General features: G+C 37.4%; 8 protein-coding genes across 11 annotated transcripts in view; 4 read left to right on the forward strand and 4 right to left on the reverse strand.

Moving 5' to 3' along the window:
- Positions 1-10,636: 10,636 nt before the first annotated feature.
- On the reverse strand, positions 10,637-13,043 carry PLIM2B (GATA type zinc finger transcription factor family protein). Its single transcript, XM_086234772.1, has 5 exons — positions 12,365-13,043; positions 12,020-12,116; positions 11,868-11,896; positions 11,434-11,523; positions 10,637-11,058 (listed from the first exon to the last, which is right to left on the reverse strand). The coding sequence occupies exons 1-5, from the start codon at positions 12,497-12,499 to the stop codon at positions 10,768-10,770; spliced, it is 642 nt and encodes a 213-aa protein (XP_086090898.1). The 5' UTR covers positions 12,500-13,043; the 3' UTR covers positions 10,637-10,767.
- A 314-nt stretch (positions 13,044-13,357) lies between these two features.
- LOC147290644 (propionyl-CoA carboxylase) lies at positions 13,358-21,070 on the reverse strand. Of its 2 annotated transcripts, none has more exons than XM_086238312.1 (14): positions 20,851-21,070; positions 19,020-19,073; positions 18,714-18,915; positions 18,422-18,496; positions 18,211-18,333; positions 17,999-18,039; positions 17,553-17,666; positions 17,272-17,386; positions 16,971-17,161; positions 16,764-16,880; positions 15,568-15,648; positions 15,177-15,412; positions 14,449-14,488; positions 13,358-14,118 (listed from the first exon to the last, which is right to left on the reverse strand). In XM_086238312.1, exons 2-14 carry the CDS (start codon positions 19,065-19,067, stop codon positions 13,513-13,515), a joined length of 1,989 nt encoding a protein of 662 aa, XP_086094438.1. In that variant the 5' UTR covers positions 19,068-19,073; positions 20,851-21,070; the 3' UTR covers positions 13,358-13,512. The 2 variants fall into 2 exon arrangements, with proteins under 2 accessions (XP_086094438.1, XP_086094439.1); XM_086238313.1 differs by lacking the exon at positions 20,851-21,070 and adding an exon at positions 19,634-20,111.
- A 569-nt stretch (positions 21,071-21,639) lies between these two features.
- Positions 21,640-27,195, forward strand: LOC147290645 (acetyl-coenzyme A carboxylase carboxyl transferase subunit alpha, chloroplastic-like). Its single transcript, XM_086237438.1, has 12 exons — positions 21,640-21,842; positions 22,026-22,094; positions 22,661-23,106; positions 23,418-23,492; positions 23,666-23,773; positions 23,842-24,002; positions 24,149-24,263; positions 24,354-24,508; positions 24,700-24,751; positions 24,831-24,899; positions 25,291-25,368; positions 25,925-27,195. Exons 3-12 carry the CDS (start codon positions 22,726-22,728, stop codon positions 26,921-26,923), a joined length of 2,193 nt encoding a protein of 730 aa, XP_086093564.1. The 5' UTR covers positions 21,640-21,842; positions 22,026-22,094; positions 22,661-22,725; the 3' UTR covers positions 26,924-27,195.
- Positions 27,196-29,838: 2,643 nt separating this feature from the next.
- Positions 29,839-36,626, forward strand: LOC147290646 (DEAD-box ATP-dependent RNA helicase 8-like). The gene is made up of 10 exons (XM_086238297.1): positions 29,839-30,594; positions 32,722-32,782; positions 32,980-33,214; positions 33,532-33,770; positions 34,245-34,496; positions 34,590-34,770; positions 35,158-35,246; positions 35,350-35,423; positions 35,531-35,644; positions 36,303-36,626. Exons 1-9 carry the CDS (start codon positions 30,284-30,286, stop codon positions 35,607-35,609), a joined length of 1,521 nt encoding a protein of 506 aa, XP_086094423.1. The 5' UTR covers positions 29,839-30,283; the 3' UTR covers positions 35,610-35,644; positions 36,303-36,626.
- Positions 36,627-46,057: 9,431 nt separating this feature from the next.
- KEA2 (K+ efflux antiporter 2) lies at positions 46,058-56,807 on the forward strand. The gene is made up of 21 exons (XM_086236687.1): positions 46,058-46,323; positions 46,670-48,430; positions 49,041-49,212; positions 49,302-49,392; positions 49,898-50,034; positions 50,154-50,213; positions 50,317-50,436; positions 50,795-50,863; positions 51,480-51,545; positions 51,934-52,023; positions 52,714-52,818; positions 52,902-53,030; positions 53,282-53,491; positions 53,839-53,988; positions 54,286-54,339; positions 54,438-54,496; positions 54,815-54,881; positions 54,955-55,131; positions 55,317-55,373; positions 56,100-56,174; positions 56,347-56,807. The coding sequence occupies exons 2-21, from the start codon at positions 46,761-46,763 to the stop codon at positions 56,467-56,469; spliced, it is 3,681 nt and encodes a 1,226-aa protein (XP_086092813.1). The 5' UTR covers positions 46,058-46,323; positions 46,670-46,760; the 3' UTR covers positions 56,470-56,807.
- A 990-nt stretch (positions 56,808-57,797) lies between these two features.
- On the forward strand, positions 57,798-60,656 carry EMB3127 (Amino acid dehydrogenase family protein). The gene is made up of 5 exons (XM_086236543.1): positions 57,798-58,169; positions 58,484-58,809; positions 59,365-59,601; positions 59,676-59,843; positions 60,213-60,656. The coding sequence occupies exons 1-5, from the start codon at positions 57,977-57,979 to the stop codon at positions 60,381-60,383; spliced, it is 1,095 nt and encodes a 364-aa protein (XP_086092669.1). The 5' UTR covers positions 57,798-57,976; the 3' UTR covers positions 60,384-60,656.
- A 188-nt stretch (positions 60,657-60,844) lies between these two features.
- Positions 60,845-64,628, reverse strand: LOC147290649 (N-terminal nucleophile aminohydrolases (Ntn hydrolases) superfamily protein). 3 transcript variants are annotated; one of them, XR_015121152.1, is made up of 11 exons: positions 64,389-64,628; positions 64,114-64,164; positions 63,454-63,574; positions 63,196-63,280; positions 62,938-63,019; positions 62,575-62,704; positions 62,238-62,377; positions 61,977-62,140; positions 61,604-61,727; positions 61,429-61,526; positions 60,845-61,286 (listed from the first exon to the last, which is right to left on the reverse strand). XR_015121152.1 is itself a non-coding variant. In XM_086236541.1 (11 exons), the coding sequence occupies exons 1-11, from the start codon at positions 64,548-64,550 to the stop codon at positions 61,194-61,196; spliced, it is 1,257 nt and encodes a 418-aa protein (XP_086092667.1). In that variant the 5' UTR covers positions 64,551-64,628; the 3' UTR covers positions 60,845-61,193. The 3 variants fall into 3 exon arrangements, 2 of the variants coding, with proteins under 2 accessions (XP_086092667.1, XP_086092668.1); XM_086236541.1 differs by having other exon boundaries at positions 61,429-61,533; XM_086236542.1 differs by having other exon boundaries at positions 61,429-61,533; positions 62,938-63,017; positions 63,244-63,285.
- Positions 64,629-65,119: 491 nt separating this feature from the next.
- The window catches only part of PMM (phosphomannomutase), a 3,715-nt gene continuing 723 nt past the window's right edge, over positions 65,120-68,111 (reverse strand). Inside the window, exons 2-12 of the mRNA XM_086235370.1 lie at positions 68,067-68,111; positions 67,836-67,880; positions 67,682-67,748; positions 67,131-67,207; positions 66,609-66,644; positions 66,397-66,452; positions 66,219-66,318; positions 66,014-66,109; positions 65,771-65,860; positions 65,542-65,593; positions 65,120-65,400 (exon numbers count right to left, since the gene is read on the reverse strand). The exon at positions 68,067-68,111 is cut by the window's right edge and continues 44 nt beyond it. Coding sequence (XP_086091496.1) covers positions 65,348-65,400; positions 65,542-65,593; positions 65,771-65,860; positions 66,014-66,109; positions 66,219-66,318; positions 66,397-66,452; positions 66,609-66,644; positions 67,131-67,207; positions 67,682-67,748; positions 67,836-67,880; positions 68,067-68,111 — 717 coding nt within the window. The 3' untranslated portion in view covers positions 65,120-65,347. The remainder of the gene's footprint in view (positions 65,401-65,541; positions 65,594-65,770; positions 65,861-66,013; positions 66,110-66,218; positions 66,319-66,396; positions 66,453-66,608; positions 66,645-67,130; positions 67,208-67,681; positions 67,749-67,835; positions 67,881-68,066) is intronic.

A 68,111-nucleotide genomic window follows, 5' to 3' on the forward strand; every position in this document is an offset into this window, starting at 1 on the left:
GTTATTTTCTCCATCTTTAATGTTCTTTTATGCTTTCTTTTTCTTGATGAATGTTTTTTTGAAATTCAAACAGAAGGTTTTGTTTTAATTAAGGCTAAATATGGCAAAAGAATAATTAGCTTTCCAATACCTTTACATGCCAAATAAATAATGAAGTAATTAAGTAAATAGAGAAGGTAGCTAGAATTTTCCTAATAACAATACCAACATAAAAATCATAAGCAGACGACGAACTCATTTGAGATCTCAAACTGTTAAAATTAATATCTTGAAAGAAAAATGGCAATGAAAAGTAATATATATGACTGGAAACAGACAAGTAAAAACAAAAGAGTACGATTCGATATATTGTCAGTTTGTCACCCACATTTTAGTAATTTTTCTTATCACAGATTTATCTTAAAAGTAATAGGATTAGAATTATGCATATAGGAAAACTTCACCATGCAAAGACCATATAATATATAAACATCTTTGTAACTGTTATATATATCGATGGTTCAATTTTTGACTATTAAATAATTTTATCATTAAATTTGTTTGTATATCACTCTTGGTGTTTCTACTAAATTCATTTTTCAATACACAAGTGAGTAAATTGAGTAATATAAATATTTTTTTATAAAAAATATAGGGCATGAAGAATAGGTGGGTTACATAAGAATATATATAGGTGAACATAGCTAGAGCCACTTGGGTTCAACAAAGCAAATAATGTTGATAAATTTGAGGCCGGTAGCAATTAATAATGCACCTACTATGAATAGTTGTTTGCTTGTTTCATGTTTCGCATGAAAATGTTATTTTTCTGGTTAATGGGTTACTGGGAAGTGCATGTAGGGTTAGGCTATGGTCATCAGTCACTGGGGTCAAGCAATAAATATGAATGGCAGAGGCGAGAGAGACATCAGACATGGAAGCAATGCTGAGACTCTGAGAGTGTGTGTGTTGATCGAGGCTTGAGAGACTGGTGTCTGTCTTCTTTGTGTTGTCCGCTGCTGCTTGTACGTACAATTCAAACATTCAAAAATAATATCAATAATTAAGTACCTAAAGACGTACTTGTAACATTTAATTAACACTCTTACTTGACATTTAACAGTGGAATGAGATTTTATATCATGCTTGGTAAGTACACATCTTACTTTGAATTTGCCTTTAATTATTTATATACCCAGCTTAAAATTTTGGAGTGCAATAATTATTTAATATAGTATTAAAATCTTGAACACATCAAGTTCTTGATTCGAAATCTCTAATTCTCATTCTCTACTAAATTACTAAGCAATCGTAGTTTATACGAAATAGAGTGAGGTTGCATATGTTCAGGGATGGATCCACCATGTGCCTACTAAGGTTAGATGCCTCCACTCTCATTCTATTGCCTTCAAAAAAGTTATATGCTATATAATCCATTTGAGCCGTGACTAATCCTAGTATCCCAACTCCTTTGTATTTTCTGAAACCATATTAATCTATATACACTTGCACTTATGATCCTATATTATATTATGCAGGGGCTTCCAATGATGGATCCCCATCTCTTTATAGGGCCTATATGAGTCGTTTTATATTGGTCCAAATCGTTTATTTTTTACATCTTTATTGATAGATCATCTTTATAAAAAAGCAGTCAAATAAAAAATTATTTGTCTATCTAACTTATATCAAACAATTAGACGAATCAAATATTTTTGATAAAACTGTCCATTTGTTTGATCAAAGTTAAATAGGTAAATTATTTCCGATTTGACTGAGTTTTTTATAAGAATGATCTATCAATAGAGATGTAAAAAATGAACGATTTGAATTGACACAAAATGACTCATGTGAGTCCCACAAGGAATCCCTCATTGGAAAGCCCCTATTATATTATGTATATATATATATATATATATACACACCATATATATTTTGTTTAATTTTATATCTTATTTTATTATTAGAAGAAGCCCCATTCAAAAAACTATTTTGACCTTTATGTCCCTGTTCGTATGATTAATCGTCTGGGCATAACGACAAGTCACACAAGGCTTAACATCATGCTGTTTGGGCCTAAGCCCAAAAGACTAAGCCCTTCCTAGGCTCCTAGCCCCTGACCTACCAAGCTCCGGCTTCCTAGGCCATGACCTCTTAGGCTCCGGCCTCCTAGGCTCCGGCCTCATAGGCTCCGGCCTCCTAAGCTCCAGCCTCCTAGGCCCCGACTCGTGTCAACTCACTCGGATCCTCGAGACCGGTGACACGTGGCGCTCCTACAGTGCAAGTCATCACAAGGGACACGTGTCATCACCGGATTGGTTGACACTCTTCTAAAGGTACTATAAAAGAGGTACCTTCTGGTCACAAAAGAGAGATTCAATCATTATTATACTATTCACTCACTCTGCTCTCAGATCTCTCTGAACACTGACTTGAGCGTCGGAGGAGCTTTGGCCGGCACCACACCGGTGCTCTTCCCGCTCACTTTTGTGTACTTGCGCAGAGTGCTTTGGATATCATTCTCTCTCATTACTCACCAGTCGGACCCAGCTACTCGTTCCTGCCCCACTTCGACGTGTCATCCACTCGGTGGTGGGTCAACGGGCCTACGTGGTTCGACTCGACGTTGACTGCTTTACCATTTTTGAGCATCAACAGTTTGGCGCCGTCTGTGGGAAAGTTACAACTTTTCCCCATTGAATTCTCTACCCTCAGTTGAGGTGCAAAAAGCTTCCGAGCTTCCTAGTTTCCGAGCTTCCAAGCTTCCGAGCTTCCGAGCTTCCTAGCTTCCGAGCTTCCGAGTTTCTTAGCTTCCAAGCTTCCTCGCTTCCAACCTTCCGACCCCTGCAATGTCTGAAGGAGGTCCTATCCTCGAACAAGTCGACAACACCCCGCTGGTTGACAAGCGGGGCAAGAAGACTGCCGAATCTGATCAGGAGGAGTACATCCAACGATTGGAGGCTCAGCTCCGACGAACCCAGGAACAGCTCGACCTCCAAAAAGGTGCAACACAGCTGTATGAGCAACTCCTCCGCGACAGGGAAGAACATACCACTCCCCGGAGTGGTGAGAGGAGGAACCCCCATGACAGGGACGAACACACCACTCTCCGGAGTGGTGAGAGGAGGGATCCCCCCCGAAGGGACCAAAATGTTCCGCGCCAATTGGATGTAGGGCAAGGTAGCCATCCGCCCCCAGGTTTCCAAAAGAGACTTATCCACCCGGTCAGCCGGGCTCGATCTGGCGAGCATCCTACCTGCTCTGAGGAGTTCCACATTTATCGAGACTGTCGTCATCTGCTCGATGACAACCGCTCTCGGCGAGAAGAGCAGCGGACAAACCGGGACGAATCCAACCCGCGTCCCCACGACTTGGAGGAAGAGCAGGCTCCTCGTCCCAAGCGACGACGGGGAGAAGAGCAGGTTCTCTCGGCTGGGCGCCACGCAGAAAATGACACTTTCACAAGTGAACAAGTCGCTGACTCCGGTAATAGCGGCTCTCTTCCACCAGACCAGCTCCAGCAACTTCTCATGGACATCAGTGAGCACCTGAAAAGAGTGGAGGGAGGAAGTCGGGGTGGGCACCCATCTTTAGAAACAAGGGAGCTGCCTGGACCTTTCACAGCTCGCATCCTATCCACTCCTCCGGTTGGCGACGTCCGACCTCCCAAAATCACTCCATACACAGGGAAGGAAGACCCATATGACCACCTCATGAGTTTCAGATCCGCTCTGGAATCTAAAGGTGCTGATGACATTACGAAGTGTCGAATCTTCCCTTCCACCCTCTCTGGCAGTGCAAGGGACTGGTTCTACCAACTTCCTCCGGGCTCGGTTGATTGCTTCAACGAGCTCCGAGAGCTTTTCCTAGGCCAGTATATCATCCAGACCGATAGAATCTACACCACGGATGACCTGACTCGAGTCCGACAGGGCAGCAGGGAGTCCCTCCGGGAATACATTACTCGATTTCAGCTAGAGCGATCTCGGTGTCGCGACTGTGATGAGAAGGTAGCCTTCGCCGCCTTCAAGGGTGGTCTCCTAGAGGGGGACTTCTTGTTTGAACTCAACCGCCGCAATCCGCGCACCTACAAAGAACTTATGCAAGAGGCCATTGCCTATGCTACTGCGGAATTCAAAACATATGGGAAGAAGCCGCCCACCATGGATCGCCCAAGTACCGACCAGGCCATCATAGTGCCACCCCAGCCCAAGCCCTACTCAGGTAACCAGCATGGGGGGTCCGGGAAAAAGTTCAGTAAATTCACCAAGAAGCAATTTGGTGATGGTAGAGATGGAGGACAACGAAGGGAGGAAACTTATCAGACATCCTACGCCTCCAGGTTCAAAGTCTATACAATTCTCACTGTTACTTATACAGAATTGTATCCTCAGATCAAAGACATACTTCCCAAGCTCCCACCCCGCCCACCACAAACACGGTACCGGACCAACAAGAACTTCTTTTGCCTTTATCATAATGACCATGGCCATGACACCGAGGCATGCAGAGCCTTTAAGGAGGCAATAGAAACTTTGGTACAGGAAGGGAAATTGGATGGTTTTATAGACAAGGAGGCCACCGAGAAGGCCAAGACCGACGGACAACGCCGGGGGCGGGTCAATACCATCTGTGGGGGCCCGACCCTCGCTGGCAACTCCAACAGAGCTAGGAAGGAATACGCCCGAAGTGCTCAACCATGTCCCGGCGTTATGGCTGTAGACTTCCACCGTGGCAAAAAGACTTCTAAGCTCGGGTGGTCGCCCATTTCCTTTGCTGAGGAAGAGGAACGTGATTTGATCTTCCCACACGATGACCCTTTGGTCATTGAGGCCACTATAGCTAATTTTGATGTGGCTCGGATCCTTATCGACTGTGGTAGCTCCGTCAACATCCTCTTCGCCCCAGCCTTCACCGCTCTTGGAATCGACCAGGAGAGGCTTGACCGGTCGGTCGCTCCTTTACTCAGCTTTTCGGGCGACATGGTCACCCCTCTTGGTGGTATCTACCTTCCCCTCACCCTCGGGAGATATCCTTCGTCCGCTACCACAACTACTCAGTTTTTGGTGGTCGACTGCCCCACAGCTTACAATGTCATCCTGGGACGACCGGCCCTTAACCAATTGAGGGTTATGATCTCCACTCACTTACTTTTGATCAAGTTCCCGACCCCATGTGGAACGGGGGTAGTCAAAGGCAATCAAGTGTCAGCCAGGTCCTGCTATATAACTTTAGTCAAGAAGAAAAAAGAGGTCAAGCCCTCTATGGCTGTTTGTGTCTCCAACACCTGCCCTACCCCAGACGCCCTACAAAACCATTGAGGTCGTCCGTCCAGGCACATACAGGCTCCGCGCCACAACCGGCAAGGAACTCGGCCGCCCTTGGCGCGCCGAGCACCTCCGCTACTTTTACAAGTAGACACATGTTGTACCCCCCGGGGGCTTTTTTCAATTTCATCTATGTTATCGCTTTCATAAATGAGAGTCCTACCACGGACACATTTTTCTTCATTTTCATTCAAAGTGTTAATTGTCTGTATGGGCCCCCGGGCCATCCGGCATCCGCCCCTACCCATATCCGCCCCATGCATTCAAGGGAAGCTAAGTACCATGCATTCAGGGCGCAGCTATGGCAAATGCATTCAAGGGAACCAAAGTACCATGCATTCAAGGGAAAATCAATATCATGCATTCAAGGAAAACTAAGTACCATGCATTCGAGAAAATCCCACAATACCATGTATTAAAGGGAAGGGCATCCTACCCCATAAACGGGTTGGACACCCTCCAAATCATCCAAATATCATAAAGTACAACGGGAATAATCAAAAGAGTTTGTAATTTTGTACGGGCTACATCCGACCCGCCATATAACTCAAGCAAAAATAGGGCGATGGTCCGCCCACCCCTGCCCCCGGGCCATGTTTGCTTCAAACATTTATTTGGGATCCTCTCCCATGTCATGCTCCCCACCTGTGGATGCTCCATCCCCGGGCTCTTCCCCCTGGGTACCTCCCTCTGGAACGTTGGCATGTCCATCATTACTGCCAGCCCCTAACAGACCACCTGCTTGGCTTGGCTCAGCTCCTCCTCGCACTGCTCCAACTCTTGCCTAGCCTGGTCTGCCTTCTTCCTGGCCTGCAGTAGCTCGGCCTGCAATGCATTGATTAGGCTTCCTGCCCCGGCTCGAGCCCAGGCTTCCGCCCTGCTCACCACCCAGGCTTCCGCGCCGCGCACCCACCCAGGCTTCCGCGCTGCTGACACCAGCTTCCTCCGAGCTTTCGCCCCGTGCACCGCCAGCCCCGGCCCAAGCCCAGGCTTCCGCCCCGCGCACCCACTCAGGCTTCCTCGCCGCGCACCCACTCAGGTTTCCGCGCCCCTGACGCCAGCTCTCTCCGAGCTTCCGCCCAGTGCACCACCAGCCCCGGCCCGAGCCCAGGCTTCCGCCCCGCACACCTGCCCATCAAAAAAAAAAACAACAAAAATCAAGATGGGAAGTACTCGGAATACCAAGACAACACCATGGACATATCAAGATCGCTACTGGTTTCCCACCCCTCATATGTGCTCTTCCACCCCCAAATTTACAACATTCACCCTATCACTTTTCACATGCTCAGCCACCAACCATTTATCAAAGCCAATATTCAAAAAATCAATTCAAGGGGAAGAGCCATGACAACCCATGCCTTACCAGTCTTCCGCGGCTTCAACAGCTCAGACGGGTTCCGACCCACTAATCTTGTTTCCTATGTACCTGGCAAAAAACACAACAATACCCAATAAATTACAAAGTCCAAAATGTAGGCGTGTGGCCTACCCAGTGCTCGGCAAGGTTCATACCCACCTGCCCCTCCACCTGCCTCTACTCACATTATCCACAAATTCACAAACAGAATTCCAAAGTCCGCCTCAGGCTGGACAACCACAGTTGCTCACATTTCTCAATTTTCCAAGGCAAACAACAATTTTCACAAACAAGGAGCTTGACAGGATGTTTGAATTTTTTACCTATAAGTGCTTCGAACAGCTCCAATTCGAGCTCGGCTTTTGCGCCACCGACCCTGCGTAGTCCGAGCACCCGAGCAGCAAACCGAGCCGAGCACACCACAGCCGCAGCCACCAGCTGCTCCCAGCCACACCCGAGCCGAGCAAGGCAGCCCACGCCACCCGCGCCGTGCAGCAAGCTCAACCCAGCAGACCCGCGCTGCCACGCACCTCCGACCCGAGACACCACTCTCACCCGCGCACCCGAGCTCAGCAGATCCGGCCCGAGCCCACCACCCCGAGCTGCGCCAGAGCAACCCGAGCCCGCCCAGCAGCTCGCCCGTGCCGATCCGAGCAGCCCGCGCCGAGCACCGTGCACCAGCAGCAATCCGAGCCGAGCCCTCCACTTCAATCCGAGCCACCGCCAAAACCAGCTCGAGCCTCACCTCCGCCCCGCGCAAAATATCCGGCCCGAGTAGCTTGTGTGAGGTGCTCGCGCCTTCGTTGGGTGTCCCTCCGACCCGATCAGAGCTCCCCGCCCCGACCGATGGCTCCTCTGCCCCGCGCCGCCGACCCGAGCACCTCACCTCTCCCTCCGACCCGAGCAGCTATCCCCCCGACCCGCCCCCCTTTTTTCTTCACTGCTATACCCAAGCATATATTCAGTTCTCTAAATAAAAAGGGGGGGGGGGGCAGCTGTATTTGGCTATCTAAAAAAAGAGGGGGGCAGCCTATATTCGGTACTTCAAAAAAAAAAAAAAAAAAAAAAGAGGCAGCTCTCTCTCTCTCTCCTCCAATGGTCAAAAAAAAAAAAAAAAGATCTTTCATATGTAACCCCCAAGCTTTCCTGCAGTACAGCTTTTCTTGCTAAGGAACTTGGGGGACTTCTAGACAGTAGCTTAAGCAGGAACAAGTGTGTGGTTACTTGTCGTTCTGCTCGGACTCTTTTGTGTACAAAGTTCCCAACCAAGAAGTATCTTTTGCTCGGAAACTTGGGGGACTTCTGTTCGTATGATTAATTGTCTGGGCATAACGACAAGTCACACAAGGCTTAACATCATGCTGTTTGGGCCTAAGCCCAAAAGACTAAGCCCTTCCTAGGCTCCTAGCCCCTGACCTACCAAGCTCCGGCTTCCTAGGCCATGACCTCTTAGGCTCCGGCCTCCTAGGCTCCGGCCTCATAGGCTCCGGCCTCCTAGGCTCCGGCCTCATAGGCTCCGGCCCCATAGGCTCCGGCCCCATAGGCTCCGGCCTCCTAAGCTCCAGCCTCCTAGGCCCCGACTCGTGTCAACTCACTCGGATCCTCGAGACCGGTGACACGTGGCGCTCCTACAGTGCAAGTCATCACAAGGGACACGTGTCATCACCGGATTGGTTGACACTCTTCTAAAGGTACTATAAAAGAGGTACCTTCTGGTCACAAAAGAGAGATTCAATCATTATTATACTATTCACTCACTCTGCTCTCAAATCTCTCTGAACACTGACTTGAGCGTCGGAGGAGCTTTGGCCGGCACCACACCGGTGCTCTTCCCGCTCACTTTTGTGTACTTGCGCAGGGTGCTTTGGATATCATTCTCTCTCATTACTCACCAGTCGGACCCAGCTACTCGTTCCTGCCCCACTTCGACGTGTCATCCACTCGGTGGTGGGTCAACGGGCCTACGTGGTTCGACTCGACGTTGACTGCTTTACCATTTTTGAGCATCAATAGTCCCAAAGTGGGAACCAAAAGTCATCTAGCTAGACTTCAAGTAAAATGACCATTACTTAAGCATGAAACCACCTGTTTAACTGCATCCAAAGTGATCTTTGCATTGCTTTCAAAATCAATATAACTTTAATATGGGTTGAGATCAAACCGAAACACATACTGCCAAATGAAAATAAATCCTGCTCCCCCGCTAAGTTGCCCAAATAGTGGCTGCAGATTCTGTCTGCATAATACAACCCAAGGAAATGAAAAGCTGTTTCGGGCCTTTCGGCAATTTGCATAGACCAAAGGGTTGCTTCTAAGTAAAAAAAAGCTTATTCAAAAAGCACCAAGGGGGTTGCAGCCCAAGTACACTGTACACAAGTGGTATATATGCTACAAAAATCATATGTGGAGAACAAAAAATCAAGGGAAGAAAAAGCAACAAGATCTCCTTTGGAAGCATTCAAATAAAGCAAATTAAAGCTAGCTTTCAAAAAGGTGACTTTGATCCCAACAAGTATGTTTTTTTGTTATATTGGGTAGTTTTTCTTAGAGTTAATTATACTTACACAAGATGAGGTTTATCTTATTTTCACATACACTTTTTGGGATTTCAACAATTACACGTATATCTCTTGAGATTTCAAAAACTGTTGCATATAATCCTTTATAGTGAAACGAAAAATGATAAAAAATTATGCAAAAAAATATGCTAAGGGGTTAAATGGCCTAATAAGATTACTCAAGTACGGTCCAACATTAATACAAATATTTTTTTTTTTGTGTATTTATTTATTTTTCTCTTGTAGAGGGGTTATATGCAATAGTTTTGAAACATCATGGGGTGTATGTGTAATTTTTGAAACTTTAGGGAGTGTATGTGAAAAGATAATAAACTTCATGGGGTGTAAGTGTAAATAACTCTTCTCCATATTATAATCAAACTTTGATGTTCCATCTAGTCACATGTATATGCAACTATACTCGTTAGATATGAAATATAAACCCATTTGGGTAGACATTTTGTTACTTTCCAAGACCTACAGAGAGTAAGGACCCTTTTTGTGAGTGTCTTGATGGAATTAAAAATGTCCTTGTTATATTTGAATGTGGTCATGTGTCAAGTTAATTCATAGTTGTGATGCATGTCAAGATCTAGCTAGTTAGCTAGGCATAACTTACCTTTCTATTTTTTATTATCTTGACATGTATCACAACTATGAATTAAGTATTGATCAACAATCAAGTTGCACCACACTCATGAATTCTTAACTTATAATAGAAAGCCAAAAAGCAATTATACACTTTGGCATGAAAAACTATTATACTAATTTTTGATTAGGTAGAATTGAATGATTGAACAAAAAGTTCAATTAAGACAGTTGGAGTGGAGAAAATAGTTTCCACATCTATTTTAAAAAAAAGTGGAATATGTATTAGACATTTGTTGTACAAAATAAACCCTTACTTATTAAAGCTATGTTTTTATTTATAAGGAATAGGCTTTTCTCTTTCTGTTTTTTCTCTCCTTTTGCCTTTTTATAAGTTTCTCAACCCAACACAACAAACAACAACTAAGCAGAATAGTTGGATTGGCCCAACACCACAGTAACAGGAGCCCAATCCAGCAGGCATGCATATACAGTTATTTCCAGTTTATCTGCACATTTGATTTGAGCAATGAAATGAAGGTGACAACAATATGGGCCCTGCAGGCCCACTTAAGCAACTAAATAGAGAAAGTGAGAATAGGGACACCTGTCTGAAAATTCCCCAATTCATGGGAATCATGAACTGAATCAAATAGTCACAACTTATTTTAGTTCATTAGTTGGTACAAAACTTAGATTTGGAACACTAGTTTCACAAGAAAAATTCAAAAAAACAAAAAAATTGGACATACTAAATATCCATGAGTTTGTTTGAACACAAGCAACCTCAAAATCAGCTTACAATCTCAAAGTAATTTGTGAGCAAGTTATACATATATTTGAACAAGATGGGGAGGATGGGTTTGCAATTTGCACCCAATGAAAAAATTTGAAGCAACTCTGAAAACCAAGGACCAAGTAAGATGTGGGAAAGTGGGGAAGTAGTGCATTTGAATTAAGATTCTGATTCCTCTGGTGGCTGCTCCTTAGATTCTGCTTCTGGGGCTGGGGCTGCAGGGGCTTCTGCCTGATCATCAGGAGGTGCTTCAGAAGTTGATGCAGTTTTCCTATGTGCTGCAGCCTGGAGGACATGGCTGTAGTTCCCTTTCTCCAGGAAGAGCTGAGAGAAGTGGTGCTTGCAGTAGAGGACTCCATCAAGAGCAGCATAGGATGAATGTGTAAGGGGACACCCCCCATGAGCACACCTGAAGCATGACTTGTGGTAACTTTCTCCCTCCAGTGTCACCTGTTTAGATTAGTACATACATGCCAGTGATCAGAGAAAACAAAAATGACCCAATTTCTCAATCTTTTTCTCTTGCCGGACAGTCTGTCATGTTATCTGGAGTGCACATTCACACATGATTCCACTTTATAAATGTTTCTAATTCACAATCTAAGACATGATAATAGATCCAGAACCCCTTGTTCAAATAATTTATTGTACTGAAAAATGTTTACCATACAAGAACAATGGTATATAGCAAGTGTGTAGCTTATGTTTACACTAATTGTGTCTTCCTGGCTAGCTATACCTTAATGCTCCTAAAAGGATAAGCATGAGATTATGAATATATATATGATGGTGGAAGAAGAAACAAAATTTCCTTATATTACCAACCTTCTCCAGTGGATAGACTGTCTTTGAGCAAGTTGCACACTTGTCTTGGGTTCCAGAGAACATGGAAGAGAGCTTGCTGGGGGCCCTATTCTGTAGAACATTATCACAGTTCACATATTACACTATTGCAATTTTAGGAGCTCAAAATACATATAAAATTATAAATATGTATATATGTAGAGTTTTGATCACTATATCATCATTGACCACGAATATCTATAGTTACCAAACCATTCAATCAAAATCCAATGATTGGAATTAATTTCAAAAAGTAAAATACTTTTATTGGGATTTTGATCGAACAGTTGGTGACGGTCTGAAGGCAAAATTCCATTCGCTGGAATTAATGGTTTCCATAAATTAACATGATCAGACTTTCTATAAGGCATGCAAACAAATTCTTAGCATATGCATTTGACAATGAATACACATACCAGTTGTTCATTCTGCTTCTCAGCAGACTCTGCAATCCGGAAACAACATACTGTTAGCTAAAGGAGGAAGAAAAATAAAAGGTAGCATCTATTAATGTTGTATATTAATTATAAAAAAACAAAATAAAGAGGATAGGAAAAAAGGGTCTTACTTTGAAAATTCTTGCTGAAATTCCCAGATTCCTTGAAAAGCTGCTCAAAATGAGGCTTGCAGTAGAGGACTCCATCCATGGAGGAATAGGTGCTCATCTGTCCAAAATATACATTTCTTCATCATTTGCATATTTGGATGAATAATATCCAACCCAGATTTATGATTTGTTATATACACTCTACTTTAAAACAACCCAGAAAATGAAAATACATATATCAACAAACCAAGGTAGCTATTGCTAGATATATGACATGTTATTGTTAAACTCTCAATCAGATCAATGGTTCAGATTAACAGTCTAGCAACATACAAAGGCAAAAGGTGACGGAAGAAAAATAGATACCGAGAGAAATCCTTTGCAGTGGCTGCATTTGAAGCAGGATTTATGATAAGGTACTCCTTCAAGGGACAACATATCAACCACATAAACAGTCTTGTCACAAGCCTTGCATTTATCCAGAGTTCCTGTAAATGCCATTGTTTTTCCTTATTCAAAGAGGATCCCAAAAGTTATTGAAAATTGTATTCTTTGTCTTCAACTCAGGTGCCTGAGGGATCAGAGATAAGTTTGACACAGGGAAGCACCGTGCTTGCTACCGGTACCTCAGACAAATCCAAATGGGATTGAACTAAGTCTCTGATTTGTCCAAAAACTAAATTTGTATCAGATTATAATGGATTTTGTCATGCTAGTAAATGGGAGACAAGTGAATGGAGACCATTACAATGAAGTTATTATGGGAAATTTTTTGCCCAAATTGTGGATGTTATCAGATTGGTTTGGAGTGAAAGAAGGTTGGTGCTCTGACCTTTTCTAGAGAGAGAAATTTTGAGATGACAATGTGATAGCCAGCCAACTGTTTTTGCTATTTGGTTGTTGGTAGTTATGTTGGTTAAAAATAGATGTGTGAATCACCACTCCATCTGAATATTAGTAATGGCAAAAGATAGAGTGTCCAATCCAATGGCCCAGATTAGCCATCATTTAAGCTTGCAAAATGGGGGTTATTTTATCTACAACTACTGAATCCTTTCCTTTTCAAAAATCATACTTCCTATTGAAAATTGGGATCATTCTATGATACCCACAGTTTGCATGCATACAAAAAATGTTATGAATCCACCCATTTATGAACCCACTAAAACTCCTAATACTCATGTAACTCTCCTCAGTACACTTCAATATTAGTACAGATTGGAGTGCCATATATATGATGGCTTGTGGGTTGAGGATGGCTTTGTTTGTTTTAGAGCTGCTACACATGGGATCATTAAATTAAGTCAGTTCAGGTTCCTGAAAAATCAAACTGACAAAAACATAACCTACAAATCATCAAAACCAGGAACTCAGAGAATAAAAATATTTCACATCCCAACCTGTAATACAAATTAAAAAAAAAAAGTTTGGATACATATATGCATGGCTAAGTAGAGGCAGATTGGGTATACAAGTGAAAGAGAATTACTGCCTAACTCACCCACTAGAGCAAATCATGCTATAAGAGTATTTGAACGACCCAACCATGGAGGTAATACAACTTGCTGGCATAGTATGAGATCTGAGATGGTTTTTCCATGTCGGTCAATTCTTCTAGAGCAGTTTACACCACCATCAAGAATGTGCCGAACCACGACATTTAAAGACCGGATTCCCTTAACTTCATAAATTTCCACCTTCACATTTTCATTGACCCATCTATCTCTTTCATTGATGGCATCCGTGTCCAGGAACGAAGAGGAATTTAGAAGAGTTGAAACTGATTTCTTTACCCACTTGGGTGTTATGATCAACTTCAACCTCTCTATATCTGGAGGAAAATGTGGGATGATGGAAAAATTCAAGTCATTTCCTTTGTCTCCGGCTCGGATATGAACTACATCATAGAGTGGAATTGTCTTTCCGGATGGAGCAGGAGAGGCTTTACTTCCAGAAAATGGAAAATCTGCAGAAGAATTGGCTTCATTCACTGGAGGCGATGCAGATTCACGAGGGAGACACATATTTGTCACATCTTCAAGTCCAATTCCTGATATATTTGATTGTATCACCATGGTGTGCTTTACTGCAGTCCGCCAGAATACATGGTCACGCTTGACCTGAAAGACCAAGCAAATAACTTTTTCCTCAGAATTTTTTCACTCCTGCCACATATGTTGTGAGTGCAACAAAAATCTGTCCCCAGTTGGATTGAACACCTGATTTTATCAGTCAAAACTACTAGAAGTTTGGTTGGACTGAATTTGGAAGTTAGCATTATGGGGTGCAATAAGAAGAAACAGTCAATAAGAAATAAGGTAAAGGGTAAAAAAAACCAATAATGGCAATACGATACTTATGATCAAAGTTTCAAGTTCATCAAATAGGTGATTAGAGCAAAAATCAAAAGGATTCATAAGTAGGGAGGGAAGGAGAGAGTAAGAGAGTACCAAATATTTTTCAAGGATGATCTCTTTCTTGTGTCCGGTGCTGCATTCAGTATACACAGTATAATCATGTAACAGATAAGTGAAAAGGCTGTCAGACCGCAGAGAATCAATACCACTTAGCAAATAATTGCTTGGAACAAAGAGTTTTCTACCAACTCTAAGACATGCTTGCCGAGTAGCGACAAGTTTTAAGTTTAAACTTCTGTAACAAGCCTAGAACTTAGCATTTAGTAAGAATTAGAACCAAACTTAATGCACATCACAACCCATATACCCCATGAAACACCACAAGTGCTAACAATCAGATATGTTAGCACTTAGCAGTCCATGGCTCTAGCTAAGTCAAGGCTCTAGCCTAGTTATTGTGACTTTAACAAACAGTGGCAACATGAAGGCCAACACAGCAAGCTTTTTAGCTCTGCTCCATCATGTATTTACAATCTAATCATTACCTCTATGTAAAGCTATCTTTGTGTGCGTGGACATATGTTCAAACTAGAAAATCCTCTGTTAGTCCTACACTTACATGGATTTCAATTATTTTAATCTTTTCGAAAATGATCATACGAGCTCCAATCTGTTAACCAAAGGAATATTGACCAGCAGTTCAATTTTCAGCAAGGTCTCACTCAGCAATATGAAGGTAAGCAAGGTCTCAGTGAGATCTTAAGCAACAAGATGCTGATTTGGGAGGGGAAAAAAGTTGCGAAAGCTGATAAGAAATTTACCTGATACCACCACCACCAGCTGGTCCATTTGTGTATAAAGCAGTAAACTCTCTAACAAATTGGACTGCATGTTCCTTCAGCTTGAATAACCCATCCATGCGTAACCTAATATCGCTCACCATCCGAGTTGAAGCAGTGTCACTAAGACTGGTTGCCTTCAGGCTATCAAGCCCAATTATATAAGAAACTACATGGCTGCTAACATCTGGAATTACTTCTTCCATCCATGATCTAACCTAATATAATACAGAAACAGGAACTAGCTAAGCTGGTTGGAAGTTTCCAAGTAAAGAAGAATCAATATGAAGGCTGTCATCCAAAAAAGTCAAAACCATCTAAATTTTCACATATTCAAACAGTGACACAGTACAAAGGCTTTAAGTTTTTCTACCAGAAACTCAGCAGCCTTGGCACGTTGTACACATTCATACCCCCCATAGGATATTTCTCCCCACCCTTTCCAACCATAGTCCTGAAAACTAGACAAATAGAGCGTTAGCCAAACAAGAAACCAGCCAAGAAAAGTATTAAAGTGCTCAAATACAGAGAAATTTAACTGCACATTGGAAGCTATTAAAAAGATTAGAAGGGAGCGGCAATTTCACATGGCAAGACATGCTAAAGTTAGTGACAGATAAGCACTGTGACATCAAAAATGTATTGTTGCTTCTTATAGCATTGTATGAGGGAACACAAACCCACCACAGATTTCGTTGTGAGTAGCAAAGTATTTTGCTTAAGCAGTGCAGTTGAGGACAATAACAGAGAGGTTCCAAGGCCTAGATCACAAAGGGAAGCCTGAAAAAAGCAATATATTTTGAAGTACACAATTCGTGTGAACACTATGTTTGAAAGAGAATGGATATGGGACAGAAAGGGCAAATGGCATGAAAAAGGGAGGTATTGATAGAAATGTTCCCTTCTCTTGTTTGGTAGAAAGGAAGGATTAGAGGAAGGAATGAATCAATATGTAATTTTACCTATATATATACCCTTTTTAAAAGTAGTTCTATTAAGAATAAAAAGGTAATTTTTAGAGATCCTGTTCTCTCCCCCCTCCCCAACATCCCCCGGGGGGTCCACCCAATCCGCCTGAAGTTGGATGGATTTGGTTTGGTGGGACAGAGGGGATCTTTACTTTTCCTCTCCTCCTAGAAAATAGAGAGAGTATCAAGACCCCATCATTCTTATTAAGCTGTAAAGTCATTTAACCTAGGCAACCTTGACAAACCTATAGTCAGGAGTATTAACAGTCACTATAACACCAATGGAGGAATTTCTATCATTTGAAGTATTTTTTTTTTTTTTTAAGAAAGAAAACAATATTAAAGGACTTAATGGAAACCAGATCAGACACTATTGGTGGCAGCCCATTAAATTTTAGCTGGGACTCAAGCAAAGTTTCTATAGAATTGGCATCCAGTTCAGGAATTGCCTCCCAGATTTTCGCATCACTTGAGATTTAAGTTATTCAAAAAATGACTGTACACAAGCACCATATCTACCAACTTGAACTAGCAAGAAAAAACCATGTCACTATTGAAATTTAATCCTTTGTCTTTTATCCATAAACCATAAGAAGGCTACCTTTGGAACCAACTGCAGGAGTTTATCAGGCACTGATACTGCAGATGGCTTTGCTCCAGCACAGAGAACTTTACAACTTGATAGCGGGTAAAATGAAACATCCCGAAAATCAATTATCTGCACTTGAGAACATTATTACTTTTTTCTTAGTCATTATTTTTCCCCTACGTTCCATAACAAATGCTTGGATACTCGCATGTAACTTACCACATCAGGAGTGATATAAGCACCCGGATCCCCAACCTCATAAAGGAGTTGTTCAGCACAAGTACTAAAATTTAAAACCCCACCACTACCCTCTGCCTTCGCTACACATACTTTTCCATCGGAGCTAATTTCGGCATAAGGAAGTGATAAATCTAGGAGCTGAGAGAATGACATATCTCGGGACTTGTCTCCTATACAGAAGAGAAGACTTAAAGTCATATAAAAGCAAACATAAATGGCAATTCTACCCTAATAACCCCTTGCTCTTCTGTGATGGAGTTTAACTGAAATAACCACTCACCTGGGTGCATGAAGTAGCCCCCTGTGAGTTGACAACCACACTCTAGAAGATGGCCAGCCAGAGATCCCTGTGCTAGCTGCTCCAAGTTGTCCCAGTTCCAACCAAGTTCATAGATCTAATCATACCCAAGTATAATCATTCAGCATTCCTTCTCAAAGGAAATAACAACTGACACGTTAACAAAGCAAGAGGACTAAATTTTTGATAGTTGTGTCAGAATTAAAATATACTTTCACACAAGACTATGAGATTTTCCCTAGAAAAATAATCAAATTCCATACCATCGGTGCTAAAAATAAGGCAGCATCAGCAACCCGTGAAGTAATTATTACATTTGGTTGATACTTTTCCAGACATTCAACAATTGGAGCTGCTCCCAGATACGTGCTAATACCCTACACAAGTTAGACCAAAAGTATGAGGTCCACTTTTTACAAGTACAATATAGAAGGAAAAGGGAACAGTAATTAATCTCTATAGTTCAAACTCACTCTTCATTTCATGCTGCAAGGGATTTATAATAATGACACTAGTTTGCATACTTCACATGATTTCAGGAGTAAAATGACAATATGTTCATGGAGAGAAAACGTGCCCTTAAATTGTGTCACTAACATGTGATGCCAACAGAAAACAAAATAACAAAAAAGGAATATCACAAACAACCATTGCATATTAAACATCATTTACCAACGAAAAGTTAAATGCAAGAGTACCAGATTCTTACACCTTCCATGATATATGACTTCTCATGAGAGGATCCTAAACCTACATTGACAATCAAAAGATCTGTGCTGTAAGAAATAGAAGCCTGTGTTGATATAAAAAGGAAAAAAAAATGTACATATTTCAATTTTATAATAAGCCTCCGTAGAAATAAGGACTGTGTTATATTTTGGGTGCAGGAAATCCCCTATAGTTATATAATCTATTTAGTACCTCTTGCAGGCAACTGCGTATCTGTGTTTGTAACAGAAATCTCATGAGCCACAGCAACAGAAACACTAAGCCCCAAGCTGCTGGCTATTTCTATAACCTTTTCCTGTGCCCCAAGAGGATCCACTTTCCAGAAAAGTAAAATAAAATATTCAGACAAATACAAAGCCTCACTAAGTAGAGTTTTGCTGACTGCATTTATTTAGTTTCTTACTTGCACCCATGTTGGTGATTATGCAAGTTCCTCTCTCAATAGCCAAAGGTAGGAGCAAACGCATCCAATCAGAAACTGCACAATCATTGAAATGTAACAGAGAATGACCAAGAGAAGGAAATGTACAATGCTTATTAAAATTTATACTTCATTTAGAAACTTCTTATCAACCGTGTGTCAAATTCTTTATCAAGAAGATTAGCACAACATCAAAGAGGTACCAAAAGAACTAACATAAAATCAATGAATAAATGAAAATTATGATAACCATCTATAAATAACAGACACATACTCCTAGAGTCGTAACCATCGCCCCCTGACACCATAACTTGATACCGTTCAGCAAGAGTGCGCTCTGCTAGGCATTCAAGCACGATATAGTTCAGCTCTTTGACTCTCTGTAGCAATTTAAGAGCTGCAAAAGGCCTGTCACCTCCAAACCCAGCTCCACAGCCAATGTAAACCTTGTCCCTTCGTTTTTGAGAATTCTTCCTCTGTAGTTCAACATCAACATACTCAGCTCTCCCAATCTTTACTATAATAAACCAAAGATATTTGAGGCAAAGAAAAGTACAAAAATAATATTAAATAAACTAACCAGCTTGATCACACAATTATGAATCATATCTCCTTCCTGGATTTCCATTGTCACCTGTAATGTTCTGGCATTTAGTGGTATGAAATGGTATTTGCATACTAACAATCAAATAAAGAAGAGGATAAAAAGAGATCATCACATTGAATACGTTTACATACTAATCTGCAAATCAATTAATTCATACAATGTTACAAGAACCAAAATAATGGACTGTTAGAACCATTTCTAGGACAAACCCCACCAAAGCCAGTCATACTCCAAAATTCATTTATATAAAACATTTCAAAATCTTTCACCAGAATCACCACAAACAAAACCCAGATGTTTCCTCAGCATCAATTTATCAATTATCACTAGAACTAAAAGAAGATGAGACATGTTAAACAAAACCCACTAGTTATCTTCTAAGTGAGCCAATTGTGCAACTCGGTACTTCCAACTCAAACCTGAACTGGGTTCAGTGTGCTTGAACTTAATAACAAAGAAAGTGATTCATAAAATAAATTCACATAAGTAAAGCTCATACATGCAGAATTCTCACCATTCAGTTAATTCTTCTATGGAATAAAACATGAAATCAATTGAACTCTAGCTCAAGAGAAAGATGATCTCACCACGAAAGCCCGGAGTAAAGGTAAAGCAAGCTTGTGCAAGATTCGGTCTGTGTATGTTTTGGCCTTGCTTGGGCAGTTGGGCTTGCACTCAGTTTTAACTATGTATTTTATTCCCACCGTCCGAAGGTGTCATTTAGGCATCTACAATCTATTACAAAAACGTTTATATTGATCCGCTTAAATACTTAATCCCATTTTTTTTTTCTAGTTATGGATAGGTGCAATGTCTTGATCTGACAATGACCTTGCGCTGGCATAGCTAGAAATTTTGGTCGTTTCTGATTTCTTTTTTTTTGTTTCAGTGATTTTATGTCCCACACCATACTATTAAAGTTGATAGGATTGAATTTTTTATATTAATATTGAATTGAAATATGATAAACAATTAAGATTTTTCTTTATTGGTTGGATTAGGATTCGGAATGAGAGGAGCCAAATGGGTTGGACTAAATAATCACAATTAATGACACAAACAATTTAATTTTGAATACCTTTTCTTACCCACAAATGTATACTTTTCAAAAGCAAAGTTGACTTGCAATAGCATGAGGCTCATCAAATTAGACACCAAATTAATTATCAAATATTGAATCATTATAGCTTTTTCTGATTAATTATTGGATCATTATAGTTAGAAACAAATGAAACTATATTTTTAAAGGAGAAACAAATGAAACTTTGAGTAGTCAAAATTTGAATAAATGCACACTTATATTATTTGGTGAATAAAACTTGATGGACTCTAGTAATCCTCTATTTTTTTTTTTTGGGGACTAGTAAGTAGTAATGCTCTATTATTCACCAATAATGCTCTATCCATTTTTTTTTTTTTTGAGTAATCAAAGTAATCAAATCTACCCAAAAATGATATCACAAATAAAACCCCGGAAATATATTCATGAGCTCAATGACTTGTAATATAAGTTATGCTTGATTTAGTACATATTCTAATTTTTTGTTAGAAATAAATGAATTTGAAATTAAATTTAGATAAATTAACCTCTTGTGATGTCAAGAGCATTTTTTTAAGTAACGCGTTCATCTATAATAGTTTCATAAAATGTTAAGAAATTATGAATCCAACAATCTTTTAAATGTAAACTATGAAGACCCAAAAATAACCAAATATTGTGTTTTTCTTTTAATTTGACAAAAAGAATTACAGATATATAGGAACAAGAAAAATATTGATGATCGAGATAATTTGACACACTTGCCTTGTTTTCAGCAGATTTCTTCCTTGCTTTTGGTATCGTTTTCTTTGATTGATTCCTGCTTGCTTGGCTGCTCTATCAATCAACATATATATATCAACAAATAAAAATAAAGAGAATGAAGTAAAATAGTTTAAAGACCAAGAGAACAGAGAAGAAAAACCAAGAAAAGATTGCAAAAAGAAAGGAGAGGGGAGAATCAGTGACTCGTGGGATGGGAATATATAGTCTACAACTTTTGATGTACATCTCAACTTTGAAGTGAAGTTAGTGGAAGAAAATACATGGAGTAGTGGTGGAAAGTGGAACCTACCTAGCAAAGGTGGTTATGTAATTTTTTTTAAATTTAAATGTATATGTTTAAATGGTTGTTTTATTAATTTGTTTCTTTATTTAAAAAAAAAAAACTGAGAAACATAAAACAATTATAACTAAATCAAACCATTAAGTATTAAATTTAAAAAATTAAAACTATAGGGTACAAAATGTGAAACACACCAAACCTCAAGGGTATAAATTATAATTTGCTCATTACATTTTTTTTTTGGGCCATTTTTGCTCATTAATTTAAGACAAGTGTAACGACGCAAATCTGAAATTTCTAGTTATTATTGAAACAAAAATAACAAGGAGTTATCCTCATCTGCGATGATGTGTCTATCTTCCCCAGTCCACGTAGCATATTATATCCTATCCTCCACCAAAGCGCGTGCATTACACCTCCCAATCACCTTCCTACACCACCGTCTAGACTTGTGCTGCGCATATTTTAATGCCACTCTCCCAGTTTACTGGGATTCACCAGCCAACCAAAAACTGGAAACAGAAAAAACAGTAACAGCGCAATTTGCCACCATTTCCTCCCTTGTATTTTGGATTTCTGAAAACCTTTTGGTACGACAGTTTATCTGAACTGTTGGTCCTAAAGAGTGAAGACCCTTTTCACTTTTTGCCCACTTGGGAAGTCCAGATTCTCCAGAAGCTCTAGTTCTGAGGTACCCATATGCTTATTTGTTGTTTGGTTTCTGAGAAAACTGAGCAAAAACAGAAAGGGAACAAATTGTGGATACAATGATATATCTTAACAACCACACATTGGATGTTTTTGGTTGTGTCCTTTAGATTTCTATTTTTGAATCCTGATTATGACTTATGAGAGTCTGGGAATTGTATTTCAGGTTAAAATGCTTTAGCTTTTGAAGCAGAATTTTGCTATGCATGGCAACTAAGTGGTATTGGATATTGAGGTAAGATCATGAACTTGAATTCTGAATGTATACAGGTAGACTGATGAAGTTGTGAATTCTGGCTGGTGAATCACTTGTACCTCCAAAATAGGGAATCATAAAATTTGGAACTTCTCAAAGCCCTTTATCTAGAAATGTTGGGTCATGTATGTTGATTGTTTATTGCCTTTTCAACTTGGTTGCATCTGTTTGTTGGTTCTTTTTTCCTATACATGACTTTTTCAAATTGAAGTGCTCATTGTAGCTCTTGCATTAAGAAAGATTGGGCTCTGGTGATAACTCAGGTCCACTTTTGCTTAAATTTTTAAATTGGTATTCTTGATTATGAAACAAATGAGCAATACTTTAAAAATGCTCATTTGCTAGTAATATGTACTGACAGAGTCGTTTTCTCTTTTTGGTATTGTCAAATCGGAAGGAGGTGAATGGATATCAAAAGTTTTCCCATTTTCTATTTTTCCTGTATTGTTAAGTTCTATATGTTTCCTCTTGTCCATCGAAATGAACTATGCATTTCAAAGGAACTTGCCTTTTTCTTGAGTGTTTCATTGGGGTTGTAAATGCAGAGTGCAGCATGTGAACAATTGGCAGGTGATCCTTTGATTTAGAAGGTTGTGTCTTGCTTGTTGAGATGACCACCCTATCACTAATTGTTGGAAATTTTAGAAGACAAAAAGGAGGTGAAGATTGTGGATTTGAATTGCTCCATCAATTTTCAGGAAAGGATCTTTTTGCTAGTGAATTACTTAGAAGTTCATTTACAAGGGCAAATGGAATTTGGTCCAAGGATTTGGAAGACCATAGGATTATAAACAGGAACAAGTTTCGTGTTATTGCAAAAATTAGAAAGGGGAAGAAGTATGATTATCCATGGCCTGATGATATGGATCCAAACATCAGCAGTGGACACTTGACTTACCTATCTCATTTCAAGCCTCTGACTGAGAAACCAAAGCCAGTTACCCTTCCGTTTGAGAAACCACTTGTTGATCTTGAGAAGAAGATCATGGAGGTCTGTTGCTTTCATTGTATTGTAATTTCCTAGAGCAAGCTCCTTCATGTTTTTGAACTTGCATGGTTTTCCTCACGTGTTTCTTTTCAATAAATTTGCTGAGCATATGGTATTGAGCATTCATGAAAGGCTTGGAGCTCTCAAACATTCCTAATATACCAACATAGTACAAGAGGGCATCTCCAAGGCAAGGCTCATAAAATTACCATAGGATGCATTTTAGAGGGATAACTTAAGTAGATATGAAGCATTCATATGGCACAAAATCCCCAAGTCAAATATTTGGCATTTAGTCAATCATTTTCTCGCAGATACGTAGAATGGCTGATGAAACTGGTCTAGATTTCAGCAATCAAATTGGCGCGTTGGAGAACAAGTATCAACAGGTAGAATTTATAAGTCTAGCAATCCCTATTTTATGTCAAAGTTGCTTTTATAATGTCACTTCACATGAGTATGTGATCATTTCTCAGCATTCATAATAGATCATTCATTTTGTTGTTGAGAGTACTTTAATAATGCGAATGTAACTCCCAATCCTTCTTCACTTCAAGTTCAGGCCCTGAAAGATTTATACAAACATTTGACACCAATTCAACGACTATCTATTGCTCGACATCCCAACAGACCGACAGTTCTTGATCATATTTTGAATATTACAGAGAAGGTAGTTTGTTAATTACATCAGTTTTATACTACTTGTTCCACTACATGATAATTATACCTCTTTTATAGTGGGTGGAACTCCATGGAGACCGTGCTGGCTATGATGATCCAGCTATTGTGACTGGTCTTGGGAGCATGGATGGCAAAACTTACATGTTTATAGGTCATCAGAAAGGCAGGAACACAAAGGAGAATATTGCTCGCAACTTTGCTATGCCAACTCCACACGGGTATGTTTGTAGGATTTTTTTGATCAGGTTAATAGTTTGAAGATGCATAAAAATGGAAGCATTTAGAGCATACTGTGCAACCATGTTTGGTTGTTAATAAAACTAGCCATGTGATCATGTTCACTAAGAGCATACTTTGCAAACAGCTACCGGAAAGCTCTGCGAATGATGAAATACGCCGATCATCATGGATTTCCTATTGTTACATTCGTTGACACTCCCGGGGCCTTTGCTGATCTCAAATCTGAGGAACTCGGTCAAGTGAGTATGCAACATTTTTTTAGAGGATCATTAATTTACTTTGTTCACATGTTATCATAGAATAAAATTTTTCATTTTTACTTTATGCAGGGTGAAGCAATAGCCCATAATCTGAGGACTATGTTTGGCCTGAAAGTTCCCATTGTATCAGTAGTAACTGGCGAAGGCGGTTCAGGTGGAGCTCTAGCCATTGCTTGTGCCAATAAAATGTTTATGCTGGAGAACTCTGCTTTCTATGTTGCAAGGTGATAACAGTTTATTAGTTCAAAAGTACAATTTTATATAACATTAGAATTGAGTCCATTTAACATCAAAGTGCTTCAAGTTTTGATTTTCTGAACGAGCCCGATCCATTTTGAGGCTATAATTATTTATTTTTCCCCATCCTGATTTCATGCCATGATTTCTGTATATTTCTTGTGCTTTCGTGGAGCAGTCCTGAAGCATGTGCTGCAATATTGTGGAAATCTTCCCAAGCAGCTCCTAAGGTATTAGAAATTTTGATGTATGATCCTATTTTGGACATAGGCCATTTTTTAATCATACTGTAGTCCCAAATTTGTATAGGCCGCTGAAAAGCTAAGGATAACAGCTCAAGAGCATTACAGACTGAAAATTGCTGATGGTATAATTCCTGTAAGTGCTTTTCTTTTGTGATTCATATGCTTTCTTATCAATATGTACATATGAGGTGAAAATATATTTTATAAGATTCAGGAGTTAAAATGAGCATTGTTTGTGCATTTTGTACTGGTGACAAAGGAATGTTTCCACTAATTTCAGCAGTTAAAATTTGTATGATATGATGAGAGGTGTGCAACTTCAAACTTCAACTCATCACAGAAAAGTTATGTGTTTGGAACCAAATGATTCCTTTTTAAGCATCTCTAAATAATTTTTTCTCACATTTGGAATTATGAGATCTACTTTGGTTGTAATTTATCATTATTGATTGAAGATGAGCTAATTACCCCATTATATTGGGTTCTTTTTTTGTTATTATTAATTCTGTGGCTACTACTTACAGGAGCCTCTTGGAGGCGCACATGCTGATCCTGCATGGAGCTCCCAACAAATTAAGATTACAATCACCCAGGCAATAAAGGTAACTGATATTTACATATCTTTTCATATAGATAGAATAAAGATGAAGAGAAAAAAAAAAACTTCCCTCTGAACAATTTGTGCCCATTTGTTTCAATTTGGCTTTCTTTTTGCTTTATTGGGTTCCCTTACAAGCACTTCTTTCATAAAAAATCTGCTCATGTCCACACATGTTGATACTTCTTTAAATGCTTAGAAAAACTACACCTTCATTTGCTTAGAAAAGAGTCCAAAGTTATCGAGGGGTTGAGCATTTCTTCAAGAAAAATAGACATGTTCATTGTCTGTATAATTACTTGGATAAATATGATTCAACAAGATAGTGTAATGTTGTCTTGTCGGACAATTTAGCGTATTATTTTGTCAGATTGTGAATTTAGACCACATGCACATTCAAGCAAAAATCCATTTGGTCAACGGTTCAACTTCATATTAACAGTCTGACTAGGGAACATTTTCCCATGTCTGTGTGTCGGATACACAAAACTCCTATCCGTTTCCACAAATCGTACGTGTTTCTTTCATTTACCACTTACAGCTATACTCAATGTACCTAGGAATTGGAAAACATGAACACAGAAGAGTTGCTTCGCCATCGGAAGCTTAAATTCCGGTCAATTGGAGGTTTTCAAGAAGGCGTTCCAGTGGAGCCTAAGAGGAAACGCAACATGAAGCCATCTGAAGTTAACTTGCCAAAGACTGCTGATATAGAGTCAGAGATTGAGGATTTAAAAAAGAAGATTCTGGAAGCAAAGGGACCATCTGAACCAATTACTACCCAAGCAATTGAAAAACTCAAGCAAGATGTAGACAAGGAGATCACCAATGCATTTATTTCAATGGGTTTGCAAGAGAAACTGGAATCAGTGAAGCTAGAATTGTCTAAAGCCTCAAAACACACACCAAGTTTGAATGAGAAAGTGGATAAAATAATGCAGGAGTTCAACCACAATTTGTCAAGGCCAGGGGCATACCTTGGCTTAAAGCAGAAGCTTGAAAAGCTAAACCTGGTTAGCAGGCTTATTGAAATGGAGGAGAGAAAACAAAAACTGAAAGCAGAGATTAATCAGAAAATCCCAGCTGAGCTAAAAGCAAAGATGGAAGTCTTGAAGAATGCTGAAGAAAAGATATCCAAAGGGGAGCCAATGGATAAGGATTTAATGGAAGAAGTAGAGGGAGTTAAGAAAGAGCTTATGGAGGTCCTAAAGGCAGCTAACTTGGAGATTGTTGGGGTGACCAAGAAAGATATGGCCACAGCACCACCAGAGTTGAAGGAGAAGATAGTGAAGGTGAACAAAGAGATTTTTGAGGAGATTGAGAGGGTTATAAATGAAGCTGGTATAAGTGGCAAAATAGAGGAGTTGAAGGCAGAAATAGCAAAAGGCTCAAGTTCAGAAGACAGAGAAAAAGCAGAAGCAAAGCTAAAGGAGGAGATTCTTGCTACTTTGAATTTAGAAGCACTGAAAGAAAAGGTTGAGAATTTGACAGGGGAGTTGGGCCCTCTCAAGGAAACTGTTGCAGAAGGTAAGATTGGTGCTGAAAATGGCAGATTCTAGAGAGAGAGAGAGAGAGAGAGAGAGAGAGAGAATAATTTGTAATATGTATTTTTATGGTCTTGGAGATGAGATATTTATGTAAGTTTGTATACTTGGAAAAATGTACATTTTTTGTGCTTTTATTGTTGCTGTGAATTAGCAAGCTAAGTTGCAATCCTATATACTGTATGCCCTAAGTAAGAAACCCACCCTTCAAACACATATACAAATCATTTGTGTACTTCTCTAGCACAGTGGCATTGTGGCAAAGGCAATAAAGTACTTTGGACGCTTTTTGTAGATTTTTTTTTTGGCCTGGAGACACTTTTTGTAGATTGATTATGTTAATTGCATGATTACAGTTACATAGGTGATCAAGTTTTCCCTTATGACAAGGAAATAGGGAAAATTTGTAATTAGCTTGGTGTCCTATGCAATTATTGTCCAATCTTACTACATATATGAAAAAGGAGAAAGATGGTGAACTGGTGATATTGCTGCACAATTTGTATATGAGAAAATAATACTCAAAGTGGAACGGAGCAGATTTTCTTACAACTTTTCTTTTCTTGTATGGGGGTTTGATGAACCCTACCCTACCACGCATTTTATAAATTCGGACGCATTACCTATTTTGTAAATTTACTAAAAATTATTGTGGAGGCTTCCATCTTTAATTGTAGAATATTTTACCTTTCACAACCATGATAAAGAGTTTGATTCTTATCATCTCCTCTCTTTTTTTGTTTGTTAATTTGGCCAGGGCATATCATCTCCCTCTAAACAAAAACAAATGGAAAATCAACGGACCAAGAAATGCTTTTAAATACCATTTAGTCTTTTTGTAAATGTTGATCAATCAGAACATATAGCTAATGCTTGTTTCTGTCACTTAGTTACATTTGATCTTAGCCAAAAGGCCAAGAAAGGTATATATTGTAAACTATATATTCCTTAATTATTGGTTATATTTGTCTTACATTATCATTTTAGATGAAATGGGGAATCGACAACATACAACAAAAGTTTTCATAATGTTTTCTTGTTAAGTAATGATCCTCACCAACAAAAGTTCTAAACTAAAACATATTGTTTCGCCCACATAGTATAAGCATGATACTCATGAAGAATTAATGAGTATTTCGTAGTTAAGGATCCTTCGGAACTTGGAAGAACTTGAAAGAGATATATTACCACCAAACAGTGGTGATCCTCTTTAGAGGTTACAAAACATTATTGCTCTTTGTTATACACTTATACCTTATGAAAAGAGGAAAAGGAACAAATGGTATCCATAATGGTCATTTGCTTTTTTATTTTATTACATTTAATTTGTTTATGGCCATTTTATTATATTTAAATTTTGTATAGGACGAATTTGGGTCAGAATTAGGTGTGACTGTGTGAGTCGGATTTAGAACCTACCTGATGAATTTGGGTCATTTGCTTCTTTAGACAAACGCTTTTGCACTTGTCTTTGTGACTACGCTTGAAAATGTTGATACATTCAATCATAAGTAATTATTTTGATTACAATTATACGTAACTTTCATCAATGAGGTTTGAATGTTTTGTGTTAAAAGAAACCTTACAAATTTATAACTCGTCTCATGTTTGTCTTTAACTAAATTCATATTAAATTAAATAATTTTTTTTTATGAGAAAATGGTGCAATAAAAAATGGAAGGTGATTTTCGTACTCCACTTTTGTTCGTTTACAATTTTTTATTATTTTATTATTTTTCATATCTATTTATTACTTATATCGGTTATATCTTATAATTTTTTTTTATTTAAATCCTCACCCACACTCTCTGCATCAACCGTATGAGAGTATCCATATTTCAATTTGATAACAAATCAACGTGCACTATCACAATCATACTTTTAAAAATGAGTTGTTAAGACCGTTGCCCACCAAAACTGGCCGTTTGAGGTTTCATGGCCATATTCCAACAATTAATTATTGGGAAGAGTTTCCAATTCCTCAAGGTACAAAAGCAACTCCAAATTTTGTGAATAATTTTCTCAATTATTGATGGAGGCTTTTAATATACTATCATGGATAAGGGTTACAACTTACAAGGAATATGATTAATACATCCACTGAGGATGTTGCTTTTAGATTTTGTTGAAAAGTTTCATCTTTTTTTTTTTCTTGATTAAATGAAAAGTATAAATAAATTGAATGAGGAAGTAATTCTCCTGGTTTGGGTTTGCCGGAACCATGCATATTCATCTCTTCTCCCAAACCCTCTTTTTTCAATTCTCATTTATTTGGTTGGAGAAACGTAAATTTCGTAGTCCATAGAAGAAGAAGAGAAATATGAGAGGGAGCGGAGTGGATCAGAGGAGAGGAGGCAATTTTTGATTGGGAAAAGATGAAGAAATGAAGGAATGAGAAATATGATATATTTGGAAATACAAGTAATAAATAAATATAAAAAATAATAATAAAATAGATTTTTTTTTTTAAGTCTAAAATGAAAATGAGCCAAGTGCTCAACACTATTCACCAAGCGTTCGAAAATTGCTACTGTATGATAATAATTATTTAAATCGCATAATATACCCGTGTTATATTGTTAGTAATTGTCACTGTTTGCCTAATTAAAAAAAAAAAAAAACAGACCTAGTGCTCAACACAAATAATACGGAAAAAAATATAACGCGAGCTTTATTTGTAAAAAATTGACCTATTTATCATTGTAATTTTAAAAGTAAATTTATTTATCATTCAAATCTGTAAAATAGAATTTAAAATAATTTATTTTAATAAAATAAGAAAAGTGTAAACGGAAAAAATTGAAGAGCAAAAATCGCCACCCATAAAAATAAAGGAATGGTTTGGGCCCTTAAGGCAATAAAAGAAAACAGTGGGGGCCATTGAGCAAATAAACAGAATCATTTATGACGCCCTAGCTTTAGCCAAATAGACGGTTAGAGCCTTACAGGAAGCAGTTCGTCAATTTTCTCTTCGCTTCTGTGTTTTCAAAAGCCTACAATGAATTCCCAATCCAACAATTAGTTCTAGAAAATCCCTCCATCTCTGTAGAGAAAAGGACACAAAGCCTTCAGATTTTTCTCGTTTTCGCCGAAGATCCGTACAGAAACTCCCCAATTTTCCCACAATTTACCACCCACCAAAACCCTAGCTTCCGTTTGATTTCATTCATTCTCTTAATCTGTAGCAATTTCCTTCTCATTTGTTTCTTCTCATCGAGCGCAGTGTATCTTTTCAATTTTGCGCTTGGTTTCGCTCCGATTTGCGATTACGATCCTGCCACCGACTGAAAACCCTAGCTTGGTTCCTTTGAATTTTTTTGTTTCTTCTGAACTATTTAGAAACATTTTTAGGGTTTTAGGGTTTGAATCGTAGTGATGAACAGTAATAGAGGGAGGTACCCGCCAGGGATCGGAGCTGGGAGAGGTGGTGGCATGAATGCGAACCCGGCGTTTCAGTCTCGGCCGCCCCACCAGCATCAGCAACAGTATGTACAGAGGAACCTTTTGCCGAACCACCATCATCAGCAGCAGTACTTTCAGCTGCAGCAGCATCAGCATCAGCAACAGCAACAGCAGCAACAGCAGCAACAGTGGCTCAGGAGGGGTCAGTTGGGCGGCAGTACTAGTGCCGATTCAGCAGTCGATGAGGTCGAAAAGACTGTGCAGTCCGAAGCCGTCGACGCGAGGTGTGTACGCGTTTACTTTTTTGTTTGCTTTCCTATAATGTGTGTTTCGTGTTGTGGGTTGGTTTAGTTCATGGAGAGAATTGGATGTTTAGGAAATTGGTTGTGTGGTACCGTGCCATTTGCTGAAATGGGTTTGGTCAGAGACTTGGACTGTAATGATTATTTCATGGGATTGTGGATTTTCTGTAGAAGAATTAGGATTTTATAAGTTCTGTGTTAAATAAGGGTGTTTAGCTGTGTGAAATGCTGACATGTGTAGCATAGGAATGTGGGAATGCATGAAAACTTTCCGCGTTTGGAAATACATTTATGTTGTGGCATCTAGTGTAAATCGAGTTGCTCTAATTTATAAGCTTTTGGCCTCTCACGGATATCACGACATGTGGAAGAACATATCTGATTCCTCTGTGAAGGAGCGTACGTGTACGTCTGTGTTGCTTTCATATGATATATGTTTCGTGTTCAAGGTTGGTTTTGTTCTTGGGGAGAGTTGGTTGTTTAGGAAATTGGTTGTCTTACTGTGCCATATGATGAAATGAGTTTGGTTAGAAACATGGATTGTAATGATAGTTTTAGGTGATTGTGGATGTTCTGTTGAAAAATTAGGATTTGAGGAGCGCTTTGTTGAAGAAGGTGTTTAGCCGTGTGAAAGCTGACATGTGTAGCATAGGGAAACTAGGAATACATGAGTTTGGGATGTATTTATGTTGCGTCATCTAGTGTAAATGGGGTTTCTCTAATTTCTAAGCTGTTGGCCTCTGACGTATATCACGACACGTGAAAGGACTTATCTGATTCCTCTGGGGTTCTGTTTGTACGAGTGTCTGATGTTACTTTTGCTAGAGTTTCCTATTTAAAGAAAACTCCTTGAAAGATTGTCTGGTTTGTGCTTTTCTTTTGGTGTTTAAATTGTATAAAGATTAGAATGATTGTTCATTTGGCTGGTTCTGAACGTGGCGTAACACGTCTTCAACCAATCTCCACTGTATTTTTGGTCAAAGGTCAGAAATGTAACTTCCATTAGTGAGGGCCACAATGGTTGGTTTAGTTTGTTTGCGTATCTATTAGAAATAGATTGTCAACAAATTATGATTATTAATAAAATAATAAGTACAAACTATTAAACTATCTCAAGCTGGCAAGACTTGATAATCTATAGAGGCTAAAGATAGGAAAACATGAGTAGGTACAATGGAATTTCCTGTTTGGGAAAAACCATTAAATCTAGTATGGCAGAGTTTTTTATTTTTTAAGGAAAAAATTAGTTCTTCAGATGGGTTGCTTGGACCAAGATTTTTACTCTTTCTGAAATCATTATTGTTGGTAGTCTAATTCAATTTCTGCAACTAAGGCTTGTTAATTTAGTATAAGTGAAGACTTGATTCTATGTTGCATTTATTTTGGAGGTCTCAAAATTGATATTCTTAGAGTAATTTACTAGGAGTGGAAGTCATGGAAAGAATATGCCTTGACGCTGAGGCGGTGCAAGGCACACACTATGTTGTAGAGGCTGTCCGATATGGTTCAGAGGCATTTGCCTCACCAGGAAGAAGAAGATTTGAAATCCTTTTTACTTTTTTGAAAAATTTTAGACAAAATGTCCCGTTTTGTCATCTGGGTTTTCCTTTAATGCTATGGACCGTTCCATTTATGCCTTAGTGTTTGTTGCAGTTGTTATGCTTGACACATTGCATCCTTTTGTTCTCATCTTTAATGAAGCTATGAGGTACTACAGTCCAAATAGAAAAGGCATGTGGCTGTCAATGCGAAGTGACATATGTGTCCTACTTAAAGATATGTTTAATTAAAAATATAACATAAAACGCTTTGCCTCCGAAAACATTGGTAGTTTCCATGTCTCCCTTGATATTATAAATCATAAAGAGGTTGTGAACATCACATTAGAAATATGGTTGTTGGTTTATATGCATTTGAACAGTTTTTTATTTGGTGATCAGCTTTTAGTATTTTGCCAACATTTTGTTTGGTAACATTTTTTATCAGCATTTAATATGTTGATATTTCTTTCTTTTATTTCCTTTCTCTATCTTTTAACTTATTTATAGTTATGAATCACAGTCTGTGTTCTATCTAATTTTATTTTCCTATTTTATTTATCCTCTTTAGTTCTCAAGATTGGAAGGCGAGGTTAAAGATTCCCCCAGCTGATACACGCTTCAGAACAGAGGTTTGTTATGAAATTCGTTATTGTTTGTACTATATTGTTCATGTGATGCTTCCTTATAGATTTTGAAGGGTGCATCATTCAAGTGTTATATAGTTTTTTAAAATTAAATTGTTTAAGGTCACATCTATAAACACAAATAATTATTAAAGAAATAATGGTTGATGATTTCCTAATCTGGTTACTAATTATACCTCCAGGATGTAACTGCAACTAAAGGAAATGAGTTTGAGGACTATTTTCTGAAACGAGAGCTGCTGATGGGAATATATGAGAAGGGGTTTGAAAGACCATCTCCTATTCAGGAAGAAAGTATTCCAATTGTTTTAACTGGAAGTGATATTCTTGCTAGAGCTAAAAATGGGACGGGAAAAACAGCTGCATTTTGCATCCCTGCTTTGGAAAAAATTGATCAAGATAACAATGTAATACAAGGTTTGTTCTCTACCATCTAATTGCATCTTCCTGCATATCATTAGGCTCAATCAAAATATAATTGCAATTTTGACACTTCAGTTTTGAAACTGTTTGAATGTCTATTGAAATTTTTACTAGTTAAATACTTTATCTTGATACAGAGGGTTCTGGCATTAAGTGCCAATCTACTCTTTATATAGGAGGCAGATGTTGGAATGTACATTTCTATAGAAACTGATTATGTTATAGTTATTTATTGACTGTCATAAATCTGGAATTTGCACTGCTGTTCCTTTTGCATTGACATGTGCTTTTTTTTTTTTTTTTTTCTACAGTTGTAATTCTTGTTCCAACTCGTGAGTTGGCTCTTCAAACATCACAAGTCTGTAAGGAGCTAGGGAAGCATTTGCAAATTCAAGTTATGGTTACAACTGGAGGTACCAGCTTAAAGGATGATATCATGCGTTTGTATCAACCAGTTCACTTACTTGTTGGAACTCCTGGAAGAATTTTAGATCTTTCAAAGAAAGGTGTTTGCATCTTGAAAGACTGCTCTATGCTTGTTATGGATGAGGTAGATACTTGGTCTCCACTAAATTTAAGTATGAAAAGAATTTGACCCAGAAACTGTTGGTTACATGTTATCTCTCATCTGACTGATCTCTCTTTTTGGTAGTATTATTTTAGTTGAACTATCTTTTTGGTAGATATTGTCTCCATAAGCTGGTTAAAAGTTGAATTTCCTATTAGTCAAAACCTGAACAGTCTTGGCAGTCCTTTTCTTTTTAGGTTTAATTAGTATTTTTAAGCTCCTGGCCTATGTTATTTGTTTACTAGTGAGAATTAAACTAATCTGTAATTAACTTATCACAAGTGTCTTCAAGTGGGATGGCCAGGTCATACCTGATACATCTCTCCTGTGTGCATGTGCATCTGCGGATGCATGCAAGGGGGGGGGGGGGGGGGAGGGGGGCTTGTTGAAAGTAGTTGATTGGTTTAGCATCATGAGCTGCAACAATCTGATTATGTTTTTGTTGATGTCTGTCAGGCTGATAAGCTTTTGTCTCCGGAGTTTCAACCTTCAGTAGAGCAGCTGATCCGCTTCTTACCTTCACATCGACAAATTTTGATGTTTTCAGCTACATTTCCTGTTACTGTTAAGGACTTCAAAGATAGGTATCTTGCAAAGCCTTACGTTATCAACCTTATGGATGAGCTTACTCTAAAGGGTATTACACAATTTTATGCTTTTGTCGAGGAAAGACAGAAAGTCCACTGCCTAAACACTCTTTTCTCTAAGGTTTGATCTGAACTGTGGCATTTTTTATTTTGATATTTTAATTTTTAGAACTTCCTGTGGGTTCATGGATGTGATGATGTTTCTGTTTTTCAGCTTCAAATAAACCAATCAATCATCTTCTGTAATTCTGTGAATCGAGTAGAATTGTTGGCCAAGAAAATTACAGAACTTGGCTATTCGTGCTTTTATATCCACGCAAAGATGCTGCAAGACCATCGCAACAGAGTATTTCATGACTTCCGTAATGGTGCATGCAGAAATCTTGTTTGTACTGGTACATTGTTTGTGCTTTATTCTCCCTCCCTCTTCCCCCTCTCCTCATTTCCTTTCTTCACCATAATTTGCTTTCAGCTTCACCCCTTGCACATGTCACTCATTTGAAGGTTTAGTTTGAATATATATATATATATTTCAAATATGGCTGGTGTGATGAGAAATATGTATGTACAATTCTTACATTTTGCATCAAGTCACGATGGTTTTTAACACTTTTTGGTCAGTAAGTCATGATGGTTTTTTACACCTGGTTGTAATGGTAGATCAAATCAATAGTGCATGTGATAAAAATTTTATTATTCATTTCATATGTTGTTGGCTTGATCTTAATAACTTATTGTTTTCTATTGTGTTTCTCCTTTTTTATTGGGGGGCATAAATGCAGATCTATTTACAAGAGGAATAGATATTCAAGCGGTCAATGTTGTCATTAACTTTGATTTTCCAAAGAACTCCGAGACGTATCTGCACAGGGTGTGTAATAAACAGTTTTTACATAAAAAAAGTAGAAAATGATTTACTTGAAGATTTTTTTTACTGTTTCTGTTCTATTTTTATGTTTTCATCATACATGCAGGTTGGTCGATCGGGAAGGTTTGGACACCTTGGTTTAGCTGTGAATTTAATCACCTATGAGGATCGCTTCAACTTGTATGTATTCTTCTCTTTCATATCTAAATTTGCTCACTTTAATGAGGTTTCTTTGCTCACTTTAATGAGGTTTCTTACTTATATAGTTCAAATATATTGTTTTGCAGGTATAGAATTGAGCAAGAACTTGGCACCGAGATAAAGCAAATTCCTCCCCATATTGATCAGGCAATTTATTGCCGGTGACGGGTGGTGGAAATCATGCTGTGCTGTCAACAATGGTAAACATTTGTGTAACAAATTTATTCACATGTAACAAATTTTTCTCCAGACCCAGTTTCTTATGAAATTTTTAATGGCCATTTCTCCCCTTATGAAAAGTAACTAAAAATGACATGAAAAATAACCCTCGATTCCTTAAAAATTATAAAAAGAAGGCAGCCAGCCATGGCTGGCCTTTAAAAAATATAGCTTTTTGTTTAGTTTTAAACAAATAAAACAATTTAAACTTTAAGGATGCTTTGGGAATATGGTAGGGCCTGTAGGCTGTGTAGACTAATTTGTTTAGCGAATAGAATCACCCTTATTTCTATTTTGGTACCAATATATGGCTCACCCTTAGGAATGCAGAGTCATTAGTGGTCCACCATCCAAAGTATGTCATTAACCGTGTACAGCAGTTCTTGATAATTTTTGGCCAAGAGAGGGATCCTTGTATGTTACGCATGTAGGTTTTATCTGCTGGTAGTTTAATGAATATCAACACTGCAATTGGGAATTCTTTGTGGAAATTGAAAAGTTTGCTTTGCAACAGTTTGGAGTTCCTAGTTACTAAATTCTCGAATTGTTTTGTTGAAGGTTTGCATTGTTATGATTTTTGATTGGTTTGGGAAAATTATTTCATGCAATTGATAATGCGTCTTTTTCTTTCTTATTTAGGGGTGATGGAGAGCTTTTGGTTGATGCTTGCCCCATGAAAAGCTTTATGAACGCCGAATTTTCATTGCCCTGCAACATTAATTGGACCTTAGAGAGAGTTCTAGAATGGCCTAACTGGGTCCAGCTCTGAACTGCTTTTGTTTTTATTAATAGACTGGTTTGTACAACTCACTGTTGTTTGAGTTTTTTTTTTTTTTTTCGAACTTCTGAAGGATAGCATGTCCAAGCAGGGGATAATGGAATCTCTGCTTCTTTCTATTTCTTTTTTAGCCCTCACCTCCATGCTCTCAATAGTTAATGTATTTGACTGTTAACTTCTTGCAAGTCTCGTATCATTTCAAATGGAGTAGGCTGCAACTGTTATGTGACAATCGCTCGTGCTGCTTTTAGATTTTTCTTAGCATAATGTTTATCAACTAATGATTGTTCATGTATTGCACATAAAGGGGTTTTCTCTAATGCAAAATCATGTCTCTTGCCTCTGTTATATTATTATTAAACACTGGTACAAAATCATGCTGGGCAATAGCTTACCTTAATCTGTAAGTCATAACATAAGCTATGGTTGTTCCAATACATAATTGAACAATGTCAAAAGAAAAGTTCTTGATAGTGAAGGGTAGGCCACTCTATCTGCCCTGCACACCATTCAATCGGGGAAGACCCCATAGGAGTTTATGACTACAGTTTCCGGTTTGTGTTGTTGGGTGATGAGCACTTGATGTGGCCCTCTGGAGGAGTAGAATTACACACCCAGACTGCAAAACCTTCTCAATCAAATTACACGATTGGCATCGCCAACTTTAGTAATGCCACCCCACCCTTAAGTCCAATAATCTCCCCTACACTGTTTCAATTTTATATCTTTTGTGTACTCACACACACACGCATATTCTGACATGCATAGAACACCAAATTTTTGGTGGTCCAGCCTTTTCAAATATTCGGAGAATAGCTCAACAATATACCACAACAAACTATTCGACTTTGCAACTCTGCATCGTTGTCTTTTGGGTTGTGGAGGATCTAATTAAGTTGCATCGGTGTCTTTGAAGAAAAAAGGGTCATTGTTGAGTGTTGAGCACCCTCTTTGTTTTTAAGTTTTCTTTATAATAATTTAAAGGATTAGGGTTTAATTTTTGGGTAATTTAAGTATAAGGTCAAAATGAGAAAGAAACTTAACTCATAGTCCACCCGGTCCAAAACTTAAGTCGCATGACAAATTTCTTACTAAGCGCTTGGCGGTAATGCAGCCTGCATCTGCAACCTAAAACTTGCCATGTGCAACCCAAAATTTGTAGATGCAAAATGCAGATGGAGGATGCAAATCCAAATGCATATGGAGAATGCATCTGCATCTGCTGAGTTATCGGCAAGGATATCGAGGGGCTCGGCATACGAGCACTCGTTACTCTTGCCGAGTAGTCGATAGCATTTACCTCCTCTAGACACGCGAATAGAATGATCTTTAGCTTAATTTTTTTAGATGGATTTTTTGTCCTAGGGAGTAATTTATGTTTAATTTTTTTTTTTGTAATAGTAGTCTCTATTATTAATTGTGCTAAGGGTAAATATTATGTACCATTAAAATGTTTTTATAAAGAATAAACCTAAAGCTAAAAAGCAAAATCTCTACTACAACTACAACTGTACAAGTCAAAGTTAATCAAGGGCTGAACAAGTAGAAGTCGACCACAAGCAAAGTTTAATAAGAGAATGCTCCAATTAAATTATACAAGGGGTCAGTCAACATTAAAATTAGTCATGTGGGGTTCAAAAAACAAACAATATATGAGGTCTTTTCTAGAATTTCCCCCAAAATAAAACAAACAGGGGCCCAATAAAATCCCAAGCCCAAAAGTCACAAACCCTAAACAACCCATGCTTCATTGATGAGAGAATTGACAATCGATAAGTCTCTTTTCTTGGCTTCATTGATTGCTTTGGTTTTTAACTTAATTGTTATCCGATATCAGCTTTGGCTTTCACAATGGATCAGTTGATATCTGATATCTGATATCAGTTTTGAAACACAGACTAACCGGAAGGGAGGCAATGGATATCGAAATAGTTGCAAATATATATATTTTTTTGGTAATTAAAATTTCTTAGCCATAAAAGAAAATTTGATGACGACGAATGAACAAAGCCAAAAAGAAAGTTATTGGTCATGGAGGGAGTAGAAGTATAATTGTGCGCGTACGGACATTTAAGCATATGGCAAAGGACAATTGTTTATAATTCACCGTATCATCAAGTAGTAACTTCAGGGAAAGAGAATCATAAGTTCTCCCAGTGCATAATGATCCCCGACATCGTAGGACAATTTGGCCGGTCCTCCACCATTAGTACGGCCTTGCAAGCAAATTTCATCTTCAGCATCATCATCTACCCCTTGGATGGTGCACTGTCCATGCTGCACAACATTAAAACACTTAGAAAATCGAAATTGAAATGAAGATTAATTAGGACCAACATTAATTTGCTCAACATACCTTTGTCTTGAGAACAAGCTGCATATTTCCGGCAATGAACGTAACTCGATCAGCACTCACGTACGCATAAACTGAGGTACGTAGATGCATAAGATTTCATACTTAGTTATTTCAAAATGGCATGTATCATAATTCATTTGTTTTAGCAAGTCTAAACCTGTTGCATGCCTACGGTACCATATGGCTAATAGAACAAATGATAAAGTACCTGCGGTCCCATAAGATACCAGATCCCTGATAAGCTCTGTGAACTGGTCCAAAGGAATCACAACAAATATGTTAAAATTCTCATCTAACCATTTGGGTATTTCATCATCGGACACCGCAGTAGAGTATTCAGTTAATGACAGTTCATACTCCTCGGAGTTACCGGCTGAGATTTCATTCAGCATTATTGTAATTATAAACAAAGGATCAGAAACAATTAAGATAATGAGTACGTAGATATAATTAAGAACGCAAAAATGCAGATAGTTCATCAAATTTTGAACACATTTTATAACAAACAATACAGAAATCAATGATATGCAGACAATGACACAAACCATCAAGCGTGCAACTGATAATCATATGTTAACTATGGAGCAGAAAATGAATGAAAATGTTGAAGATGATGAAAAACTTAGAGAGAAATTCAGCTAGAGAGAATAGAAAGTGTTTGTTATTGACTGTGATGAATTACGTACACAAGAAGCTTAGAATGGCTTTTATAACGATCAGAAGCAATTTACTCCTAACAGATTCTAATCAATGCTAACCATCAAAATTGACCATGAAATTTTTGTTTTTTGTTTTAGTAGTTTAAGCGTTGGTTTACTATGTTTAGTGATTTTGGAAATTATTAATTTGTCTCACACTAGTATTGCTTAATTTCTCATAATAAAAGGAGGACCCAATGTCCTCTCATAGTTATAAACCCAGCAACAAACCGTAAACTGATCGATAATCATAAATTGGAAAAAGAAACAAACCCCCATGAAATCTTAAGATCAAAATTCAAAACCAGGCCAATAAATTAAAAGAAATGTGTAAAGATGGTACTGACCAGAATTCTCGAACACGATGTCAATATTGTTATGATCGTCACCCTCAGCAGGCCAAGTGAGATTAAGAGTATAAAGCTCATCCTCATTGGCGTCAATCAGAATATCGTACAACTCACGAAGATTAAACTGAAAACAGAACCTCGTCCTGTCGCATCTTCTCAAGTTATTGAACGCGCTCAGAGATGACATCTTCAGCGCTGCGACAGCATCTGGGTCCCGTGAGTTTGAGGCTACCAATGTCACATCTTCATCCCTCCGTGAGACGTAGAACGTACCCTGGTCCGCCATTTCAATCAAAGAAAACACAGCCTTTTGTAGAAGAACACGTCCTTGTGTGTTTGTATTGAACTCAAACATGGTGGTGAAGAGTAAGAGAGAGAGAGATTTTCTGGTGGGAGAGATATGAATATTTCTTGCACGTACCTTGAAACAGAGCTGCAATGGTTGTTTGGTTATATATTTTTACAGACCTATTTCTGATTGCTAGCTATATATATATGTACCTCATGCATGTACCTTTTCTCCCAAATGCAACTCACACATAAAGCATATTTTTTTTTATCAATAGACTCTGCATGATACTCACAAGTCACACCTAAGGCTAGCATTGATTCTCCGCATGCATTTTGCGAGAGATGAATCGCGTGCAAATTAAAAAAACAGTTTACGGGACACCAATAATTAAGCAAAGATGGAGAAAGGGAATTATAGCTGGAGCTAATCAAGGCATGACTCTTGTCCATTTGGCATATATATACCACCTGTCACATGTCCAATATTATTAATTAGATGGTCAAAAAAATGAGCTGAAACGTACATATATATATATATATATATATATGCCTTGCTTGCTTGCATTCTGTAATGTTGCTTACGTACGTGGATGTCTACCTAATTTTTTGAATGGGGTTTAATATATTATTCTATATAGTATCCATCTTTTAATAATTGTGCACAAGGGTAAAACTGTCATTAGAATATTTTTCATAAAGAAAAAACCTAAAGCTAACGATTAAAAAAATCTCTATATATGTACTACAACTACAACTGTACAAGTCAAAGTTAATCAAAGGCTTAACAAGTAGAAGTCGACCACAAGCAAAGTTTAATAAGAGAATGCTCCAAATTATACAAGGAGTCAGTCAACATTAAAATTAGTCATGTGGGGTTCAAAAAACAAACAATATCCCCTCTTGTACCAAAAAAAAAAAAAAACAAACAATATATATGAGGTCTTTTCTAGAATTTCCCCTAAAATAAAACAAACAGGGGCCCAATAAAATCCCAAGCCCAAAAGTCGTCACAAACCCTAAACAACGTACCCATGCTTCATTGATGTAAAGTTGAAGAGCTTGACCTTTATATCTTCATGTCGGACCGTTACGTGAAGGCTACTTTTCCGTTGTCGTTGCAGTGTGTGCAGGGCTAAATGAACTTATCGTTAAGGCTCTGTTTAGACAAGGTTTCATTCTAGCTAGAGCAATTACATGAGAATTGTAATTTGGGTATACATCTAAGCAGATTGAAGGAAGATCTGGTTCCAGCAGTGGTGTCTCTTCTTAGAGGAATGCCAGCTAATTTAAATGCCTTGCACATAAAGTCGTGTAAGCCATCCAAAAAGGAGGCTAAATCTGATTCATCTGGGTTTGATATGGGATATTGGAAACTGCAAAGCCTTACTTTTATCAATCAGCTCAAATAGGGCACTAATCACAATGTATTTCAACAAGCTATATATGGGCAAGCAATGACTTGTGGTCTACAATTGACCAAGAATATATATGTCACCCTATCATCAGATATGGGTTTGATATGGGATACTGGAAGCTGCAAATCCTTACTTTTATTAATCAGCTCAAGGAGGTAACAATTGAGCCTTCCAACGGATCTAATGAAATCGAATTTGCAAGGTATATATTCTCCAGCATGCTCCGAATTTGAATAAAATGGTTATTCAAAACTAAAATACATATACATACATATACAGAGACATGCAAGACTGGTTTTGCATGTCTCTGTAGATCGATGGAACCTACCTTAATTACAAATCACACCCAACACACACCTTACAGCCTGATCTCTCTCTCTCTCTCTCTCTCTCTCTCTCTCTCTCTCTCTCTACGTAACGTCTATAGAAGGGTCCAGTTAATACATCCATGAACTTCGTACAGCTGGCCACTCTGCCCATCCGACCCTTTCATGGCAAACCAAGTTTCGGGCCGGGTCCAAGGTGTGTTCTCGCTTAACCTGTGTCTGTTTAACATCAAACACCATGTGCTGGAACTGGGTCGGCTTATAGATCCGGTTAGTAGGAATATATATATATATATATATATATATGGTACGTTCTTTTGCCATCGAGTTGGATACTTGTGAAGTTGCATGTGATTAATTAGTAGTTGTTTTGTATATGGTATTGGTTCATGTTACATATATCTAAAAGCTAATGTTGGTCACATTGTCCCCCAAAGTGCAGGTATTTGGCTATGGTTCCAATACCAAAAGATTGGAATGGGAGGTTTTGGGAAATTAGTAAGGTAAAATGAAATTTTCTTAGCCATTTAATGTTTCTAGCTTGAAGCTTTACCATTGTTAGTTTCTACACAATTTTAATAAGCAACCAGATAGGTCACTAGAGGGAGAAAAACTTGTACAGGCCTATGAGCGCATATACTGATCCTTTTATATTTGTCTGCATTACATATACAGCCACCCATTCTACCAAAGTTGTCACTGGTAGAGTATAATTACTGTAATGCCATCGATCTTGAAATTTTTCGACCGGTGTTGATATTTCAAAAGCAATCTTGCATTGCCTAATAACAGTATTACCAACAATCTTCAATTTGATTGAAAATTTAAAGCAGTGATCGAGAATTTTTATCTAAATGGTTAAAATTGATCTAAATTTTTGCGGGAATAATCCTTTAGCATGTAGTATAAGAAATCTCTTAAATAAGCTAATTAATTTAAAGAATCTCTTAACAAAATCTCCTTGTATATATATATGATTAACTGTTTTTCGTTTATGACAATAAAAAAGAAATGTAGCTAGTTGAGGAATTTTTATTGAGACCATCAAATCCCAACTGCCCATCTTTCTAATAGAGGTGAGACTCATCCATGTGAGATCAACCCAAATGATGAGTTTTCACCTTCATTTAAAAAATGATCTACAAGCTGATTAATTAGTTAAGATGTTTCAAATGATTTTATTTGTATTAATTTGTCGGTTGTGATGATTTTGAAAATAGTCAAAGCAAATACCAAATGACGTGTCCTAGCTAAATTGATTTCCTCCTCTATCATTGGAGCTATTTAGCTTTGCAACTCCTCATATCGTTGTCTTTTGGGTTTTGGAGGAGCTAACTTTGCATCGTTGTCTTTGAAGAATATCCAGTGGCATATATTGAGTAACTAACTTACAAATTAACATATTATATTATATAATATCATCATATCTACATATATATTTTTTCAACTTATAATGGTATATATTTTTATAAGTTAACGTACAAAATAAAAAAGAGTGATTCTATATTTTTATGGCTTAATTATTGATTTACCACCCAACTTTTAAACTTTTCTTGTATTTTTTGATTTTTTGATTTTCTGATTTTTATAAACTTTAAAAATTAATTAAAAATAGCTTTGAATTTAGAAAAATATACGAAAAATTCCTATTGACTTGTCTTAACTAGTACTAATTTACTATAGGGTCAAAATGCTAATTTTCCCTCTAAAAATTTCCAGAAAATTTGGAAAGTCCAAATTTATTTTTATAAAATTAAAATATTTTAGACTCTTTGGAAATTCATAGGATAATCTCTCGAACTCTAAAAAATATGAGGTTTGCACCGTTAGTCTTTTAAAAACTAACAATACCTTTCTTGTGAACACTTGCTACCCAAAAGACCTCTCGGTCTTTGAGGAAAATAAATTTCCCTATAAAATAAATTCTAGAAAAATTCTAGAATTTCTGTAGAGTCTCGAAATAATTCTCTAAAATAGGCTTTTGGTAATTTTCAAAATATTTTTGAGAATTTTTCCAAGAGTTTACGAAAATTCTAGAATTTTTATTTAATAGAGGGAAATTTATTTTAATTTTTAGAAATAAATTTAGACTTTCTAATTTTTTTGGAAATTTTTAGAGGGCAAATTGGTATTTAACCTGATAGTAAATTAGTGCTAGTCAAGACAAGTTCGTATAAATTTTCTGTGTATTTTTCTGAGTTCAGAGCTATTTTTAATTAATTTTTAAAGTTTATAAAAATAAAAAAATTTGAAAGTAAAAGAAAAGATGTACGTGACACGTGGCGCACATCCAGCGCGCCACGTCAGCATTAACTGCCAGGTCATCATTTTTAACGGAATTGTTGACGGAACAAGGTAAAATGGGATACGAATGTAAGTTACAGGTGATAATCTGGGACAAAAAAACTTTCAGGTGGCAAAGTGAGAATGAGTTACAGTTTTAGGTGGTAAATTGATAATTATGCCTATTTCTATTACTAGAAAAAGAACACCTTATAATACCCAAAACACCCTTAAAAGCATTAACTATTTTATTTCTTCAAAGCTTAAAAAGTGAAAAAACAAACAAAGAGTGCAATATATACATACTCCTAAATTTTTTACCTTGCACCCTTTTCTAACTATTCACCTACATGATTTTTCATTTTACTCCTGGTAATACCCAAAACACCATTAAAAGCATCAACTATTTTATTTCTTCAAAGCTTAAAAAGAGAAAAAAAAACAATAGAGTGCAACTATGTACACTTTTAAATTTCTTACCTCGCACCTTTTTCTAACTAGCTATTCACCTACATGATTTTTCATATTACACAATCTTTCAATACACACACCCAAAGATTCTTCAAATGCCCTAACTACAAAAATAAAAATAAAAAAATAAAAAATTGAATAAAGAATCCCAACCCCAAATCCCAATTGCCCTTGTCGCGGGTGGTCGGACCCACACCATCGACGCTTCTCCCTCCCTTCCTCCCTCTTTCTCTTATTTCTCTCATTCTTCCTCCTCTCTCCTGACCTCTACAAAAAAAAAAAAAAAAAAAGAATTGAAGATAACCCAAGACCCCAACCCACCCCCTGCCACCAACCGTTGGATATGGCAGACCTCGCCTTGGTCTCTTGCCACCTCGATTTCGTCTTCGTTGCCAACGATACTTCCCCCTCTATCTTCATCTTTCATTTTCTGTATCTCTTTTTATTTTTCTCACTTCACACCCCCTCCTCACCAGATGAAAATAGAGGTTGGTGACTTTGCTAGCCTCCAAATCAAAAGTCGCTAACCTTACGTCTGTGGGCTAATTTCCTAAGATTTCATCCAAATTTCTATCTAAAGGATGTAACTTGTTTTTTGAGTAAGGATAAAATGGACAATTCACATCCAAAGCCTTACAAACGTCTTGTGAGTTTGTTCCAATTCAACCAAATTTTATTCATTTTCATTCCCTAAGTTTCAAGAAAGGGAGCCAAGTCTTGATAATGTTTGACCCATATAAGACTTTGGGTATAAATTGCCCTTACACGATCTTTTAGACGAAAATTTAAATAGAATTCTATAAAATCGGCTCACATTAACCCATTTTGAAGAGTTTGATAACTTAATTAACTAAAATTTTAATTTGAGGACAATTCGACACATGGATCATAATTGATAGTACAATATAGCTATTAGGCCTAAAATTTTTCTGATATATTTTTCTAACAAAGTTACATGTATGGTGAGTTAACTTCTTTGGTGATATTTTTCGTTCTTTGACAATGACTTATATCTCTCGTGAAAATTCGATGGAGTAGTCATCTAATCATCTTGTGATATGTAAATGTTTTTTTGACATTTAGATGTTGACAGATTTGTCTTCCCACTACTATTATACCAATTACGAATTCTTTCGACATCCACTGATCCACGTGGTTACAAATATTTTTTTGCTAAAAGTAAAAATAAAAATTTGTTAGGAGAAAATTTGGTGACCACGATATTTTTTTGGTCGGAAAAAAAAAAGGAAGGAAAGTTATTGGCCATGGCTGGCGTAGAGTGAGTAGACAACAACTTTGGCAGTTTTTTTTAATTTTTTATTTTAAAATTTTAGCGAGGGATATAAGCAGAAATATATTTAGAACATTTTTTAATTTAGAAATAAATATTTATTTTATTTATTTGGTAATTTCATTTTCATTTGGTAGTAGTAGTACTCGCGAGGACGGACGACGGAGGCGTATTAAGCTGGTTTACATTTTCCCACTTTCCAAACAGAGCAAGAAAGAGTAGAAGCTGCAGAGCTGAATTTGATTCCTTCTATCTTTCAAAGACTCAGAATACAGAGAGAGCAGAGCCGAACTAGTAACTAAACGACGACGTCGATTGGTTCTCAGTTCCGTCATTTTCCTTTCGAACTCCGCGTTTGGATTCCTCAGCAGCTGTTTCCCCAATTTGGCTCCTCCTGATTGGTTAGTCCGCCTCCTCATGCACTTGCTTTACATTCACATACACGTACAGTTTTCTGTTTGTCTGTGTCTGTTTGTACTCATCGAAGCTAATTAGTATATTGATTATGCTTTTGACTATGTGTTTGTGTGTGTTTAGGTATGTATGTATGTATGTAAATGTGTTTGTACAGGTTTTTTTTTTTTTTTAATGTAAATGAACTTACCCATGTGTGAATTCATGCGTGGCGTGTGCTTGTGTGCGAATGTATTGAGGGTTTTAGGTTTAGAGCTAAGATTTTTGAATCTATGATTGGGTTCAGTGATGTTGTGGTTATTTACTTTTTCTATTCTGGGTTTGTTTCACCAGGTTTTTTCCTAGAAGTCAGTGAGAAATGAGAGTATGTGCAATGTGATCCGGCTGTGATTATAGATATTTGAGTGTTTTTCTGGAGGTGAATATGGATCTTGCGTATAGTTTTCAGCAGCCAAATTTGTTGTGTGGAAGCGAAGCGGCAAGTTATAAAAAGTTGAACCAATTTGATTCACGCATTATCTTTAGAAGTAAAGATGTTAGTTGTAAATTTCTGGGGAATCCAAGAATCGTTGTGAAAGCATGTCTGGGTAAGAAGGTGAAGAGAACTGTTTGTTTTAATGGTTGTAGGATTTCACGTTTGGCCTATAGAGAAAAAGCTGATGATCGTTTGTGGAATTTGAATCTGAAATCGTCTTCATGCTGTAGCTTTGGTAATGTTCTTAAAGGGTCAAGAGTGGTTTGGTGGTCACGGTGTCAGGGTAATGACTCATTAGCGTATGTCAATGGAAATGGTCGAGGTGTAGAATACATAGAAGGTCATGATGAGAGCTCTGGAGTTGGGCCCATTCATGGTGCTGACTTGAGTGCTACCAGAGAAGAGGATGGACAAGAAGAACAAAAAGAAGCAGAGGCACCTACTGTGGATGAATTGAGGGAATTGCTCCAAAATGCCCTGAAAGAATTGGAAGTTGCACGACTTAATAGTACAATGTTTGAAGAAAAGGCTCAGAAAATATCAGAAGCTGCGATATCCCTGCAGGATGAAGCGGCAAATGCCTGGAATGATGTTAATGCTACCCTTGATACTATCCAAGAGATTGTGAATGAAGAGTGTGTCGCCAAAGAAGCTGTTCAGAAAGCAACAATGGCTCTTTCATTAGCAGAGGCGAGGATTCAGGTGGCAGTAGAATCTTTAGAGGTTGCAGAAAGAGGGACCGACTCGCCTGAAATTTCACGAGAGAGTGATGAGGAACTTGATTGTAAAGAAGTCGAAAAAACACTTTTGGTTGCCCAGGAAGATATTAGGGAATGCCAGGTGAAGTTGACCCATTGTGAGGCAGAGTTAAGAAGCTTGCAGAGTCAAAAAGAGGAGTTGAAGAAGGAAGTGGACAGGCTGAATGAGATTGCAGAGAAAGCACAGCTGAATGCTTTGAAAGCAGAGGAGGATGTAACAAACATAATGCTTTTAGCAGAGCAAGCCGTTGCTTTTGAACTTGAGGCTGCACAACGTGTGAACGATGCAGAAATTGCATTACAAAGAGTAGAGAAATCTCTCTCCAATTCATTTGTTGATACTACAGAAAACAACCGAGGACAGGTGTTGAGTGATGATGCTGCTGTTGAGGAGGAGGAGAAGGTAGTCCAAGGAAGTTCTGCTGATACTATTATTGAAAGGGACAGAGATGTGCCAATTGACGGTGATTTGTTGGTTGTCAAGCCTTTATCAGATAGCCCTTCTGACAAAATCACCCAGAGTTTTTTGGATTCGAATCAATCTGGTGATTTGAGTGATCATGAGAATGGAAAGTTAAGTTTAGATTCTCTTAAAGAAGCAGAAATAGAAGCTGAAAAGCCAAAGAATGTGGTTCAAACTAAAAAGCAGGAAACTCAGAAGGATTTGACTAGGGAGAGTTCACCTTCAAATGCTCCCAAGGCATTATTGAAGAAATCTTCTCGTTTCTTTTCTGCGTCTTTCTTCTCTTTTACCGCAGATGGGACAGATTTCACACCAACAGCAGTTTTCCAGGGTCTGATAGAGTATGCAAGGAAGCAATGGCCCAAGCTAGTTGTTGGGATGTTCCTATTTGGAGTAGGGTACGTACTATTGTTACTACTTGTTCTTTCATTTATTTCTGTGACTATTCTTTTTTCCCTTTAATGTAAGCATTCTGTGCTCAAAGGTTTATCAGGCGTTTGCTGAGCATATTTTAGTCTGTTCTCTATAAATAATGAATAATATGGCATGACATGTCTGGATTTTCTGTGGAACTCTGAGGAAATTTTTTTTTACTTCTTTAGGAATGCTGTGTATCTACTTTGATAAGATGCATAGAAAAATATATAGAGACTGAGATAACATGATAACCTTAATACAAACTATGAAGTTCCCAAACTTTCTCTGTTAAAATTTTTTTCCCTTGTTGGTTAATAAAGTACATATTATCATGGCAACATGATTCTGGAAAGAGGCATTGATCAACTGCTCCTGAAAATGTTTCCTTCCACCGCAAAATCATGAAAGAAACTACTTTGTCATCATGATGTAATTGTTTATTTTATTTTTAAACATAGCTCATCTTCCTTAGTTCTTCAGAAGGGCTTTCTTGTAAACTTTTTCCTATTTTCATTGCTCATATTATTAAATAGTTATATAGGGTGTAAGGCTTTCCTTCCTTTGATAGCAAGATGCTGAAATTTATCACAGGCTCACCTTTTACGCCAATCGACCAGAAAGGGCCACTCAACTAATACAACAGCCAGATGTCATCACCACTAGTATTGAAGAAGTTTCCTCTAGTGCGAAGCCTCTAGTTCAACAATTACGAAAAGTTCCTAGGAAAATTAAAAAACTAATTGAGATGCTTCCCCATCAAGAGGCATGTGGTCATTTCTCCCAACATAATTTTGCTTTTGGTCTGAGTATATCATATTTCTACTTTCTAATCTGATGTATTATTTTTCTCAGGTGAATGAAGAGGAAGCTTCTCTCTTTGACATGTTATGGTTATTGCTAGCAAGTGTTATATTTGTGCCTATATTTCAGAAGATTCCTGGAGGTAACTGAATCTCTATATTTTTTATATCTAATTTCATACTTGATCTTTCTTTTCCTTTTTCTTTTCATTTTCAATGTAAGTAGGTGGATAGTATTTTCTCTTTTGGTTATAGAGTTACATTGCTTTACAGGCTTTTAGTATATAATTCATAATATAGAGTTCCACCAAATCACTAAATGGACTTTATATCATTTTTTTTTACTTGCCTGTCATCTATCCTTTCTTATTATATAATATAGGCCTACTTCAACCTCATCCAACCTCTATACTGCATGAACCTGGTCCTCATGACCCTTATTATGCTTTCTTGAATCCTTAGCTATAATAAGTTTCATTAAAAGGAAATTTTTCTGGATTTGATGACAACATATGTTGCGGGTCTTTTCCACATCAGACCTTCATCTGCTCAGTGGTTCATAACTGCCTGCGCCTAAATATGTTTTTATATCTGATATTTGTGATGCCACTTCACTGATGGGTGTCTTCTGTCTGCTGATATGTGTAGGCAGTCCTGTTCTTGGATACTTGGCTGCTGGCATCTTGATTGGGCCTTATGGCCTCTCTATTATCCGTCATGTTCATGGGACAAAGGCAATTGCTGAATTTGGAGTTGTTTTCTTGCTGTTCAACATTGGCCTTGAGGTTGTCTATCAATTGGAGATATTGCTCTTCTATGTTCACATTTTATCTTCATTGTGATGATACTTGAACTGGATTACAATGAGGAAAATTAACTATAAGAATTTTTTGCACTTTTTTAGCTTTCTGTTGAAAGGTTGAGTTCCATGAAGAAATATGTATTCGGATTAGGCTCTGCTCAGGTGATTTTCTATTTTCATTTCTGTATGGCCACAAGTAAGGTTTTTTATATGCTATTGATAAATAAGTTTGCTATTAGATTCTTATTATCCATAACAAATGCAGGTTTTAGTGACAGCTGCTGTGGTTGGCTTAGTTGCTCATTTTGTTTGTGGGCTACCTGGACCTGCTGCAATTGTAATTGGCAATGGCCTGGCTTTATCATCAACTGCAGTTGTCCTGCAGGTAATGGTTATAAGGATTTTTTTTTTCTTTGGATAAGAAGCTATAAGGAATTACACTATGACTTTTGTATACAAGCTACTTTAATTCAATTGATTTACTTATTCAAAGAAGAAATTAATAGGTATATAGGTGGTGACATACAAGCATCTTAAATTACATATCTGGCTGGATATCTTAAAGATAGGTATCTTAACCTTTTTTTCGACCTTGTAATACAGAGAAACATTCATGATGAGTCTGGCTCCCTCTTGGTGGTTTTGTAATAAATTATTTACTTATAGAAAAAAGACTGCTAGACCTTCTAATGGATATTCATTTGACAGACAATTAAGTTAATTTGCATTGACTTATTTTTCAGGTCTTGCAAGAGCGGGGTGAGAGCACGTCACGCCATGGCCGTGCTACGTTTTCTGTCTTACTTTTCCAGGTTACTTTAAAGTTTCAAAATTATATTAAGGGTCCATTGGTTTTCGACAGAAATCATTTTCTGGAAATTGACTTCCGTATTCTTGAATATATTAAGGGCATACTTGAATTAGTTGAATGTCAAACAAAGAGTTTCTGGTCCTCTAGTCGATGTAGGTTTTCGACAAAAATCATTTTCTGAAAATTGACTCCATTTTCTTGAATATATTAAGGGCATATTTTATTTGAATGAGTTGAATGTCAAACTCAGAGTTTCTGGTCATCTAGTTGATATATTCAACTGAACATCTTGACTCATGCTGACATATAAATCCTTGCGTTAGTGAGTCCTTGCATATGCATCTTTGCTGTAAGCATGGTATAGGGTAATCAGCATCAGCTATGCGTATTGCATATTTCACCCTAAGCACACCCTTTGATTGTTGTGTCCTGCTACATACAGAAAATAAGCCTCAGATTTTGAAGTTTTTTGACATGTGGTTAAGTGATGCTGATGGTTATTTAGTTGTGTCTATACTTCCTAGGTGTGTTGGTTCTTGGCAATCACCTTGAAACCCATTGCATTGTTATTTAAAATGTTGATTTGTGTCTAACTTCCTATATTCCTTATTTTTCAGGATTTGGCTGTTGTGGTTTTGCTAATACTTATACCTCTTATTTCACCAAATTCATCCAAAGGAGGGGTAACATTACTTTATGCTTTCCAGTAACCTCTTTAAGCAATCTCTCTCTCTCTCTGAGCTTCCTAGTTTTGTTTTGTTTATTAAATTTGGATGCAAATATGTTGACTCCTTGATGTAAATAAAAGACAGTGCAGTCTTTCTTACATAGTATTATATTATATTATAAGAAATCAAATAGACTTTTTTTACTTTTAATTAAATACCATAATTGTTTTGTATCACTTGCCCCTCCAAAAAAAAAAAAAAAAAAGAAATAAAAACCTAGGTTCTGTCATTGAACATAAATCAAGAAATATGGGAATCTTCGTTGTGATTCTTATTGTTGTTTTCAGGGCCATTCCTGCTACTTATTTTGTCATACTGAATATCTTCATCTGCTACTTTTCAGATTGGTTTTCAAGCCATTGCTGAAGCTCTTGGACTTGCTGCTGTAAAGGCAGCAGTTGCCATTACAGCCATAATTGCTGGTGGACGCTTGGTAAGTCTTTGTATATCCAAAGTTTTCAGAATCATGACAATAAAGTGGTGACAATTGTATTTAGAAAAATGTTACTATCTTGATTAAAAGAAATGAAGGCAGATGTGTACTTGGTGGCAATGTATGATGATATCTGAATAGTACTATCTAGTAGTTCTGACTCTCTAGTAGCAATTTTTTGCTGCATTTCTTAGAACTACTTGTTAGATGCTTTAGACCATTTCATTATCATTTAACATTTTACCACATGGCCACATCTGTTTGGTGGCTTTTACTGTCCATCAAAACTTAAAACTTAAGTAGTGTGAACTAAGAACTTGTTTCTAGTGCGAACAACTAATTGAGTATTTGACAAGGTGTCATTTCTTATAATTGATTTTATTTTGAGAAATTTGCTAAAGCTTCTGTTACATTTATTTTTCCTATTAAGATCTGGAAGTGATAAAGGGTTAAGCTTTTTAGGTGGCACTACTGGTTAAAACCTTGGTCAGAACCTTGAAGCTAAACTATGTTCTCTTAGAATAAAGGGGCTGGGATGAGGGCATACTTATCTTTCATACTGTTTGATGAGGACAATTTTGGAATGCTCTAATCTTTTGTACAAGCTCTGCTTTTGGTCTCATCAGGTTCATCTATAAAGAGCCAAGTCTTGTGCCATAAAGTTAATGTTTCTTTTGTGTGGTTTTGCAGCTGCTTCGACCAATCTATAGGCAAATTGCAGAAAATCAAAATGCAGAAATATTTTCTGCCTGTACATTGCTTGTTATTCTGGGAACTAGTCTTCTCACTGCCAGGGTATATTCAGGAGTTTTTTATTTTTCAGTTTTCATTCCTTAGAGTTATAAAGCTGCCCTTTTATTTTTTTGTCTCTTGAACAGGCTGGACTATCCATGGCATTGGGAGCATTTTTGGCTGGTTTGCTTCTTGCAGAAACTGAATTTTCTTTACAGGTTGAGTCAGATATTGCTCCATATCGTGGCCTTCTATTGGGCCTCTTTTTCATGACGGTATGTACTTTACGGTGGCAATTTTTTGAGGTTTAATTGAAGAGAGAGAGAGAGAGAGAGAGAGAGAGAGAGAGAGAGAGAGAGAGAGAGACTTCTTCCCTGTCAAAATCACTTGATAGGGCAGGAGGGAGGGAGGATGTTACTTGGGTTCTTAGATTTGGGATTGATTTTAACTGATATTGTCAGTCTATTGATATGTACAATGTTGCTTTATGTTTTCAATTTGTAACAATTGTTTTGTGGGCTTTCAGGTTGGAATGTCTATTGATCCAAAACTTCTTGTTTCAAACTTCCCCGTCATAGTTGGAACATTAGGACTCCTTCTTGGTGGAAAATCATTATTGGTTGCTTTAGTTGGCAAACTTTCTGGCATTTCAATCATTTCTGCGATAAGAGTTGGTCTCCTTCTTGCTCCTGGTGGAGAATTTGCATTTGTTGCTTTTGGTGAAGCTGTTAATCAGGTTTGCTTGTCATTTACCATGGGTATTGCTTAGCTATACAGCTTCACTAAATTTTCATATGGTCTCCTGGGTGTTTGCATACAACAAACTAGTGCAGTTAGATAATCAGCCTTCTATTTAATGCATTTTATATAAGAAAACAATATAAGAAAACAAGTTTCACACTGCTGAATTAACTAGGTGGGGTAAAAGCAATACTGGATGTTGTTTTTACCAATTGTTGATTATATTTTCTATTGAAAACTGATTGCCTACTCTTCTAGTTGGTGTCATCTGCAGCTTAATGTCTTCTCAGCTATTCTTTGATGTTGCTTTTAGAAGTACTATGCTAATTGTGCCATCTGCAGGGAATAATGTCTCCTCAACTGTCTTCTTTGCTCTTCCTTGTCGTGGGAATTTCAATGGCCCTCACACCATGGCTAGCTGCTGGAGGCCAGTTACTTGCATCCCGTTTTGAGCTGCATGATGTTCGAAGTTTACTACCTGTTGAGAGTGAGGTAAAATGCCTGACAAAGAACGTACTATTGTCACTCTTGATGTTCTGCCATGACTAATCACTGAAAAGTATTGCTTTCCATCAGATAATTCTTTTAATTAGGAGTTCTCTGCAGCAATATTTTTCCCCTTTTTAAAAAAAAAAAAACTTTGTTACTATATCATAACTGCAATCTGTTAATATCTTCTAGTTATGCAAGTTGTGTTGGAAATTATACAAACAAATCTACTCATTAATCCTTTTTTTTTTTCGAGAATTATTATTTACTGGTAATATCTGTTTCTCTTGGCTTTTCCAGACAGATGATTTACAAGATCATATAATTATCTGCGGATTTGGACGAGTTGGCCAGGTTGTAAAAAATTGCAACTTCTGTCCTTTCAATGCTTTGAAAATCATAGTCAAACTTGTGCATAACAGTTGTAGTTTTTTTTCCTCTTTTCTTTTCAGATAATTGCACAGCTTCTTTCAGAGCGACTAATTCCATTTGTAGCTCTTGATGTGAGGAGGTAATTTTAAGGACGTCTACAGCTATGTGCAACTTTTCATTGTACTTTGATATTTCTACTATTTTTAGTTTTGGATGGCCACATAATTCTCATGTGTATTTTACAAGTGCATGTTAGTCTAACTTGTTTGCACATCTCAATGAGTGGTTATCGGAGTTCATTTATATTCTCTTAGCCAGTACCAATGTTATGATGACTATAAAAGTTCTTAAGTAAATTATGACGCCTAACAAACGTTCGAACTGGACTTTTTTATGATATGTTTCTGCAAAAGATTGCACTTTATAATATCTTACTATCATGTTCGCTGTTGTTCAGTGATAGAGTGGCAATTGGACGTTCCCTGGACCTTCCAGTCTATTTTGGAGATGCTGGTAGTCGAGAGGTATGCATAATAAATTGAAAGTGTAACTAACATGCAAGTTTATAATATGACATGCTTTCTACCCCATGAGTAGGTGCTCCACAAAGTTGGTGCTGAAAGAGCATGCGCTGCAGCAATAACTTTAGATAGCCCTGGTGCAAATTATAGAACTGTTTGGGCTCTAAGCAAGTATTTCCCCAACGTGAAAACTTTTGTTCGTGCTCATGATGTTGATCATGGCCTAAATTTGGAGAAGGCTGGGGCCACAGCGGTAATACTCTGATACCTTTTCTTGCCATGTTCTCTGTTGACGTGCTGTCTAAAGTAATCTCAATATTTAATGGATTAGAATATTGCTTTTAAGTATCTAATTCTTAATTGTGTAATACCTGAGTAGAATTTATCTCTTATTATGTTGCAACCATGAGAATTTGACTCGTGTCAAAAAACTTACAGGTTGTCCCAGAGACCTTGGAACCGAGTCTACAGTTGGCAGCTGCTGTTCTTGCTCAGGTAAATATATTAATTGTCAAGTATCACATATTGGTATACACTGCAACAGATTTCTAAACTTGATGGAAACACCAGATTTGGTTTCTCTTTTATGTGTTATGTTTTGTTAAAGAATGTCTAGTTGCAAGTGTTGGCTACATTTTGTCATGTTATGGTTATGCACCTGATCTGGACTATGATTTGTCAATCATACACTTGTATATTCAAGTCGAACTCTTGATCAAACTCCTATCCAGTCTAATCTCTTGAGTCCCATCTGGATTTAAGGATCTCTCAGTTGGGACCTAGTGATCTGTGATTGCCCCTGTTTCTAAGCATGGTAATCTTCTGATAAAACATAAACCCACTTTGTTTGGAATCCCGGTCTTAATAACCTTCGAATTTCATATACATTACCAGGAAGAAAATGTCATCATATCATGTCAGATAAGCTGTCATCCACAGTAACAGTAACTTTGATAGTTGCATCGAGTTTTTGGGTGAAAGTGTCTTATGGTTGGTGGGAGCTTGGTTTTATGTCCTTAAATTTGTATATTTCATAAGATTGCCGGTCATTGGACATTATGGTTGTTCAATAGGTTTGTAGTGTGGTCAGGAATTTAATCAATACTTTGCATACATGTTTTCTTGTTTTATTTAAATTTCTAAAGAAGATGATTGTATGTTGTTTTGGCTAGTAGTGTCCGACTTTGTCATCTCTTCTTATGTTATCCTGTTGTCATTCAGGCTAAACTACCCATGTCAGAGATTGCATCAACCATCAATGAGTATAGGTCCCGCCATCTTGCTGAGTTAACCGAGGTACTCCATTTTGGCTTTTTATTTCACTTTCCCAACACTTTTTTTTTTACAAGTTCAGTTGTGGTTGTGACTAATAAGTATGAACCTAGACCATGTACTTCTTTGTTCCCTCTCTCTCTTATATGCTCCTGATAATTGAGATGGGATCTACAATGTGTGTTTTTGTGTGCAGTTGTGTGAAACTAGCGGAAGTTCTCTTGGCTATGGATTTTCTCGAATCATGAGCAAACCCAAAGCGCAGTCTTCAGATCCTACGGATGAGAACAAATTCACTGAAGGAACCCTGGCAATATAGAAGATGCTGAATGTAAACAACGTAAGAGATAAAGGAAAATGTAGAAACATCTCAAGAACTGTATAGCAGATTACATCTTCCATTTTGGACCCCAAAAAAGAAAAAGATTCATCTTCGATTGGGTATAAATTGTACAGAAAATACACTGAAGAGGCAATCAATAGCAAACAGTTGACTTACAACCTTTTCTACTTGATGAACTTTGATTCCTCAACCCTTCTTTATGGTGTATTTGCCTAGAGACTCTGAACTGAACAGAAGTCCCTATTGTTTTGTTTGGTTGGGGCTTTGTTTGGATCTTAAAATTCCAAATCATCCTTATTTTCTTGGTTTTTAAATGGAGTCTTGTTTGCATAATCCCCCTGAAGAAAATACTATGCTATGCCATTCAATGTGGTTGAGCCACATCGATGAGCAGCATAAGAAATTTGTTTAGAACTGAGATTAGCAGGGAGGAGAGGATTGTAGATTGAAGGGATTGGGCTTGACTGGGCCTTGGCTTCATTCCTGGAAATAACATGGAGAAGAAGCCATCATTTCCTCCACGTTCATGGTAAGAGTATGATTCTTCTCCGTTCAAGTTTGTTCGGAAATGAGGGATTATCTTTTGATAAATGACAAAAAAATAATGAAGCAATGTAAGAAAAAAAAAAAGAAGGAAAATGAAGTCGTTCTTGCCACATCACCTTCTTTGAATAAGAAAGCAGCTGGCTTTGTTGCAATGTTGCCCATTTTATTTTGTTCAGAATCAGACATCAAGGGTTAAAATATTAGTAAAAAAAAAAATTAAGAAAAATAACAAACAAATTTTATTGGGATTAATACCATTTTGCTCCCCAGACTATTACACTTGTATCAGTTTGCTCTCCAGACTTTTAATTTGGAAAATTAAGGACTCTGACTTTTTCAATTTTGCCAATTGAGGTTCTTTTGTCAATTTACACATTTTTTATCCAAATTTTTGAGGGCAAAATGGTCCCTTCCAATTAGATCTTATCATTTTTTTCTCATGCATCATTTTTCCTCTTTTATTTCTTGCTAAATTTTATTTGATTATCTCGACATTTTAGATGAAAAATGTATAAATTGACGGAATAACCTTAATTGGCAAAATTGAAAAAGTCAGGGTCCTTAATTTTCCAAATTAGAAGTCTGGGGAGCAAAATGATACATGTGTAATAGTCTGGGAACAAAATGACATTAATCCCAATTTTATTAACAATCAAGCGTTTTTTATTTTTTATTTTTGGGTTTGAACAAAAAAATTAAGACTCTTAAGTACCTAACTACCTAAGAAAGAAGAATATAATTCGCTTTCTTTTGAAAAATGAAAAGCACCGTCTCTCTAGTCTCTACTCACTGCTTACCGCGCACACATGGCTTAATTACGCGGCTACCTCCACTCTCTTACACACAGAGAAGTAAAGCTAAAACCCTTTTTTAGGGTTTTTGAGGTTTGAGCATAGCGTACCGAAGAGCCCTACTTTGTTGTCTGGTAAGGCATCAAATGGCGTCGATGATGGCCTTCACGGACTGTTCGTCCTCCACCACGGCTCGGCTCCTCCCTTTCAAACACAACCCTCTCATCCTCCGCAGCAGCAACAACGGCGTCGTTTTCTTCCGCCGCCTCATAAACCCCATCTCTCCCAGAAGCCTCTCCCTTCACTCCTCTTCTTCTTCACCGTCCCCAGTTCCCACCGGTACGCCTCTTATCCTTCTTATACATAGATAGCAAAGCAGAGCTTGTTTTTATTCCCTGTAACATTTCTTCGAATATGTAGAAGCACATGAATAAACCCTTAGCTTGTTTCCATTTACAAATGGAAGTTGTAGTGGTGTCTGATTGATTCGTGTTGCAGGCTATTATTTATTTATTTTTTTATATATATATATTTTTTGTGGGGTTTTACATTACAAATCCTTGATGGGTATTGAATATTCCAACTTACTTAGCAATTTTTCAATTTCTTTAATTTATTCATTGAAATTTACACTCTTTTTATCTATTTTACAGCTTCATTGGCTACTGAAACATCAGCCAAAGTGATCGATGGAAAAGCAGTTGCGAAGCAAATCAGAGACGAGATAACTGCTGAAGTGTCAAGGATGAAGGACGCAATTGGCGTAGTTCCGGGTTTAGCTGTTATTCTTGTTGGGGACAGGAAAGACTCTGCCACTTACGTGCGCAACAAGAAGAAGGCTTGTGAGTCTGTGGGGATTAAGTCTTTCGAAATGCGCTTGCCGGAGGATTGCACCGAACAAGAAGTGCTCAACTCCATCTCGGGATTCAATGATGATCCTTCAGTTCATGGCATCCTTGTCCAGTTACCTCTGCCATCTGTATGCCTCTAAATGTTAACTTTGCTTTCCCTTTGGTGAAATCTTGCTGAAATGAGTATATAAATAAAAGGTTATTCTAATGTTTTAAAGGTAAACTATTAATTTTGTATAAGTTTTCAAGTTCTTTATTCATCGCTTTTAGCCATTATTCTCTTTTGGTGAATAGAGAACTGTTGTTCATTGTTGATGCATATTTTGTATTCCATATGATGCAATTCCAGGTTGTATTGCATAGTGGTTTCAAGGGTTAAATTAATTTTTAGTGTTTCTTGAGGATTTCATTATGTACATGTTTTATGGACGTATCCTATGAATTAGATTAAGGGTATGCTTGGTTGCCCATGGATCTTGCATCCTTTTATCCTGATTTTGTTTTTAAAACATGATCTATGAATCATTATGATGTTATGCAATTTTCATACTAGATGCATGTGGAGTTCATTATCACTTTACATGACCATGTAATATGTATGTGGATGTTCAAAATTATTATTGCATTTGTACTGCCATGATTTATGACTAAGAATCTATCTGTTTCCATGTCTTTATTACTAGCATATGGATGAGCAAAACGTCTTAAATGCTGTTAGCATTGAGAAAGATGTGGATGGATTTCACCCGCTAAATATTGGTCGTCTTGCCATGCGTGGTAGGGAACCCTTGTTTGTTCCTTGTACGCCAAAAGGGTGCATAGAGTTGTTGCATAGATATAGCATCACGATCAAAGGAAAGAGAGCAGTTGTAATTGGACGGAGCAATATTGTTGGGATGCCAGCTGCTTTGTTGCTACAGGTGACATTCATTTGCCTATATAGTGAGATATTTATTTGTCTTCTTGAGCTAACTTGGTATTTAAATGTTGGTAGAGGGAAGATGCTACAGTCAGTATAGTCCATTCTCGAACCAAGAATCCCGAGGAGTTCACAAGACAAGCAGATATTATAATCTCAGCTGTAGGGCAGCCAAATATGGTGAGGGGTAGCTGGATTAAACCTGGTGCAGTAATTATTGATGTCGGAATCAATCCAGTTGAGGTGGGAAGGGCTTTGTTGGACTCTATTTTAGTTTATATCATGCTTAGCTGATTTTCCTCTAAAAATTGTGAACAGAAAATGAAGCATTGACTAGGTTGTTATTTATATTGGAATATCTTTGCTCTTAAAAGAATGAAATTTGATGACTTGGTCATGCCATGTGATGCTGCCTTTCAGTTTAATGTTTATGTAATGCATTTCTTAAGCTCTCTCTCTCTCTCTCTCTCTCTCTCTCTCTCTGTGTATCTCTCTCTGTGTATCTCTCTCTATGAAACAAATTTGATGATTTGGTCATGCCATGTTGATGTTTCTTCTCATTCAAGGATATACAGGTTATTGAGCTCACATTGTGTGGGTATTTTTTGACAGGATGAGAAGAGCCCTCGAGGTTACCGGCTGGTTGGAGATGTTTGTTATGAGGAGGCCAGCCAGATTGCTTCAGCAATTACTCCAGTACCTGGTGGAGTGGGTCCAATGACAATAGCAATGCTTCTCTCCAATACTCTTATATCAGCAAAAAGGGTACACAACTTCCAGTGAGATTCAGAATGCTGCTATAGGCAAAGATCTCCACTAAAATTCAGTTCGAGAAGCCATCTAAACCTTGATCCTGAGGCAGCTCAGTTTTTTGTTAGTTGTCACTATTTGAAATCGTGAGATTTTTTTAAGTCAGAGTTCAAAGATTTCTCTTTTTATTTTTTGGGTCAAAAGAGTCTGAAGCATCTTGGTTGGACTGTACTAATGTATTTATGGTGGAAGAAAGATGAAGCAGAGGCTCCGTGTTTAGGACTAGGGACGCTGATAACGCATCCCCCCTTCCCTTTTCATTAATCAGGAATGGGGATTGAATGGGGATTGCAGCCTTGATGTTATAAGTGCAATGTTCTTGGTCCAGACTTTGTAAGTACCTCCTTAAAGATAATATAAATGAGTTTATTCATGTTTGTTTCTTCTCTTTTGTAGAATTGGTAGCCGATTGGAACCCATTTATGGTACATTGCCGTACTGTTTAATATAGATCATAGTGCAATGTATGTCACGCAAATCACAAATTTTATATGAACTGCTGATACAACTCACAGAAGAGCGTCTGTCTCTCTCTCTCTCTCTCTCTCTCTCTCTCTCTCTCTCTCTCTCTCTCTCTCTGCGCTATATAAAAAAAAAAAAAAAACAATGTAACATCAAAATGTGGTTTGGTTTGACAAGGAAATAGCAGTAGGACAGTAGCCAGCTAAATCCAGGATCAGGACTGTCTAAATTTTGGAATACAAGAAGTAACCAATTGAGAGAGATGACCTTCTACATCCAAACGTGTGGCCAGAATCAATAATATTACAGACAGGATTACAGTCACATAAGCGTTTCACCGGAAAGATCAATTCGTGCCTCAAAATGGTCTACTCCAGTCTTGCTTTGCAATTTTGTCCTCCTAAGAATTGAAACCTGCAAGATGGAAAAAATTTACTCTGCAATTTCAAATTGATGTAAAACAACAATTCATGAATAATCACAAAATGAGAGCTTTCAATTACTAAAAATTCAAGCAGGGGAAGAAAATAGTAATAAAAGACCAAACAGACTAAACCTTAGGCCGCTCCATAGAACTTCCAAAATACCCTATTCCAAAGGATAAGGAAGAGTAGGCAGCTGCAATCTCTATAGCTTTCAACTTTGGAGAACATCCTGAAACCTAAAGCAACACATAAACATAAAATTCTTTCAGCCAAACTAGCACACATTAATTCTAGCTTGGAACTCACCATTATGGGAGCATCAGCTTGCACAAGTAGAATCCCGGCACTTCTATCAGTAAAATTTTGATTACTTTCTTGAACAACAGAGCGTAGAACTTTCAGGCAAGCAGAGGCAGGACCTGCCTGTGAACTAAGCAATGAATATGACTGGGTCAGGTTCATATACTGGGCTTATGCGAACAAGATTAGACATGCTATGTAAACTAAGCAATTGATAGACATGGTAGGCAAGCCCAACTGATGTTCTACACATCTAATTATAACTTGGAAGAATCATGCTGTGTGTTTGCGTGTGCATGAGAGAGAGAGAGAGAGGCTGCTTGATTTTGAAACTTCAAGTTAAGGAAAAACATTTTAAAGTTATATAGGCCAAACATACAGTGACAAAGAGACACAGCACTCACGAGCTGCAAATCCTTTCATTAGATACTCTCCAGCACCACTTACACAACAGCCAACTATACATGGAGCCCCAAAAAGACCTTTGGAGGATGCCCAACAGCCTGAACCATGCATTGCTGCTAACCCCACACGCCCACCAACCTGTATTTTTTTTTTAATACAATCAGCCTGTAAGATTATTATTCACTACAAACAGATGACAAACGAAAGAGTGCAAATTATTAAAACCATCCCTCACCTTCACTGCAATACCTCCACTTGAGGCACCGGATGCTATTTTTCCTTCACTGTCCACGCAAATCACTCCAACAGTGTCCATGATGCAATCCTCTTCATCCTCATTTCTCTTCAAGGAATCACATGATTGAGCTTCTGACTCTAAAACATAGATGCAACCATCAGTCAGAAAGAATACATGATATGAAGTGCAGGTATATCAATGTATTTTTCCCAATTTGTAAAACCAGTTCAGGATCAGGAAACATAGACATGTAGATCATATGTTGCACTCAACATAATATCAGCTGTGAAAGGGAAGGAATTGATCTGTTTGACAACAAAAAGTGATGACATACCTGATATTTCAGCAGCCTCTCGAGGACTACAAGAAAGTCCGACAGCAGAAATTTCTGTCTTTGCTTTTTCATTATCTACCATTGCTTTGTACTTTTTCCATTGTGCTTTTGCCCTTTCTGTCACCAGCCACTGTTTTGAAATACGAGAGGTCAATTGATCCAATAGGAAAGAAATTTTGGTTGGAACATCAGAAGCCCTTGAAATTGTAAAATTAGCACATTCAAGAAGATATGTCCCTCTCTCTCTCTCCCTCTCACACACACACGGTTAACATAAGCAAACAAAAAACAAAGATTATTTGATTGAGATGAAATTGAAGTAATTGGTCAAAAATTTTTGGTAGAAAAACTAGAACAAATTACCTCATCCGCAGCTGCTGTGCTTGCTGGCAAAGCAATGCCCTTGGACTTTGCCCATATGTGGGCACCTTCACCAGCCAGGAAGCTACACAACAAAAAATCTGCTCCATTAGTAAATTATAAGGGAAAATGAAAGAGGAAAAGGAATCTATTACGACTTACAAATATTTAAGAGATAAAATTATAGGACGAAAATAAGGTGAAGACAATGATAAGATTAAGACAGCTATAATAGTCTGATTAAGAGAGATGAATTAGTACATGGGAGGTATTCGTCCCAACAGAGAGGATCCTATCAGTTGCTCCTTGGCCAGTAAAGCAGCAACCTGGATGGGGTTTTTGACACCTGGTCTACAGCATATGCAAGGGATATTCATTAACATAAGGGAAAATTTATAGTATAAATGACTATGGAAATCCCAATATGTTAGCAGAGTCAGATAAAACAAGCAGTTTCCAGAGAGACAATATCATTGAAAAACGCTAATAAAACATTGTGATATTCAGCCATGAGAAAACCTGGCAGTGCTCCAACAGCTCCAAATGCTCCGGAGCTTCCGTCCATAATACTGGCATCACATTCTACACGACCATCTTCAGTCAAATTGGAGCCTCGGCCCGCATTCGTGCAAGGGTCATCCTTTAGGGAAATAATTTGATTCAAAACAGAATCAATAAACAATACATGATATGATAGGCAACAAAAGTGCTCTCACAGAAAGGGAAGAGGCTTCCATCAACAACCTCTCCACAATTCCATATTTACAAAGAAAATTAAGAGGCAAAATATCTACTCTGAAACTTGACCTTCCTCTTAAGAAGCACTCTATTCTAGATACATGGACTTAATTGTCTGAAGTTCTCTGGAAAATTTATACAACTCCAAAAGTACACTTCCATAGCAGTGATAGCACCAAAGTTAAATCATTAAAAACCATACAATCCTCCACAAACTGCCATGGATAAATCTTTCTACATACACAATGGTAACTCTTGCATAAGAAGAAAGGCAAAATTATTAAATCCCACACACACTACTTGCAAACATGCATGTTCACATAGCTAACATTTCGATTACGCAGCACCAAATTATGAATTTCTACCTATTAAAAACAGCATCATTAAAAATAGTTTTTTTTTAAACTCAGTTAAATAGATATCTACAAAGAGAAAATATACCTCCAAGACTTGAATAGCTGCCGTAACAGCATCTATGCATCTACCAGAACCCTGAATGAAGCAAAAGAACAAAAAAGAGAAATATAGATAAGCTTGCTGTATAACCGCATCACCAAACCAAACTTTTCATCCAAATCAAATTCTAAAAAGCCCATTGATCAATGCTTTCAAGTATTTACTTTTCCTTCTCTATTCCCGTCAGATTTTCTAGGAAGCCAAACATGAACTGAAAGTGAAAAGATACAAAATAAATGTGCGAAGTGTGATAGAGAGACCTGGCGGAGAACTGAAACGGCGGCGAGGCAAGCGCCTTTCATGGCGGACCGGAGGGCCTTCTCGTTGGAAGGCGCATGGTATCCCGCGCCGACATGAACCGCCACGAAGAATCTATCGTTTTCGTCTTCTTCTTGTGTTTGGTTAGCAGCAGCCATGGACATGGACTGAGAGACTGACGGAGCTAAACGCAGCGTTTCAGTGTCTGATTCACTGCTTCTTACTTTCTTAGTTCTCAGCTACGTTAGTTAGGCAGTGTTATTGTTCATTGTTCAGCTGTTGCGTGCTTTCCATAGTTTAGAACACTTTTCGTTTTTATTGTTTATTTCTATTTCTTTGCACTTTTTTCTTTTTCAATATCTTTCTATGTCAAAGTTACATTTTCTAAAAACCAAAGAGAACATATTTTTTTTATCTGTTTGTCTCATGTATTAGATGAGATTGCACTCTTAAGGAAAGTAAGCAACGTGTTGATATGTAAAGTGTAGAAGCTCTCTCAAATTGGTATTGTGCAATTTATAAATTTTAATGTAGTTAGGTTTGAGAATGACTTGAATTACAATCTTTTGCTAAGGGTCTTGATTGGTTTATAACTTTTTGCTGCACCAATATTCCAACTGCATCACATAAGAATTGGTTTATATAACTCTGTATGTATGTCGGAGGTGAGAACAAATCTAAATAGGGCATACCAATAAAGAAGCAATGTGAACAGAGAAAAAAGAGTGAAGAATGCCTCCAAAGAAAGATTTAAATATAAAGGCAACCGTGGTAACAAAAATACAATGCAAAAACAATACGCAATTTCTCAGCCAACATATTTGCGTCTATAATATTACACATTTCAGATATCTTAACATTTATTCTCAAATATAGAATTACAAATTACATATAACTTTTTCCTCTTGCTATAAAAGTGGGCATATAATTTAAACCCAAGATGTTGGCTCGATAACAGGGATCAGCTCAGGAAGAGATCTTTACACTGCTTCACTGTATCTTCAGGGCTGGTAACTGCAAAGGAGTAGAGCATACATATATATCCTTAATATGTCCAAGCTTGTCACGACTCCATAAATGTTGGAAATTTGAATGTAAGCACTAATCAATGATGACACAAGCATAAGTAACTTGAACCTGAGATTTAGAGCTTACCTGTATGACCCACAGTTCGTTCAGATTCATAAATTTCATGGTCATTTCCTCCCTGCAGAAAATGAAACTCATAAGTCTTAGCACGGCCCAAACAAAGAAAGGTTGAAATGTAAAACATAAAACATGAACCAACAACTTATGAATTAATAGAAAAGGGCACTATCAAAATGGTAACACGTAAGTCATAACGTAGTGGAAGAGAGTTAAAGCCATGAGATTATGGACTAACCTTGTAAGTTTTGTCACCAAAGAAATGGATTTCTTGAAAATCATCTAGGTATCTCAAGCAGTATGTCTTGTCCCAACCTTGAGGGAAAACCTGTGACAAGCATTGTAAACCATAATGAATTTCAAAAGAAGTCCCAACCACCTTTTACTAGACTATTCCAAGAATTGACAAACAAAAGTAAATAAATAATGGACTGATCCAAGAATCATCTAAGCATAAATGAATATCAACTATATCACTTACATCAAAGCTTATCTGTCCTCCTATGGAAAATGTCAGGTTAAGGTGAGCAAACTTCTCACGAAGGACTGAAACCATTTTTGGGCGTATGTTGTGAATCTGCACATCATCTTTCAAGTTATATACAAATGAAAGGAGAATCTTTAATTCTTTATCATTTAAAATTTAAAAAAACTCACAATTTAATTTTTGGATTTAAGTATCTAACCTTGTCATATTTTTCATATTCGACCCTTTCTTCTTGGCTACAGTTTCGCCCAATTGGTGATACATTAAGCATCCCACTTCGGAACTCGATAAATGTACCCCTACAGTTATAATTAACAATAAAAGTATAAGTTTACTATAAATAACTTAAGAATTAACAAGGCTTCCACTCCACTAACCTCTTTATTGGTATGTCCAAGTCAGCAATATAATGAAGTGTAAAATTGATAAATTCCTGCAAAATTTATTCAAATACATCACAAATTTATCTCAAGAACAATTTGATTAAGGTTCCAGGTGCTTTGTGCATGCAGTGTTTGAGACTACTTTAGGTATCTTTCAAGTAAGGAATTTTAGAGCGTCATATCATACAACAGAGGATGGGTTTTACCTTGAGCTTCTCGTCTCCAAGAAATGTCTTCAAGCTCTACAGAGTGAAAAATGTAAAACCCATCAACTTGGAATATTTATCAAATTAAGAAACAAATAAACATATGGAGGGAAAAAGGAGAAAGAATACAAAATACTGTCATGGATCCTATCAGAAACAAATAATGGTTAGTGAGCACCTATAACCCAGCCAAAGGCATTTCAGAGTCTCAGACTCAGGTGGAAGTGCCCAAGAATTTCAAACTGTAATGGAGGAATAAAATAAGATGACAATGAGGTGAAACATAAATATGGACCATGAATTTACTCCACCAATGCTCAAAGCATCTGCTTGTTTTCAACCATAAATTGGGCCAGCAAAGGATCATGAATTTGCTCCATCAAAGCATCCTTCTGGTTTGATGCTTAAGAATATGAACTTTCACACGATTGATTCATATTATATCACAAAACATCACTTTTAATCAGGACACTGTATGAATGTGACAACTTGTTTCTATTGTCATACTAAGCTGTATAATACCTGGGTGCCAATGAGCTTCCCATCTTTGTGAGCCACAAGACCATTCTCAGAAAATACATAATCATGGTCATCAAGAACTGAAAAGACAAAGGTACAGTTAATAGACATAATCACATGGAATTTGAAAACAGTAAAATAGACAGCTGTGCATGTGGCCACAATATTTATCAAGGACTAATATCAAAAAGATATCTAAGAGTTAAAGGAAAAAGGAACAGGTTATCAACCTTCAGCACATATTGTGCTATGAAGTCGATCTAAAGCCAATAATAGATACAACCAAACAATTTCAATTGCATCTAACACACAAAAATATATGAATTTTGCTTAAATCCAATAATTTTTTTTTTTTTTGGTAAGAAAGCTAAAACACTCAAACTCCTTGACTGTCAAGATCCAACATAAACAAATTGAATTCGACATAAATAATGAGTAAAAATGCAAACTTGAGCTTCAACAACTAAAACGTGAATTGATGGATCATATGCATCTACAATATTCAAGACATCTGGAGTTACTTGTTACATTTTCTAGAAGCAAAGAGTATACACCTGTCTTTCCAAGCTGCTCTGTTATCTTAGAAAGGTCAGATCCTCCCACAATGCCCACTGTAACAACCTGCACTTCAACAAGGCTTTGATCATCCCCGGTGCGAAAAAAAAAAAATACAAAAAATGTACACTTTCACGATAACAGGATACGTACCTTTCTAAGTTCTCGCATGAATCCTAACATTTCTGGAGTAACCACCTAGGATTCGAGTGAAACATATTCAACAGAGATATTTTCACGAACAAAATAATGCATAAGCTGATTAAGAAATCTAAAAAGTTAAGTCTTCCAAATTGATAACCCCATATAATAAACTGGAATATAAGATCCTAATTAAAAAATAAATTTCAATTTGAGAGGAAAATAAAAATCAGAGATTTATACCTGTCTTGGACCAGTGAGAGTCCCATCAACATCAAACAAGGCAAT

This window comes from Dryas octopetala, chromosome 3, assembly GCF_963921425.1.
Source record: "Dryas octopetala chromosome 3, drDryOcto1.1, whole genome shotgun sequence".
In the NCBI taxonomy this organism is placed as follows: Eukaryota; Viridiplantae; Streptophyta; class Magnoliopsida; order Rosales; family Rosaceae; genus Dryas; species Dryas octopetala.

Bases quoted from the DNA above. Each gene is read 5' to 3' on its own strand.
- EMB3127 (XM_086236543.1), top strand. From the start codon at position 57,977: ATGGCGTCGATGATGGCCTTCACGGACTGTTCGTCCTCCACCACGGCT. The intron at 58,170-58,483 runs GTACGCCTCTTA...TCTATTTTACAG, and splicing joins ACCGTCCCCAGTTCCCACCG to CTTCATTGGCTACTGAAACA. The intron at 59,602-59,675 runs GTGACATTCATT...AAATGTTGGTAG, and splicing joins CAGCTGCTTTGTTGCTACAG to AGGGAAGATGCTACAGTCAG.
- KEA2 (XM_086236687.1), top strand. From the start codon at position 46,761: ATGGATCTTGCGTATAGTTTTCAGCAGCCAAATTTGTTGTGTGGAAGC. The intron at 48,431-49,040 runs GTACGTACTATT...AATTTATCACAG, and splicing joins ATGTTCCTATTTGGAGTAGG to GCTCACCTTTTACGCCAATC. The intron at 55,374-56,099 runs GTAAATATATTA...GTTGTCATTCAG, and splicing joins CAGCTGCTGTTCTTGCTCAG to GCTAAACTACCCATGTCAGA.
- LOC147290644 (XM_086238312.1), bottom strand. From the start codon at position 19,067: ATGGAAATCCAGGAAGGAGATATGATTCATAATTGTGTGATCAAGCTG. The intron at 14,489-15,176 runs GTAAATTTCTTA...TACTGAATGCAG, and splicing joins GCTGGTGGTGGTGGTATCAG to CACCGGACACAAGAAAGAGA. The intron at 14,119-14,448 runs GTACTCTCTTAC...TTGGTCTTTCAG, and splicing joins TCATCCTTGAAAAATATTTG to GTCAAGCGTGACCATGTATT.
- LOC147290646 (XM_086238297.1), top strand. From the start codon at position 30,284: ATGAACAGTAATAGAGGGAGGTACCCGCCAGGGATCGGAGCTGGGAGA. The intron at 32,783-32,979 runs GTTTGTTATGAA...TTATACCTCCAG, and splicing joins ATACACGCTTCAGAACAGAG to GATGTAACTGCAACTAAAGG. The intron at 33,215-33,531 runs GTTTGTTCTCTA...TTTTTTCTACAG, and splicing joins AGATAACAATGTAATACAAG to TTGTAATTCTTGTTCCAACT.
- PLIM2B (XM_086234772.1), bottom strand. From the start codon at position 12,499: ATGGCATTTACAGGAACTCTGGATAAATGCAAGGCTTGTGACAAGACT. The intron at 11,524-11,867 runs GTATGTGTATTC...AATGTTCTACAG, and splicing joins AGAAGCAGAATGAACAACTG to AATAGGGCCCCCAGCAAGCT. The intron at 11,059-11,433 runs GTTGGTAATATA...TAATCTAAACAG, and splicing joins CAGTCTATCCACTGGAGAAG to GTGACACTGGAGGGAGAAAG.
- LOC147290645 (XM_086237438.1), top strand. From the start codon at position 22,726: ATGACCACCCTATCACTAATTGTTGGAAATTTTAGAAGACAAAAAGGA. The intron at 24,003-24,148 runs GTATGTTTGTAG...CTTTGCAAACAG, and splicing joins GCTATGCCAACTCCACACGG to CTACCGGAAAGCTCTGCGAA. The intron at 24,509-24,699 runs GTGATAACAGTT...TTCGTGGAGCAG, and splicing joins TCTGCTTTCTATGTTGCAAG to TCCTGAAGCATGTGCTGCAA.
- LOC147290649 (XM_086236541.1), bottom strand. From the start codon at position 64,550: ATGTCCATGGCTGCTGCTAACCAAACACAAGAAGAAGACGAAAACGAT. The intron at 61,728-61,976 runs GTATGTTTGGCC...TTCATTGCTTAG, and splicing joins TGCTGTGTCTCTTTGTCACT to TTCACAGGCAGGTCCTGCCT. The intron at 61,287-61,428 runs GTTTAGTCTGTT...TCCATCTTGCAG, and splicing joins GTTCTATGGAGCGGCCTAAG to GTTTCAATTCTTAGGAGGAC.